The sequence below is a fragment of the Carassius carassius genome, chromosome 36, assembly GCF_963082965.1.
Source record: "Carassius carassius chromosome 36, fCarCar2.1, whole genome shotgun sequence".
NCBI lineage: Eukaryota > Metazoa > Chordata > Actinopteri > Cypriniformes > Cyprinidae > Carassius > Carassius carassius.
In genome coordinates, this window is record NC_081790.1 from 2127023 (window position 1) to 2199111 (window position 72089).

Here is a 72089-nt window from a genome sequence, read left to right on the forward strand (position 1 = left end):
CCTGAGTGGTTTACACCTCAAAGGGAACAGAAGGCAATTTACATGGTTGACCCTGGAAAAGGGCAATCCCATTACAGTAATCAAAATATCTCTTAACTCTTAGGATCTGTATTATCTTTTAGTATACTTTTGTAAGATTGAGACCATTGTACCAGTCGCCCTGAGACAATTCACATGACACAAACATGATTGTAATTATCACTTGCATTAATATAGAGCATTATATTCTACTATTGACCCTTCTGAGTGTGCTGGGTGAAGGGAAGGAAGGGGATGAGGAGGAACCAGTGCATATGTGAAAGAGGCGTGTCCTGCACCTGCACTCTGTCTCGAAGAGGCCCCTCTATGTTTGTTTTGTCTGTTTATCAAGAGATGAAGGAACTGTTGCATATGTGAAAGAGGCAATTCCCGCACTTTCTCTGAGTGAGATGTAGGAACAGATGTCTGTATGTTAATGCACTGTGTGTCTTTTGTGTGTCTCAGAAGATCAAAGTGTCTGAGGTTCTGTAATTCTTACAGAGAGAACAGTCATAATGCAGTAAAAATGAGAAAAATGCTCCTGAAGCAAACAAATCTGGATACTGCATTGGAACAGGCCTGATCTAACATTGATTGAAGTCTTTATTTTGTCTTCTTCTCCCAGGAAGGATCATGTTCAAGCAGGTGATATGGAACCTGCTTAAACATGATCCTTCCTGGGAGAAGAAGACAAAATGTTACAGTGTTATATTGGAATATATTTAGGAATTTGAATCACACCCAGTATCCATAAACACATAGATTAACACATCTAGATAAACACATCTAGAGAGAGAGAGACAGAGACAGAGACAGAGAGAGAGAGAGAGACAGACAGACAGAGTGAGAGAATTTATACAAAAATGGCTGGCCGTTTAATATACATACATATATATAAAATACCTGCAAGTATATTTTGGCCATCCCTACATGTTAAAAAAATGCATTCACATAAGTCACATTAGATGGAAAAACGTTTTTGTCTATGTTTTTGTTAGTGAGCACTTCTCCTTTGCTGAGATGATCCATCCACCTCACAGGTGTGGCATATTAAGATCTGATTAGACAGCATGATTATTGCACAGGTGTGTCTTAGGCTGGACACAATAAAAGGTCACTCTAAAATGTGCAGTTTTACTGTAGGGGGTCCGGGGGGGGGGGGGGGGGGGGTCAGTATCTGGTGTGACCACCATTTGCCTCACGCAGCAACACATCTCTTTCACATAGAGTTGATCAGGTTGTTGATTGTGGCCTGTGGGATGTTGCTCCACTCCTTTTCAATGGCTGTGTGAAGTTGCTGGATATCGGCAGGAACTGGAGCACGCTGTCGTATACGCAGATCCAGAGCATCCCAAACATGCTCAATGGGTGACATGTCCAGTGAGTACGCTGGCCATGCAAGAACTGGGATGTTTTCAGCTTCCAGGAATTGTGTACAGATCCTTGCAGCATGGGGCTGTGCATTATCATGCTGCAACATGAGGTGATGGCCGTGGATGAATGGCACAACAATGGGCCTCAGGATCTCGTCATAGTATCTCTGTGCATGCAAAATGAACATTCAATTCACAGGCAACAGCTCTGACTCATTCCTGCAGTCAGCATGCCAATTGCTCACTCCCTCCAAACTTGCGACATCTGTGGCATTTTGCTGTGTGATAAAACTGTACATTTTAGAGTGACCTTTTATTGTGTTCAGCCTAAGAAACACCTGTGCAATAATCATGCTGTCTAATCAGATCTTGATATGTCACACCTGTGAGGTGGATGGCTTATCTCGGCAAAGGAGTCATGCTCACTAACACAGATTTAGACAGATTTGTGAACAATATCTGAGAATTATAGACCTTTTGTGAACGGAGAAAAAGTCTTAGATCTTTGCGTTCAGCTCATGAAAAATTAGGGGGAAAACAATTGTTGCGTTTATAATTTTGTTCACTGTAAGTGTGCTGAAGAGTAGCATTTCTGATGAAAACTAGTTATTCACAGTGTTGGGAAGGTTACTTTGGAAATGTAATAGTTACAGATTTCAAGTTACCCTGTTTAAAATGTAATACTAGTGTAACTTTTTCAATTACTTTATTAAAGTAATGTAACTGATTACTTTTGATGACTTTTTGATGACTTTTTCTAAATCTCTAATGAATGTTTATTTTCAACTTTAAATCATTTTAAACCATTTACACCATGAAGACACCTTACAGTAGTGCTCAACACTGTCAGACTTTCACAATCCTTCATCACTTGAACTAAGACGATCACATTTGAACAAATCCAAAACAGAATCAGACTTTAGTTCTGCCTTTTACTTTTGAGATTGATCTGAAATTTGATCTTTCTTAGATTTAAAATCATAAGAAATTGTTTCCTGATACTGTTTTTGATAACCAAATCTTTGCATAACTACAGGAATCACTGCATCTAACATTGGTTTGAGAAAAAAAATGTTAAAATAATAAATAAAAGCATATACGTCAACTCAAATACCGTTATCTTTTAAGCATGTGTCCTGTTATGTGCACTAAACTCCTGAAACATTGGTGTCTCTTTGTATATGATATGATGATAGTCAAAATAAGTAAAATGGTCATGAAGTGACAGTTCTAGAGATTAGGTTTATGGGTTCATCATATATTGAGGCGGCAGAGGCTGAATTCAGACCGGGAAATCTCAAACCCATGCAAACAATTTCATGGACAACACTATTTTTTTGTATAGACCTGACATAAAAAAAAGGTTTAAATCTTTAGGTTGGGGACATGCAAAATAATTAAAGGTTCTCTCCTGAACTGCACCTTCACTTCCATTTTCTCATGACTTTAAAACTCAAGATTTAACAAAGCTATAATTTCTAAATTGCTTACATGTCAAAAGTAGTACATCACTACAATAACTTTATAGAAAAATCCTAATACTGAACATGAGTCATGTTTTTCCATTACAAAAATTAACCATGCATTTATTATAGTAGAACTACAGTGTCCATGTTTTGTTTTTTGGCAAATGGATTGCCATTTGTATTTATTTTTAAATTAATTAATTTTTAAATTAATTTTTAAGTTGTTATTACCATGGTTTAACAATAGTAACCATTGTCTTTGGATTTATAGTAGAATCATGTTCATTTCTGTAAGGGTTGTGTGTTTATCTGCACTAGCTCCCCCTAAACCTATTATAAAATATGATTATTTTTCTGCTAAATTATTACTGTAACATTACAATATAATGATGTCCTTTACACAGTATTCATGATTCGTGATTTATTAGAGATTTAATTATCAAATGGCGGATTCGGAAATGATCGCTTTACTACATTTGGCAGACAATTAAACAATAATAATATTAAATTATTATCATCGGTTCTTCTGATGCAGAACGTGCAGGATTCATATATTATATGACTGATTGTGCTATGAACTGCAACGAACTGAAGTTCTGAAGGAAACTTAAAACGCAATTCAGAAAAATTAGAGCAAAGACTGTGAGAAATAGAGTACAGAGAGAAAGTTTAAAAACTAAATGTGATATCAGACAAAAGTGTAGCATTACAGGCGAAGCAGTATGAATGGAATGAGACCCTGTCGTGAGTATTACCACATGCAGGAAAAATAGAGAGAAATGTCTTTGAAACAAAAGAGCATCCCTGAACAGTTTTAATCATTAGATTGCATCCCAAACAGCTCAACCAAAATGCCTTCATGAAACTGAAAATCACCTTCCCTTTAAAACTTCTAAAGTAAAGTGCAGCTCATACAATAACAATATTATGAAGTTAGACATTTGTGATCCTGGAACACAAAAGCAGTCATAAGTAGCACAGGTATATTTGTAGAAATAGCCAGCAATAACGTTTATGGGTCAAAATTATTTTTCTTTTATGGCAAAACTCATTGGTATATTAACGATCACGGTTCATGAAGATATTTTGTAAATTTCCTATTGTAAATATATCAAACCTTAATTTTTTGATTAGTAATATGCATTGCTAAGAACTTCATTTGGACAATTTTAAAGATGATTTTCTCAATATTTAGATTTTTTTGCACCCTCAGATTCCCGTTTTTCAAATAGTTATAACTCGGCCAAATATTGTCTGAATGGAAAGATTTATTTCCATTACTTATTCAACTTCCAGATGACCATGTTACAAAAAAAATATATGTATAATTATATTCAGTATTAGCATGATTTTAAGCAGAAATGCCTGTGATTGGCTACAATACTCATTGCTGCAAAATCCTTTTTTGATATGTATTTGATGCATTTTTAAATGTGCTCTGTTGAACAATCAGATAGCTTAAATTACTTGCTTTTGTCAAATTATATTATACATGATAGCAATATATCAAATATATATAAATATATTACTTTGCATTAACCTGACCAGTTAACCACTGTAACCAATTGAAGCCCCTGTTTAAATATATATTAAAATGTTAATTTATTTAAAGTGAACCATAGTTATACATTTTCAGACGTTTTGCATTGTCAGAAAGTTATTAATGGTCTATTGAATATAAAGCAAATAATGATGAACTCAGGAGCATAAACATAATGTAAAGCTGAACTAGGTCTTGTTCCCATCTTTGGCCACTAGACAGCAGAAGTTCTGTGAGAACTTCTCTGTGCAAACTCACAGGCATTTCTGTTGCATCATGAATGCATCACGAGAAGCAGAACCTTGATGCCATAACTGCACTGAGATATATCAATTATAAATGATAATGTATAGTAATTACTATTTGTAATATTTTTACCCCTCGTTGCATAGACAAGTACACACACACACACACACACTACATCTGTGATGTAAAATACCAAAATAATATTTTTATATATTATCTAACATTGCAACATTGCAAACAACAATAAAAATAAAAGAAGGACTGTCTGCAAGTGACACAAGCATAAAGAAAATAAAGGGAACAATAGCCTAAAATCTTTTTTTTTTAATTTTTTAATTTAATTTAACATTTGTTAATATTTTAAAATTTTAAATGAATATTGCATGAAAATTTTATTCCCTTATGTGAACTTGTTGCCTGCAACCTTGTCAATGACCAAAAATCTAAGATGTGTTTAAGTGGATTTTCAGAATTAGCTTTGCGTGAGAAAGCACAGTGTATTTGCTTTGTTTTTCTTTCGATTAGTCGAGTTATTTTTGCATTAAACACAGGGATTTACGGCAGTCGATGTCTGGCAATAACATCACACTTTTCCGAGCACTTCGCTCACAACTTATCTCGTTAACCAAACCACTGAGGATGCTCCACAGTCCTGATGAGTCACAGTAACTAGACGCTTTGAATCAGTTTATCAGGAGAATCAACACTGGCACAAAGACGGCGGGTCGGAGGGTTGCACGTATGAGGGACAATTATGAGGGGTGGTGTTGGCGCAGTGGATAAGACACATGCCATTGGCGTGAGAGACCCGGGTTCGAATCCACTGTGAGACACCAATGTGTCCCTAAACAAGACACTTAACCCCTAGTTGCTCCAGAGGCGTGCGACCTCTGACATATATAGCAATTGTAAGTCGCTTTGGATAAAAGCGTCAGCTAAATGTAATTACAAGGTAACACTTTTTGGCTTCATCAAGTTGTGTAAAACCACATGGGGGTTAAAAATATAATTTTTTGTCCACATTAATTTCACACTTGTCTAATACAAATATTTTATTTGAGGGAATTAAGTTTTATGTGCAGTTTGGGATTTGAATGACAGATTTCACACTCAAATGTGCATTGCAAGACTTCAGAAAATCAAATTCACATCAAATAACTTCATATAGCTTTATACAAGTATAGATTACAATTCAGGGTTTTTTCATTATTTGGATCTGAAAGGGCAAACTGCAATGTTTGATTCACACATAAGAAGCTCATTTTACCTGTCATATTTATTCTTCATAGGTATAAACAGGTCTTTAAATATGTGTGGGGGATTTTAAAAGGTTTCAGATGTACTTTCATTATCACTTTCATTATCATTTTAGACTCAGTCCAGAATCAGAGGTGGAGTAAGTCTATAATAAGCAAGTCATACAGATATTGGAAACGATCCAAATGTAACACACAACATACCCTCAATGTTTACAACTAGCCTACATGATGCTTTTCAACTTTTTTGGCAACCTCTGAGTCTGCTCCCATAAGAACTGCCAACTCTTTCTTGCTACGCGCTGGAGAACACGTAGAGCAAGCATGTTCCCATGTTAACTAGGAGTGTTTAAACACACTTTTTGTTTGTGTTGATTGAACTGTTGACATGCTTGCTGTGATCACAATAAATCTGGATTTACTGTAAACTAAGTGTATGGACATAGCTTTATTTCATCGATGTGGATCACAAAGCTTAGCTATATAAGGTGATTTTAAGTTATATTGTATCTAAACACTGTAAGCTTTGTAAAACTATACCGTGGTCTAAACATTTATACAGGGACCTTTCGACATATTAATTGAAAACATAAAAACATTGATATCCGAAACACTGGTATTATGTTCACCGAGATAGAGAGAAAAAACAATGCCCCACAGTTTATTTACTGTGATTTGTCGAGGAAAACACAGAAAAGACTGAAGGAGTAGAAAAGAGAGATGAAGAGGAGGAGGATGGAGGAAAATTCACAAGCCAGAGGATCAAAACAACAGAAGATGTTTTCACTGATAACACCCATTCAGAGTGATAACATCCCACACCTGGTGATTAAAATCTTGTTAAACAGAGTAGTATGTGATCTGAGACCACACTGTGAGTATTTAATAGCTCAGATCAATCTTTGATGAATATTGAACCCTGAAAAGAAACCACAGGGAATACAGTGATAAAATCAGTTTTCTTTTTCATTGGATTAACTTGAAGTTCAGTTATAGTGATAAACAGAGATAAGCTTTTTTTTTTTTTTACGTTATCACCTCTTCTAATATGCAACAATTTATTCAGCACTTAAAAACTATATGAGGATAATAAAGAGTAGCCTATTATTTTTGCATCTTCAGTATCTCGTGACGCAGAAAAAGACCTGAGAGTCAATCAGAGTAGACTACAATTACTTTTATACTGACCAAATTATATTTTTACATTGTATCAGAATCAAAGACGAGGCGAGTGATTCAGTTCTGACTCAAGGATTAAAGCTGAAATGATTTAAGATGTGTTTCTTATATGTTACTGAGAGTTTAGCTGATTTTCAATTGCTCAAATAATCCTCAGATGCTTAAATAGATATACTGTACACCCAAAATGAAGTGAAATTACTGGCCGTGGGCAAGTACCCTCGTCAGGACAAGCTTAACTGAGTGCCAATAAAATGTCTTAAAAAATGCAAATATTTGGGAGAAAAACTTGGCTTTATAGTTTTAGAAAAGTATGTCACAGAGATTCTTTACTATCAAAACATTCTGACCAATAAATAGCTTACTTTTTATGAAAATGTGTTTTATCTTTATTACTGATGACAGTGTTAAAGAATGAAAACACTGATAATTCTACAATTGATAATTTCTTTATTAAATCATCATTATTTATCATCAGTACTCCTAGAGGCCCATCAATCTTGTTTATGTGGTCTCATATTTAGATTTCTTCTACCAAATAATGTATTTAATGGTTTCAGACAGATTTAGATAAGTTTTTCAGGAGCGAGTTGAAAAGGTTTAAAAAGACAATGGCGCCATCTAGATTTGAAAAGGCCAGACTCACACCCAACATCACTGGATCCTCTTCAGTTTACCTACAGAGCAAACCTGTCTGTGGATGACACAGTCAACATGGGACAGCATTACATCCTGCAACACCTCAACAGACCTGGGAATTACGCAAGGATCTTATTTGTCGACTAATTGCTAAGGACCCCTCTGTCAAACAGCTGAAATTTGTAGATGACACTACCGTCATCGGCCTCATCCACAATGGAGATGAGTCTGCTTACTGACAGGAGGTTAAAGAGCTGGTTGTCTACTGCAGTCAAGAAAACCTGGAGCTCAATACACTCAAAACAGTGGAGATGATCGTGGATAGTGGAGTCATTCAGGGTCCTGGGCACCACCATCTCTCAGGACCTGAAGTGGGACACTCACATTGACTCTATTGTGAAAAAGACCCAGCAGAGGCTGTATTTCTCCACCAGCTGAGAAAGTTCAACCGGCAACAGGAGCTGCTGAAACAGTTCTACTCTGCCGTCATTGAGTTTGTCCTGTGTTCATCTAGAACCGTTTGGTTTGGTTCAGCTACTAAATCAGACATCAAGAGACTACAACGGACAGTGAGGACTGCTGAGCGGATTATCGGTGCACCTCTGCCCAACCAACCTCCAAGATCTTAACATCTCAGGGCTAAGAAAATCACTCTGGCCCCTTCACACACAGCCCACTCTCACTTTGAACTGTTGCTACAGAGCACTGAGCACCAGAACAGCCAGAAACAAGAACAGTTTTTCCCTCAGGACATATTTTTGAACAACGCTATAGAGGCCAAAGTACAATTCATAGTAATGTGAATAAGAATTAATGTTAAAAAGGTAAATAATTTCATTTAGAAGTTCATGTAATGGTTAAAATGTTAAATACTACTTAAAAGGTTAAAAGCATCTTAGAATTCATGTGTTTATAGGATTTGGTACATATTTGTAAAATAGTGCACTGCCTCTTTAAGAAAAGGCCAAATATATTACGTTGATTCTCATTATGTTATTCAGATCTTGAGAGCTGTGGAAGCAAACGGTTCTCTTACCTGCTAACTGCTAACTTCTAGATACTTTTATTAGTAATCTTTTATTTCATTAGCAACTATAGAATAAGTGTATTAGTCAGCTCATATTTTCTTTTTTGTAAATTTGAAACCAAGGAATAAAACCGGAGATTTTCATCTTTTATTTCAACAACGTTTCTGAAGTGGATTTATTGAACTGTGTTGCTGGGTTGACAATGGACACTACAAATGGGATTAGCTGCTTGGAATAATATTAGACAGTTATTAGTGTAAGCCATTGCATATCTCAAGATTTCAAACCTTTATAAACACATAACACACCTCAGCACTGCACATCTGTAAATACTCATCCTTTATCTGTAAATAACACATATGCACATTAATGGACATGAACAAGCGTAAATTGTGCATTTACTGCCACTAACTGGACAGGAGTGTGAAGCATTGACTGGGAATAAAAAAAAAAAAAAAAATTGATAATAGCCTATTCTGTTGAACAATCCTATTTAACTATTTAGCCTAAAGCATCCACACGTTAATGGGTCACATTAAATAGATGGATACATTTACACTTTGACATGTAAATTACTACGAGCTTCATAATCTTCACACTTGACGAAAGTAGGCTAATAATTCACAATTCAAACTCTGAGTCGAATTGATTCTGTAATCATTTTTGATTCACTGAAATGAACCCACTTTTATAACTCATTAGTTCGTGAATCGGACACTGATCGAGCTCAATGCATTTATAAATTGTCAGATTTATGGGGGTTGAGGGTAGCCCCATCCAAACGCTAAAGTGATTTTTGGAGGGTTTTGTCGTGAAGATCTGGCAACCCTGCGCGGCATGCATCTTTCGGTGACCAGTTCTGCGCAGCTGTGGTTTATCTCAAACCAGCCTATTTTTAAATGGCGAAACAAATCGTAGATTAGCCGATAGGCTGTCGATTAATTAATTGATTAACTGTTTCCTAACAAAATCAGTTTATTCGGCGTAGTGAAGCCTCTCCTCCATTGACATTCATTCAGAAAACGGCTTTGGTCTTCTTCCCTGCGTCCAGCCCTTAAGACTGTAGGCTATAAAACTGTATATATCCAAAGCAGCAGAGGCAAAATTGTTTCGCTTTTTGGCTAAATGTTCCAGAGAGTCACGCTTCATCACAGCTGACCAGAACTCGTTCAAAGACGGTTTTGGAAGTGTATTCAACACCCCCGAAAAGGCATTATATGTGTCTTTTTTAAAGAAATTCGCTTAATATGTAATAGCCTAATATTGTAATGGAAATTTCATTCAGCTGTTATGGTGGAGAACCCTGCAGAATGAAAGAAGAAGATACAGAGGAACAAACAGGTTTGTGTGTTCCTTCATTTTCCTTAATGACTGATGAGGAACAGTAAGATTAAACTGACACATATACAGTCAAACCGAAAATTATTCAGACACCTTGCAGATATTCTTTGATTTTTTTTTCTATTGGGTGCAGGACACTATAGTTCATGTATGTAAGTGAGGATAACAAAATAAAGTAAACTGACATATTATACCAAAAATTCTTTATACTGTGGACTACCAGAAAAACGTACCAACGTTCGGACCAAAAATTAGATTTGACCATGTTTTGTTACATATCTTTCTATCAAAGTTATTTGACATTATCAAGATTAATTTGTTCTAACACAGTTTAACACTTGATTTCCTGTCATATTAAAAATTTTCTAAACTATAGCAAATAAACTGATAATGTGAGAAATGTTGAAGGTGTCTGAATAAATTTTGGTTTGAATGTATATAAAATGCATCTAAAACTAGATTCTAGTAGACACATTTTTCGTACTAAGTTAAGAGTTAACTTGAATTTTGTTTTTAATTTGTCATTATTTATTTGAAGTATGGGAAATTGATATGTTGATTTTAGATTTGATGGGATTGAAGGACAACAAGGAGCATCAGTTTGGAAATCATCATCATTTTAAAAATGAAGATGAATATGCAGTCATTTCACAGACTGAACAGAATTTCACACAAAAACAAGCTGGAAAAACTGGAGCTAAAGGATCTTTCACATGCACTCAGTCTGGAAAGGGTTCATTTATCAAAGAAGAACCAAATGTGCATATGAGCATTCAACAAACAGGTTGGTTTTTTTTCTTCAGTCTCTATAATGACTGCTGAAGAACATTAAGATGAAAACTGATATATATATATATATATATATATATATATATATATATATATATATATATATATAAAACACCCACACTATATAGTCAAACCAAAATTTATTCAGACACCTTCTACATTTCTCACATTATCACAGTTTATTCGTAATACTTTAGAAAATGGTAATTAAATATGATAAGAACTCAAAATGAATCTTGATAATGTCAGATAACTTTGATAGAAAGGTATGTAACAAAACATGGTCAGCTGAAAGTGTCAAATCAAAAATTGTCAATTTTTTATACATTTTACTGTTAGTCCACTGTATAAAGAATTTTTGGGTATAATATTTAGATTCTATTTTAGAGTATAATATTTATCCAAAGCGACTCCCAAATTATGACAATAGAAGCAATAAAAATCAACAAAAGAGCAATGATATATAAGTGCTATAACACGTCTCAGTTAGCTTAACGCAGTACACATAGCAAGGGCTCTTTAAATAATATAATAAATGAAAAGAAAACAGAATACAAAAATATTAGAAAGCTAGTTTTTTTTTTAAAGAAAACAAGCAGCAAATTAATAGAGTGCAAGTCTAAAAGTTGTTGTTGTTGTTTTGTTTTTAAGAATAGAATTAGAGAGTGCTAGAGTTAGAGGGTCAAATTAAGATGGAAGAGATGTGTTTTTAGCCAATTCTTGAAGATGCTCGGATTGAGTTGGGGAGGTCATTCCACCAGGAGGGAAAATTTAATGAAAAAGTCTGTAAAAGTGACTTTGTGCTTCTTTGGGATGGCACTATCAAGCGACGTTCACTTGCAGAATGCAAGCTTCTAGAGGGCACATAATTGTCAAGTAATTAATTTAGGTAAAGGGGTGCAGAGCCAGTGGTGGTTTTGTAGGCAGACATCAATGCCTTGAATTTTATGGGAGCAGCTATTGGTAGCCAGTGCAAACTGATAAACAGTGGTGTGACGTGTATTCTTTTCAGCTCATTAAAAATGAATCTTGCTGCATTCTGGATAAATTGTAAAGGTTTAATAGAAATGGCTGGAAGATCTGCCAATAGAGCATTGCAATAGTCCAGCCTGGACAGAACAAGAGCTTTAACATGGAGTTGTACAGCATGTTCAGAAAGAAAGGGCTTGATCTTCTTGATGTTGAATAAAGCAAATCTGCTGGACCGGGCATTTTTAGCAGTGTGGTCTGAGAAAATCAGCTGATCATCTATCATAACTCCAAGGTTTATGTTATGGTTGAGTTATAGTTGTTGTTCCTTGATGGTGAAGTTGTGATGAAACGATGGGTTTGCTGGAACCACAAGGAGTTCTGTCTTGGCAAGGTTGAGTTAAAGGTGATGGTCCATCATCCAGCAAGAAATGTCTGTTAGACAAGCTGAGATGCGAATAGCTACCGTCGGATCATCAGGATGGAATTAGAGGTAGAGCTGAGTGTCATCAGCATAGCAGCGGTATGAAAAGCCATGTTTCTGAATGACAGAACCTTATGATGCCATGTAGACAGAGAAGAGAAGTGGTCCAAGAACTGAGCCCTGAGGCACCCCAGTAGTTAGATGTTGCAACTTAGAAACCTCACCTCTCCAAGATACTTTGAAGGACCTATCTGATAGATAAGACTCAAACCATTTAAGTGTGGTTCCTGACATGCCCTTTGCAAGCAAGATAAGTGTTTTCCACTCTTGCTAGTCTTAGGGCTTCAACAACTGAGAGGAAGGCAGTCTTGGTTGAATGTCTACTTCTGAAGCCAGACTAGTTGCTGTTAAGGAGGTTGTTCTGTGTTGAAAAGGCAGAGACTTGGTTGAACACAGCTCGTTCAAGTGTTTTTGCAATGAAAGCAAGAAGGGAAACTGGTCTGTAGTTCTCTAAAAGAGATGGATTTAGGGTGGGTTTCTTAAGTAGTGGAGTTATACGAGCCTGTCTAAATGTTGAGGGAAAAACACGAGTGTAGAGGAATATGTTAATGATGTGAGTGAGTGTAGGCTTGCTGGTAAGATGTGTTTGACAGATTTTGGTGTGAATTGTGCACTGATGTTTTTTTTATTAATGAAAAATGTTGCAAAGTCATCAGCTATTAGAGTTGATGCAGGAGGGGAAGAATGAGGACAAATGAGGAAGGAAAATGTTTTAAGGAGCATGTGAGAGTTAGATGAATTGTTAATTGTGTTATGGTAGTATGTCATTTTAGCAATGGAGACATTTGGCAGAGAAGGAAGAGAAGAGTGACTAATACACATTAAGGTCAGTAGAATTTTGGGATTTGTGCCACACCCTTTCAGCAGCTCTAAGCTTTGAACAATGTTCAAGGAGAACATCAGATGACCAAGGGGCAGAAGGGGTGGTACGGGCTGGCCTAGAAGACAAGGGTCAGACACAATCTAAACAAGACGGGTCAGGAACCATGTTGAGGTTAAGAGTGAGGAGGAAGTGATCTGAGGTGTGCAGTGGAGAACATGATCAGTGGAGCAGTGTCGCGTATACATATTTGATATTTGGTTGAGATCAAAAGAGGCAAGCAGAGTGTGGAAGTCTGCAGACTGAGGTTTATCTAGGTGGATGTTGAAGTCTCCAAACATAACTAGGGGAGTACCATCCTCAGGAAAGGTTGAGAGCAGCACATGTAATTCATTCAAAAAGTAGAGGTCCTGGGGGTCGATAAACAACTACAAAATGGATTTAAAGAGTGTAGGTAATAGTAACTGAATGAGATTCAAAGGAGCTGTTGAGACCCAAAGATGGTAGGATTAAATTTCCAATCATTAGAGAGAAGCAGACTAGTACCTCCACATTTTCCAGTCAAACGGGGGGAGTGGGAAAATGAGAAATTATTGGAGAGTGCTGCAGGTGTAGCAGTGTCCTCTGGTTTGATCCAGGTCTCTGTCAGTGTCATGAGATTTAGCTTTGAATGACTAATGATAGAAGTAATGAAATCCGCTTTGTTAACAGCGGACTGGCCATTCCAGAGACTAATAGAAAAAGAAAGTAGTGTATTAGCAGACATAGGCAAAGTGTGCAGGTTGGATTGCGCTGCCTACAGTATGTGATGCATGGTTTGCTAGTATTAGTGATAGTAGGGATCTGGAAACACATAGTAAGAATTGGTTATAAAAACTGAAACAAGTAGTAGGAAAAAGGATGGATCAAAACGATACTTATATCCCTTGCCGGTGTCCCTGCCCGATGGAGTCGCACGGCAGAGCGGACGGTCTTTACACTCTTCAGTCTTCACTCGAGGAGGAGGTATACTTACCTTTTTTATACCTGTCGGACAAGACAGAAATTTAATTCAGCTGAACACACTTTACCGTTTATCGCAACAAAAGTCTAAGCAAGTGCAGGACACCGACAACGTATGCGACATGTCATGACATGTCGGTTTACTTTATTTTGTTATCTTCACTTGCATAAATGAACTATAGTGTCCTGCACCCACTAGTAAAAAAAACAAAAATGCACAAATCATATCTGGTGTCTGAATCATTTTTGGTTTGACTGTGTGTGTGTGTGGATAGATAGCTAGCTAGCTAGCTAGATAGATACTAGTAGACAAACTAGATTTCTACTAAAGGATAATTTATTTATATTTTATGTTTCTAATCTATCCTTGTTTACAGTATGGATAATTAATATGCTGATTTTTAGATTTGAAGGGACTGGTGGAAGACAAGAAGCATCAGTTTGAAAAACCTCATCATTTTAAAAAGGAAGATGGAAATACAGTCATTTCACAGACTGAACAGAATCTCACACAAAAACAATCTGAAAAGACTGGAGCCAAAGGATCTTTCACATGCAGCCTGTGTGGGAAGAATTTTGGTCGGAAATCAAAGTTGAATAGACATATGACAGTTCACACTGGAGAGAAGCCGTTTACATGCACTCAGTGTGGAAAAAGTTTCGGTGAGAAATCAAAGTTGATTAGACACATGACAGTTCACACTGAAGAGAAGCCTTATACATGCACTCAGTGTGGAAAGAGTTTCCGTCAGAAATCAAACCATAACAGACACATGAGATATCACACTGGAGAGAAGCCATATACATGCACTCAGTCTGGAAAGGGTTTCTTTGTCAAAGAAGAACCAAATGTGCACATGAGAATTCAACAGACAGGTTGGTGTTTTCCTTAATTCTCCATAAAGACTGCTGAGGAACATTAAAGGGTAAGTTCACCCAAAAATGAATAGCCTGTGTTTTACTCACCCTCGAAGGAGCCTGTGTATGTGACTTTCTTCTTTCAGATGAATCCAATCCAAGTTATATTACAAAAATGGTGCTGGCCCCTCCAAGCCTTTCAATGGTAAGTGAAGTTTTATTACAGATGTGTGCACTTTATTTAACGTCTTCTGAACTGTTGACCAATAACATCCGCCTACCCCATTGAAAGGCTTGGAGGGGCCAGGGAATTTTTTAATATAACTCCAATTGAATTCATCTGAAAGAAGAAAGTCATATACACTAAGGATGCTTTGATGGTGAGTAAAACAGGCTAACTTTCATTTTTGGGTGAACTAACCCTTTAAGATGAAAACTGACACATATACACATAAATAAATAAATAAATAAATAAATAGAGATAGAGAAATATGTTTTATGTTTTTAATCTGTCCTTGCATAATTTAAGTATGGGAAATGAATTGATTTTTAGATTCAGCAGAACTGAAAGACGACAAGCAACATCAGTTTGAAAATCCTCGTCATTTAAAAAATGAAGATGGAAATGCAGTCATTTCACAGACTGAACAGAATTTTACACAAAAACAAGCTGGGAAAACTGGAGCCAAAGGATCTTTCACATGCACTCAGTGTGGGAAGAGTTTCAGCCGTCCATCAAACCTTAAGAGACACGTGAGAGTTCACACTGGAGAGAGGCCTTTTACATGCACTCAGTGTGGGAAGAGTTTTGGTGACAAATCAGAGTTTAATGGACACATGACAGTTCACACTGGAGAGAGGCCATATAAATGCACAGAGTGTGGAAAAGGTTTCATTCAGAAATCAAACCGTAACCGACACATGAAAGTTCACACTGGACTGAAGCCTTATACTTGCACTCAGTGTGAAAAGGTTTTCTTTGACAAAGAAGAACTAAATGTGCACATGAGAATTCACACTGGAGAACGTCTGTTCACATGCACTCAGTGTGGGAAGAGTTTCAGTCAGAAATCAAAGTTTAAGAAACACATACGATATCACACTGGAGAGAGGCATTATACATGCACTCAGTGTGGAAAGAGTTTCTTTGCCAAAGGAGAACTAAATGTGCACATGAGAATTCACACTGGAGAAAGACCGTTCACATGCACTCTGTGTGGAAAGACTTTCAGTCGTACATCAAACCTTAAAAGACATGTGAGATTTCACACTGGAGAGAGGCCTTTTACATGCACTCAGTGTGGGAAGAGTTTCTTTGTCAAACAAGAACTTGATGTGCACATGAGAATTCACACTGGAGAAAGACCGTTCACATGCACTCAGTGTGCACTCAGTTTTAAATCTAAACACGTCCTGAAAAAACATCAGCTCTCTCACTCTGGAGTGAGATCATTCAGCTGTGATCAGTGTGATAAAACATTTGTGTTCGCATCATACTTAAAAGAACATCTTAAACTTCATGCAGGTGTAAAGCGTCACTTTTGCACTTTTTGTGAAAAGAGCTTTACACAACCGTACAGTTTACAAGTTCATCAGAGTATTCACACTGGTGTGAGACCTCATGTGTGCTTCGACTGTGGAAAGACCTTTCTTACATCTAGTGACTTAAAAAAACACCAGAGGATTCACACTGGAGAGAAACCATACAAGTGCTCACAGTGTGACAAGAGATTCACTGATTCATCAACCCTGAAAACCCATGAGAGAATACACACTGGAGAAAAGCCGTACCAGTGCTCTTCATGTGGGAAGGATTTCACTCGCTCATTTACTCTAATTAAACATAAGATAAAGCATTGCCCACAGGTGTCCAAGTCACTTTCAGATCCATCACTTTGAAAAAATGTAATCCAAGTTTGAAGATTTGAGAAATACAAACCAATAAAAAAATATTTTTTAAGGTCATTCTTTTACCTAAAAATGGTACCAGATGTTTTTCTATTTATATTTCAAAAGTGATTCTTCTCATATGGACTGAGAGAAGATCAAATTGCCCAGGAAAAGAGAGTCGTCTCTGGCAATTCAGCATTGTTTGACAGATACTATCTAGTAGCAGTTCAGATATAAGTTTTAAGATCACACATGGTCATACCTTATATGTTGACAAGTGGTTTGGTGGAATTGTAATAAAAGTTAAAACTGTTGTGTTTTTAAGCTGATTTACCATATGAAGTTATAACAATAATTTGTCAGTGCCACAGATGTTCCTTGATGTCACTATTTTAATTTCAACCAGCTGATTCGTGATTCATGAAATGAGTCATTACAGATCAATTTTCACGTTTGCATATGCTACTATTTTCTAAACATAAGTTCAAAAATAACAGCATTAATTATATTGCAAACATATAAAAATAGCTGAAAATTTGTTTCAATGGAGTGATTTATTCTAGAGGGTCATTTGATAAAATTAGTTAAGTTTCAATATTTGACAAAAGACATTTTGGCAAGGCCATAGTATGAGTTTTTTTAAACCAGTGATTTGCTGTAAAATAATGTCTTGTAGTTGTTTGTTTTTTTGAGGAGTTTATTTCCATTATTTTGTGCACAAACATAAATTATGCATCGAAAGCATGCAGAATCACATTTTGAACAGTTTTTTTTTTTTTTTTTTTTTCCCCCCATTTAATAAAATAGACTGTACTATTTTAATAGTAAGAGACATAAAAAGGAACCAAACATGACTTAAAGCTTCAAGGGGAAATCAAAAAGGAAATCAAGGGGTTACTCTTACAGACAAACTACATGCAATTACATGTTTAATCACATGCATCATGCTCTACTGTTTGAAATACAATACTAATAAAACTAGAACTTGCACTAGACATTTTTCAGTTCAAATTTGTTTACAATATGAGAGAAGATGAAACCTGCACATGCAGTGTCTGTGCAACTAACTTTTACTGCTCAGTGATTAAGTAAAAAAAAAAATGTTTTTTTCTTTTGAAGCAGATTCTGTGTCTCATCAGAATAATTCTGTATACTTAATATGAAGTGAACATTTGCAGTATTAGAGATTTGACTGTAGATGACAGCATTCCTGTCATTTCAATGTTTCATTAAGAATCGGCTCAAAATCTGCAGCGAGTATTAAAACATTAGTCTGTAATCTTGTGAAAACTGAATTCTGTTGCTGTGATCAGATGACAGTACTTTACTGCACACAGTCAACCAGACAGCAAGACAAGTAAACCAACAAGAAAACATTGGGGATTGGGGAATTTCCTCCCAGATCTGTAGAAGGGCATCACTGGGCTCCTGGACAGAAACCTGTGTGCCATCAGATGGACCGAAACATAATGACCCGGAGGATTTCTATTGGCTTTGGGTCAGGTAAGTTTGGAGGCCATTCAATGGAATTAGGGAAAGTACTTATTCTATAAAAAAAAAAAAAGTGAAATGAATTAAATGGTGGGGGTGGGGGGGTAAACGAATTAGTCAGTGCTTTGTTCATGGTTTTATTGTCAATAAGCCTAATACAATGTAGAAGTACTTATTTTCATAAATAAATAGACTAACACATTGTGTTGCAACAAAAATGTATACTATGATAAAGTGACGTGACATTCAGCAAAGTATGGTGACCCATACTCAGAATTTGTGCTCTGCATTTAACCCATCCGAAGTGCACACACACAGAGCAGTGAACACACACACACTGTGAACACACACCCGAAGCAGTGTCATTTATAAATGTGTGCACATAGGTGTGTGTGCGAGTGTGTTTTCTAGGCTGTTTACTTGTTTTTCTGTCTTGCTGACTGTGTGCAGTAAAGATTTTTACCATTTCTTTTAACACATATTCTGATGTTCATTCATGTTCACTTAAATGCTTGGTTTTATAATCATAGCTCTGCAGAACATAAAGCATCGCAATACAATGATGATTGAGATGAGAAAATAAACATTCCTTAAATGCCTGATCATATCTGATTCTCATATTTTAACATGACTTTATCATTTGCTAAGAGACCAGACTGCTCAGCCATTCATTCTAATGGGGCTTTAAGAAATGATATAGACTCTCAACTTCTCCAGTCAAAGTCGACAACAGATGGAAGATCAACGACTGGACAAAAAAAAAGATGGCATCTGATCACAGCAATAAAAGTCAGATTTTACAGAATCAAAGCAGATTTTGAGCCAAATCTTCAACGAAATGCTGTCATCTATAATCAAATCTCTTGTATGCCCAATGTTAACATCATATATACATAAACAGAATTATTCTGACACCGAATCAGCTTTAAAAGATGGAGAATCAAAGATAAAAATCTTTAAGTTTACTTAATGACTGACCATTTAAAGTTAATCTCTTAGCTGCTTTGCCACAGCAATGCATGTTCATTTCATTCAGGTTTCTTAACCATTATCATCTTCTCTCATATTGTAAACAAATTTGAACTGAAAAACATCTAGTGCAGTTCTAGTTTTATTAGTATTGTATTTCAAACAGTAGAGCATGATGCATGTGATTAAACATGTAATTGCATGTGGTTCTTCTGTAAGAGTAACCCCTTGATTTCATATACTAGTAACTTAAGTCATATATGATTCGTTCCTTTTTATATCAATTCAAAAATGCACATTTCTTGTACAAATGCTATTTCTTTAAATGCAAATAAAATAAAATAAAATAATAATCCATGTGCATTATGTAAGTCAACATGCTTTCAACGCATAATTTCTAGTGTACATAATAGACCCTAACCCTAACCCTATAATGAAAACAAATGAACTCAACGAAAAAATTAACATCTCTTCATTTTAAAGCAACACAGTTTAAACAACTAATACTATGGCCTTGCCTAAATAGCCGTTGTCAAATAATAAAGCTCCAAACTGACTATCAACTAATCAAATGACTTATGTCTTATATTTTACATTTTTGATAAATTATTGAAACCAATTCTAACTTTTGCTTAATCTGAATAATGAACTATTGACTTGAAAGTGATGGATCTGAAAGTGACTTGGACACCTGTGGGCAATGCTTTATCTTATGTTTAATTAGAGTAAATGAGCGAGTGAAATCCTTCCCACATGAAGAGCACTGGTACGGCTTCTCTCCAGTGTGTATTCTCTCATGGGTTTTCAGGGTTGATGAATCAGTGAATCTCTTGTCACACTGTGAGCACTTGTATGGTTTCTCTCCAGTGTGAATCCTCTGATGTTTTTTTAAGTCACTAGATGTAAGAAAGGTCTTTCCACAGTCGAAGCACACATGAGGTCTCACACCAGTGTGAATACTCTGATGAACTTGTAAACTGTACGGTTGTGTAAAGCTCTTTTCACAAAAAGTGCAAAGGTTTCGTTCCATCCTCATCTTTCATTCTGCAGGGTTCTTCACCACAAGAGCTGAATACAGCAGTATAAAATACACATTAAAGTTGTGATGAAGCGTGGCTCTCTGCACCAAACACTGGAAGTTAAACAACATTTAACCAAAAAAACACAATGGCTAACACTATGGGCTGGACGCAGGGAAGAAGACCAAAGACGTTTTTTGTAGTTTCACTACGCTGAACAAACAGCTTTTGTTAGGAAACAGTTTATCATTTAATGAATCGACAGACTCTCGGCTAATTTTAAACTTGTTTGCCAATAAACAACAAAAGGCTCGTTTTAGATAAACCAAAGCTGCGCAGAACTGATCGCCGAGAGATGCACGTCGCGCAGGGTTGCCAGGTTTTCACTACAAAACCCCCCAAAATTGCTATCCCTATCGTGTTTCTTCATCTTCTAGGGTTTACTGGCGGTTTGCAAACAACATATTGGTGCATTACACCCACCACCTGGTATGGAGTGTGGACCAGACTGTCTACTATCATATAAAAAAATATTTAATCTGTTTAGCTGCATGTTAATTTCTATCAGCTTTAATCTTCTCTCATATTGTAAACAAATTTGAACTGAAAATCATCTAGCGTATTTTTGGTTTTATTAGCATTGTATTTCAAACAGTAGAGCATGATGCATGTGATTAAACATGTATTGCATGTGGTTCTTCTGTAAGAGTAGGCTAACCCCTTGCATTCATGTAAAAAAAAAAAAGTAGGCTTAATTTAAATTGTCACATACATTTTATTCCTTTTTATTTATTTTAGTCTAAAAGTGTACAGATGATTTCTTTAAATGCAAAAAAAAAAAATTAATATTCTGTTCAAAATGTGACTTACTTTCTGTTTGTGCTAGTGTGCAGAATTAATGAAAACAAATGAACTCCTCAAAGATACAACAACAAAAACTAATGCTATGACCTTTCCTAAATGTCTTTTGTAAATTAATCAAACTTCCCTACTAATTTGAACAAATTACCCTCTTAGATTAAAGCACTCTATTGAAACAAATTCTCTTTTTGATAGTATTTTTTATATTTGAAATATATTTCCATGAAGAAATGTACCAAATTGCTGTATTATGTTTACCAGTTAAAAAAAAAAATTGTACACATTCATATTGATATGTAATGTTTTAATCGTTATTGTGTCTGAGAGAGAAAAGCATTTATGTAGTTTCAAAGAAGTAGCATTGAATGGCTACAATGCACGTAACATACAATGCACATTGTGCTGCATTGCCAGAGACACAGAACAGATTCACTTTCCCTGAGCAATCTGATCTCCGTGTGTATTTAAAGTCCACATATTATGAGAATAATCACTTTAGAATTATAAACTGAAATACATCTGGTGCAATTTTTAGGTAAAAGAAAGAAAAAAAAAAACATTCTCTCATGGGTTTTCACGGTTGATGAATCAGTGAATCTCGTCACAGTGTGAACACTTGTAAGGTTTCTCTCTAAGATGCGAACACAAGTTTTATCACACTGATCACAGCTGAATGATCTCACTCCAGAGTGAGAGAGCTGATGTTTTTTCAGGACATGTTTAGATTTAAATATAATAATCTTTCTCCGGTGTGAATTCTCATGTGCACATCAAGTTCTTGTTTGACAAAGAAACTCTTCCCACACTGAGTGCATGTGAACAGATGTTCTCCAGTGTGAATTATCATGTGCACATTTACTTCTTTGTCAAAGAAACATTTTTCACACTGGGTGCATGTATATGGCTTCTCTCCAGTGTGAACTGTCATGTGTCTATCAACCTCTGATTTCTGACCGAAACTCTTTCCAGAATGAGTGCATGTGAAAGATCCTTTGCCTCCAGTTTTTCCAGCATGTTTGTGTGTGAAATTCTGTTCAATCTGTGAAATGACTGCATATTCATGTTCATTTTTAAAATGATGAGGTTTTTCAAACTGATGCTCCTTGTCTTCTTTCAGTCCCACTGAATGTAAAATCAAAATAAGCCTATTTATTCCCCATACTTCAAATGAAGAATGACAAATTAGAAACAAAACAATACAAGTTTAATTCTAGTACACATCTAATCTAATATAGGCTAATCCAGTTTTAAATTTGTATAGATGTCAATTTTTGTCTCAATGTTCCTCGTCAGTAATAATTATAGAGAATGAAGGAAAACATCAATCTGTTTGTTCCTCTTAATTCTGCAGGGTTCTTCACCATAAGAGCTGAATAAAACCTTATAAAATTTGCATTAAAGTCGAACACCTAAATCTCTCCACTCTCAACAAATAGGCTACTTGTTACAACAAACAGTAGACGGATATACAAACAACTTGTGTCTTCTCGGGGGTGATGCACACATTTACAATACGTCCTTTATTTAACAAGTTCTGATGAAACACTTTTTGGCAACTTTTAACAAAAAAAAAAACAAAACCCTACAATGTTGCAGCTGCAGCTTACTCGGAATAGTTTGTTTGTGAATAGATGTCAATAGACGAGAGGCTAAACTACGCTGAACAAACAGCTTTTGTTAGGAAACGGTTTCTCATTGAATAATGAATCGAGCCTATCGGAGCCACGCGTTTAGATTATCAAGACCTGCGCATGCGCGGTCAACACGAAATGAACGAGTCCTGAGTGATACAAAAGATTCGTTCAATCTGAACGACTCATGAACGCCACAATCACTACAGCGGCGAACCATTGGACCAGCTTCTAACGTTTAAAGTGATCTAGAATCAGTTGAAGCATTTTGTAGACAATGACACATTTGTGTAGCCCAGTTAAAAAGACGAGTAGTCGTTATTGGCTTGTGTAGACAAGCTCTCCATAAATCAAACAAAACTGCAAATTAATAATTCAAAAACACATACAGACACTTCTTATTTAATTGCATTTGATATTGTCAATAAAACATTTGCAAGGGGTTTGTAAAATAATATGCCTCTACTGGTACAAATCCCAATCTTAATATTTAGGTCACCTCTTCAAAACTGTTATCTTAACCAGTTTAGTACAGCAGTTATTTTCACTAAAACACGTCATACATAGATTTTCTTAATAACACTAGCAAAAATAGCAGTCCTCCAACACCACATTAAACAATGACCTTAAAACGACAGGCAGAATTAAACAATGTTTTCTTTTGTGAAACTCCTACAAAACTAAAAGCTACTCTCGGTTTGTAATTTAATGCAGTAGTTATAGTTGATTTTTACATTGCAGTAGCCTTCACAATTATTCCCATTCCCCATTGTTTAGATTTTGTATATAAAATTGACAGAATGAATGTAGAGATGTAGCAAATATCTGGATTATTAGGTTTTAAAAGTTTGACAGATATATATATATATATATAGCACAATGCACAAATAGAGCTGTAATATTTTGATGGTCATTGTGTCTGAGAGAGAACAGAATTAAATTTAAACATTTTTGCCAAAGCAATGCTAACGAACCTCCAATTAGTCACACAGACACAACAATTAAATTGTTTATGACATTTTTACCAAACAGTGTCAAAATATAAGGTATAACCAACCATACAATGTGTGATCTGAAATCTTGTACACATTTTAACTAGAAGATGTAAGCCAAGTATTTGACTGCTGAATTGCACAGATCACATTCACTTTTCCTGAGTAATGTAATCTTTTTCTCAGTGTGTATTTGTGTATCTCCATATTATGAGAAGAATCACTTCTTTAAATACAAATTATCCATTGATCACTTGGATACCTTTTGTGCAATGTTTTTTCTGATGCCGCTGTAGATTACACGCCTTGGTGAAGCTCTTCCCACATGCAGAGCACTGGTATGGCTTTTCTCCAGTATGAACTTGCTCATGATTTTTCAAGTATACAGAGCGAGTGAAACTCTTTCCACAGAGTGAGCACTTGTAAGGTCTCTCTCCAGTATGAATAATCTCATGCGTTTTTAAGATGCTCAGTGTAGCAAAGGTCTTTCCACAGTCAATGCACATATAAGGTTTCAGACAAGTATGAATACTTTCATGTCCTTTTAAAGCATATGGTCGTGAAAAAGTCTTTTCACAAAAAGAGCAAATGTGAGGTTTCACAACAGCATGAACTTTAAGATGTCTTCTTAAGCTTGATGCCACAACAAATGTTTTATCACACTGATCACAGCTGAATGATTTCACTCCGGCATGAGAGAGAAGATGATTTTTGAGGTGGTATTTGCACCTGAAACTCTTCCCACATTGAGTACATGCAAAAGGTTTTTCTCCAGTGTGAAGTCTCATGTGATCATTAAGGTGACCTTTAACAATGAAACGGTTTCCACACTGAATGCATGTGTAAGGCCTCTCTCCAGTGTGAATTCTCATGTGTATTTTGAGTGTGGATTGGTGTACAAAAGTCTTTCCGCATAGAGTGCATGAGAACTTTTTTTCTCCAGTGTGAGTTTTTATGTGCACATTAAGGTTTCCTTTAGTAGTGAAATTCTTTCCACACTCTGTGCAGGTGAAAGATCCTTTGACTTCGGTTTTTACAGTTTTTTTTCCCGGTGCGAAATTCTGTTCAGTCTGTGAAATTATATCGTTTCCATCTTTATTTGCAACATAAGGTTTTTGAAACTGAAGTTGCTTGTCCGTATTTACTTTCTCTGTGTCTGAAGTCAAAACATTAAATGATCAAAAAGTGTGAAACTAAATAAAACACAACGGAGCAAAAATACACTTCACTGCCGAGTCCACTAGTATAGATGTATTGTCATGTGTGGCCCTGGACCACAAAACCGGTCAGAATTCATCTTTAGAGTTGTCATAATGAAGTTCTTAGCCATGCATATTACTAATCAAAAAATATAGCTTTATGGAACATGATCTTTACTTAATATCCTAATGATTTTTGGAATTAAAGAAAAATCTATCATTTTGATCCATACAATGTATTGTTGGCTTTTGCTACAAATATAACCCAGTGACTTAAGACTGCTTTTGTGATCCATATTCACATATGTCAGTTTACATCTCAATGTTCTTCATCAGTCATTAAAGAAAATGAAAAGAAACACCAACCTGTTTGTTCCTCTGGATCTTCATCTCTCATTCTGCAGGGTTCTTCCTCAAACTCCATCTTTCCAAAAGTATGTCAGTAGTTTCCCCTGGAGTAATTCCTCCTGCTTGCTTCTTCTTCAGCTGTGAGAAGATGGGAATATTCCCCAGGATTTAAACTCTCATGAACGGCTGTGGAGTCAATGGAGCTCATTTAGCAGATGCTCAAACACTCACAATCACTCTCAATCATCCAGCTTTAAGTGTTTCATTTAAATTAACTATAACTGAGGGCTGATTGCTGTTGTAGTTTCATTAACAAGATTCGGGAGGAGCACGTCAGATACTTAGCCTAATTAGCACAGGTGGAGCACACTTAAGATAATCAACCCTAGGGTATAAATACAGCTGACTTACCTGTCTCCATTGACACTTTATCAGCACCCTGGTTCGCTCTGTCTGTCATCTTATCACAGACCCAATTTTGCTTCCAATGAGGAGATCTATCCACTAGCGGCGCAAACCTCGTGTCGTAAATCAATACATTTTCAGATGAAGACACTAAATGCTATGGAAGCGTATGGGTAGCAATATTCAATTTGGAATGCAATATGTAAAATGGCAATGCATTTGTGTATTTACATTTACATTTTCCAATACATTTGTGCAACGTTTGGTGCAAAATGAAAATAAAATTACATAATTTCCATTTGCCATTTCTTACACTAGGTTTAACTATGTAAAATGAATACTACTTTTAACGCTTTATAATTTGCAAAATTAAAATGAAAATGTATTAATGAATCAACTTTGAACCTTGAATCAACAAACAGAACTAACAATTATTGCTACATGTGTGACTGCATCATATAATAACTATTAATTAATAATATTGATAGTTCATCGTCTAGCTGACTACGTCTTGTATTATTATTATTTTTTTTTTCTAAAATCCTGTCAAACGTGCACAAACTACTAGCTACTACTAAATATTGTAGAAACATAATTTTCTGTTAAGTTGCTTTGTAACGATTTGTATTGTAAAAAGCGCTATACAAATAAACTTGAATTGAATTGAATATTACAGAAATGATTAGATGTGTAACATGTTCAAGCAAAAACTGTGGCAAAATTATTGCACAAAAAACATTGCACAAATGTATTGGAAAATGTTAATGTAAATACACAAATTCATTGCCATTTTACATATTGCATTGTCATTTTGCATATTACATTCCAAATTGAATATTGCTACCCATACGCTTCCATAGAAAAATAACTATTTGGCTAAGTGTGTGATGTGTAGGTGTGTTGCTGTGTTAAGAGTTTAGAAGTACTTTAAGTTTTGTTTTGCGCTTGTTAGCAATTGAAAAAACTTAGTAGAACAGTCTTTTTATTAGGAAGATTAAACTGGAATTAGGTAAACTCATTACTTCATCTTTCATTTAAAATTCTTACATTTGATCTATAAATTCAATTACAATAATTTGATTGTTGTTATCTATACGTTATCAAATTTACAATCATTTTTACACTAAAAACAGAACCTTCATGCCATTTCTCAAAACTCTAAATACATACTTGACAACCAATGATCAAAATGTAAATTTTTCTAAATGTGTAACACTTTTTCCAAATGCTTGGGTACAATAAACAGTGACCAAATATTTTTTGATTACTGAAATAAAATCACTGGCTCAAAATTACACAACATTAAAATATTACCATCGTTAAAATATTACCATTTCAAAATGCAACTCACACATTAAATCTGAATTGAGCGTCTATACATTTCATTACAATGATCTAAGTATCAGTTTGTCCGACTGCTCAAAATGCTATATAACTGTTGCATTACCCTTTATGCATAGATTTTATGGACAATGATGAACATTATTACACATTTAGAGTATGAAAGTGAAGCAACCCAGATTAAGTATATCAATTTCAAGATGCCATGGGAGAAAAAAAAATCTCCAAATATTCTATGCCATTGTTATCAGTATTTATTTTTTCCTACAATAAATGTCTTTTTAGAGGTTGATTGTTATATTGAAATAAACTAATTTAAAAGTTAGTTCATATTTTATCCTCTAGATGATGACCTTTTCAATATGCATCACTTATGTATATATATATATATATAGTTAAGTTGTGTGAATATATAATGGACTGATTTTGCCAGTTACACAAATGTTTCTCTCACTTAAACACCGGTGGGCAAGGCTTTTTCTTGTGAACTAACAGATTGGGGTAGTGAGCGAAACTCTTCCCACATAAAGAGCACTGGTGCGGCTTTTCTCCAGTGTGAACTCTCTCATGATCTTTCAAGGCCTTTGAGAAAAAGAAACTCTTTCCACAGTGTGAGCATTTGTGAGGTTTCTCTCCAGTGTGAATCTTCCGGTGTTCTATTAAATTACTTCGTGCAGTAAAGCTCTTCCCACAGTCACATATGTAAGGTTTCATACCAGTGTGAATATTCTGGTGCTCTTTTAATGCGTGCAGTCGTGCAAAACTCTTTCCACAAAGAGAACAAATGTGAGGCTTCAGACCAGCATGAACTTCTTTAAGGTGTGTTTTAAGGTGTGATGCCAAGACAAATGTTTTATCACACCGATCACAGCTGAATGATCTCACTCCAGCGTGAGCATCCAGATGATCTTTGAGAGCGCTTCGGTCTCTGAAACACTTCACACACTGAGTGCATTTGAACGGTTTTTCTCTAGTGTGAACCATTAGGTGTCTGGTCAAGCCTTTTTTGTCAACAAAATCCTTTCCACACTGAGAGCATGTGAACAGATTCTCTCGGGTGTGAATTCTCATGTGTTTTTTAAGTTCGTATTTTTGCGAGTAGCTTTTTCCACACTCGGAGCAGGTGATAGAATCTTTGACTCCAGTTTTTTCAGCTCGTTTTTGCGTGAAATTCTTTTTGGTCTGAGAAATAGTGTTTCCAGCTTTATCTGTGAAAAGATGATGCCATTTGTTTTCTATTAATTTCAATCAATTCTAAATAAAAAAATGTATTCCTCGATATACTATTATTTGAAAGGGACAAAAGTTAATGCAAGTGAACCTCTATTTAGCAATCTAATGTATAGTTTTATGTCAGTTTTCATCTTGATGTTCCTGAAGGGAAACACCAACCTGTTTGTTCCTCTGGATCTTCATCTCTCATTCTGCAGGGTTCTTCCTCAAACTCCATCTTTCCAAAAGTATGTCAGTAGTTTCTCCTGGAGTAATTCCTCCTGCTTGCTTCTTCTTCAGCTGTGAGAAGATGGGAATATTCCCCAGGATTTAAACTCTCATGAACGGCTGTGGAGTCAATGGAGCTCATTTAGCAGATGCTCAAACACTCACAATCACTCTCAATCATCCAGCTTTAAGTGTTTCACTCAATAGTCATTTAAATTAACTATAACTGAGGGCCGATTGCTGCAATCAGAGATCAATTAAATGTGTCAATGTGTGGAAAATAAGAGACAAATAGAGAAAATCTGGAATTGCTATGGCTGATTTGTTTCTGACATTAGAGCATAAACACTATGGTAAGACTGTGGCTTAGTTACCAGTTTAACCAACTAGCAGTTAGCCAAGAGGTGATTAGCTTTACTTTTACAATTCAAATTGGTCCAATCTACTGTTTTGTAACTAAATTTAAAAAGCCATACATTTTTAAGACTATAAGCAATTCATGCAACCGGCCCCAGCAAGTTTTACTGAAGGTTCACTAAGAAAATCTACAGTATATGATTTATCAGGTGAATCTGTTTCACAGCAGTCACTATAACATGAGAAAGACTGAAAGAATTTGAAGAATTCTGTTCTGCTGCGGACTGGCATGTAATTTCAATTTTCTTTCCAGATGTAACCCTTGACCCTCACGGATTTCTTTGTTCTAGTCTGAATAACAAGCGAAGTAGCATTGGTCATGTGACCAGAAAACCCAGACACAGTGTATGTGAGTCTCTGATCTCTGTATTATAAATGAGATGATCTGGATGTAAACTAAATGAATCTGCCATCTGGACTGGAAATCATATTACGTTCTCATTTAATGCACAGATTTAGGTATGCCTCTAGTATCAAAAAATCCTTGCTTTAAAAATATTTTGTAAAGGGATATATTTAAAATCTAGGAATACTGAACATATAGAAATATATGAATATTTAAAATTATATCATATACGATAAATATTAGATATTTAACACACATTATATGAATATCATTTAATATATTTTGGGGTGTTTTTCCACGTATTTTCAGTCATGAAACCTTATGATTAATTGTAAACTTAATAAATTTTTATGACTTTTCTCTACACATGATGCAAGTGGCTGTAGATACAATAAATACAATTATTATTAATAATTACAATAATAGCCTAGAGTATCACCTCATAACAATCAGACTAAGAAAATTAATTTGTTCAGCATGTGGATGGAGAAAAGCATTTTTACTCAAAGTCCAATGTTAAACAAACAAGCTAAATTATTAAGTAGCCTATTTTGCTCAAACAGATACAATTTCCTATTTACTCATTGTTTTGTGAAATACTTGTCGGAAAACATTGGTTACTTCTAATCGGACACGAGGGAAGTAATTTATTAGGATTACTCAAACACTCACAATAACTCGCAATCATCCAGTTTTAAGTGTTTTGCACAAATTGCCAGCACTTGTACAACAATTCATGCATTCCTTATATTTTTTTTTGCACAATTTACAATATTCACAAGTTGCTGTGTATACAAACAACCAGTCAATATAAATGTCAGTATTGACAGATTAGGATTCAATATCAGAGGAAGAATATCCCAGTAGTCTTAACTGCAGCGACTGATTGTTTTTGATTCACTAAAATGAACCGAGTCATAAGAGTCGTTCATAAATCAGAGACTGCTCAAGCTAGCTATATCAAATAAATAAATATTCAAATTTAGATTTCTCCAGCAAATATTACAATTAATGTAAGCTACTTACAGTCTGATGTACAGCAGATATCGGCCCTGTCCCAAATCGCAGCCCAAAAACCCTCGTGGTCTTCCTCTAGAGTCCACACTTTCGTGACGTAATGCCACTTTGACTGCTTGCTTCAGTCAGGCCTCGGCCAAAAAAAGCAAAAAAATAAATAAATAAATAAATTAAAAAAAAAGCGCTGTCGTGTTATGGGGATGTTTAGGTCAAGGCAAGTTTACAGCAAAGCTGTATGAGCTGAGACTTGCAAAATAAAATAATCTGCAATGTTCTAACTACAGTAGATGCATCAAAGCGAACTTTCCGCGTCTATTTGTAGCGCGTGCAGTGCGTCAGAAATAGAACGCTGCTTCCGTTTAAAACAATAGGCACGTTATTATTATTATTATTATTATTATTATTTGTTGCTCCTTGGAAAACTAATGATAATGATACTTGAAGTCCAGTCCAATCAAATGTAATTAATGTCAAGTGACATTTATAAAACATAGGTGGCCTAATGTAGCCTACAATAAAGTTTAACAGTAGCTACCTGGCTCATGCAATGTAATTTTATAATATACAAATAATTTAAAAATATAATGTAGTTTAACAGTACCTAGGCTAAATACAGGCTTTTTAAAAAATATATTATAAATAAAATATAGGCTAAAATATACACCACCATTCAAAAGGGGACAGTGAGTTTTTTTTATATTTTTTTTATGGATTTTGAAACAAATCTCTTCTGCTCAGTAAGGCTGCATGTATCTGGTCAAAAATAAAGGGAAAACATTAAATCTACAATTTGAAGGAACTGCTTTCTACATGAATAGATTTTAAAATGTATTTTCCTGTATGCTAAAGCGCAGGGTCGGCGTCAAAACCTAAACATCTCCAAACCTGTTGCACTGATGAACACCAACATATTGTTATTTTATTTCATGGGGCGGTAAGGTATAATGGGTGTGGGAGGTGCTGTCCCAAAATTACACGGACACGCGCACCGCGAGCTCATGAAGTGTCAGACAATAAGACCTAAAGATCACGTGGTTAAAATTTAAAACAAATGGCGCCATCAAGAGGAAAATATGTTGAACTGGCAAACTATATAACAGCTTCATAAAGAAACTAATGCAAGTTATTCTGAGAATCGAAACTATTCAGTTTTATTAAAATATACGTCATTTTTACATTTCACCAAAAAAAAAAACTGTTATGAGACATATTATAAACATGTAAGTTCAGATCTTAAATGATCATAAACATTAGTTGATATTTTACTAGGATAACAGGTATTTCACTGAAGAGTTGCCATAAACACAGACCACACATATTTGATTAAGCTCATAACTAAATTTTTATTTGTACTTTTTGTTTTTGTTTAAAATGATTCTTTTTGAAAAGGGCATCCACAGACATTAACATAAATACACATTTCACCTGTATCAATGCAACTAAACAGACTGAAACAATCTCAGTTAGACGGTGACTATATTGTATTGCAAAATCAATGTTATATGTCAGTGGATAGAATTTCAGTGTTGACATTTAATCAAAACTAGTTTGCACTTATAGTATAACCTATAGTTTTATACAGTAGTGTTAAGGGAGCAAAAATGGTGTAAAATGTAACCAGACTGACTAGTCTCAAGCATCAAATGAGTGTAGTGTTCATCTGCTGTACATAACTGTTATTTTCTAAAAGTTTTTTTAGTCTTTGTCTTCTCAAAAGTGTCGTTATTATCAGAAATGAGCTGTAGATTTCCAGCAGTTAAACTATAATTTCTTCAATTCTCACATCATTGTATATACATGTATAACAGCATCAGTTACTGCTGTATTCAAAAACATGAAGAAATTAATTTAATATGAGGAATATTTTTTTTCAGGTGCTTCTCATTTTCTTAAATTGTGCCTCCTCACAATTTCCATAAATGTACTCACGGGGTAATAAATAATGCAGTTTTTTCTCCAACATGGAGCCATAAATCTCCACTTCAGTGGCTCTTACACACACCGAACATTAAATATTTATTTCTGTGTATATTCTGATGGTTTTACCAGAGGGATTTGTTCATATATGATTTTCTTGATTATATACAACAATTTATTTCCCATAAATATTGAAAATATATTTTTTTCTAGCTGTTCAAAAGTATTTTCTGAATTATGGAGTGACAAAAACAGACACCCAGAACTCCCTCTGTAAAAACATTTGCCTCTAATGTAAAAAAAATAAGATTTTTGAAAATTATTTTTGCACTAGAAATTCATGCAAATTAGTGCATATTTCATTAAATAATGCCTCATTTGCATATTTAAACATAAAAATTGTTTTTTTTGCAATTATTAATGTAATCAATCAACTTAGTAAGGTGACACCGATTAGTAATTTTTTTTTTTACCCTATTCACCTGCAGTGTCTCGCCTAAATTGAGAAACATCCACTGCAGATTTTTGTGCAAAACTATTTGATCAAGTGTAATCAAAAGTAAATGTATTCATTTAATAAGACACTTGAGTTTTCTTCCTTTTTATTTTCATAGAAATCAGTAAATCACATACAACATTATAAATAATAAATGGCATCACTATTAATAAACCTATTTAACCATATACCCCAAGCCAAAACTGAATGATTTTAACATTTTCACCCTCAGTGCACGACTTTCTAACACCATTGAACAACACATGAACATTAACAGGGCTTTAATGGACTGATCTTGCCACGGTTTCACAAAAGCTTTTGCTCACTCAGACAACGCTTTTTCTTATGAATCAGTAGATTAGAGGAGCGGGCGAAACTCTGTCCGCACGAGGAGCACTGATACGGCTTTTCTCCAGTGTGAATTCTCTCATGATCTCTCAAGGTTGGTGAATGAGAGAAGCTCTTTCCACAGTGTGAGCACTTGTATGGTTTCTCTCCAGTGTGAATCCTCTGGTGTGTTTTTAAGTTGCCTGATGAACTGAAGGTCTTCCCGCAGTCAAAGCACAGATACGGTCTCACTCCAGTATGAATACTCTGGTGATACTGTAAGCTTTTCAGTACGGAAAACCTCTTTCCACAAAAGCTGCAAGTGTAAGGCTTCACACCAGTGTGTATTTTAAGATGCTCTTTTAAGTTGGTTTCAAAAACATAGGTTTTTTCACACTGATCACAGCTGAATGATCTCACTCCAGCGTGAGCGCGCAGATGATCCCTCAGAATGCTTTTGGATGTGAAACCTTTTCCGCATTGAGTGCATGTGAATGGTTTTTCTCCAGTGTGAACTTGCAGGTGCCGATTCAATCCTCCTTTCAGCACGAAACTCTTTCCACACTGGGTGCATGCGAACGGCTTTTCTCCAGCATGAAATCTCATGTGTCTCATAAGATTGGATCTATTATTGAAACTTCTTCCACACTCGGTGCAGGCGAGAGAACCTTTTCCAGCAGCTTTGCGAGCCCTTTTTGATGTGAAGTTCATTTCAGTCTGTGAAACAATGTTTCCGTCTTCATTTGTGAAATGATGAGTTATTTTAAACTGATGTTGTTTGTCTTCCATTGAGTCTAAAATGAACACAATTAAGCACTTAATTAAGCACAAGTCTAGGCTAATGCTGTATATTTTATGTCAGTTTTCATCTTGATGTCCCTGAAGGGAAACACCAACCTGTTTGTTCCTCTGGATCTTCATCTCTGATTCTGCAGGGTTCTTCCTCAAACTCCATCTTTTGTCAGTAGTTTCTCCTGGAGTAATTCCTCCTGCTTGCTCCTTCTTCAGCTGTGGCAAAATGGGAATATTCCCCAGGATTTAATCTCATAAACGACTGTGGAGCAGATGATAACACTCAATCATCCAGCTTTAAATGAGCAGAGGAAAAGAGGGGGGAAAAAACGTAAGATTTCGCGTTTTTAGAACGTCGTGTTTCGCGCGAGAGAACAGAGAAGCCGCCAGTCGAGAGCGAATACAACAAACTTACCTTTTCGAAGCTTCGAATCAATTTAACCAATTGATTCGCAAAAAATGATTCAGTGTTTCAAGGCGCTCGAAACACCACGCGCTGGTGACGCCTTCTGGTCAGAACTGTGTAAATGCAACAAAAACTCATAATGGCATATAATAGCAAATCAATTTCTCAATCAAGGGTCAAATGTGTGGCACTGTCAAATTATTATCATAACTTCAAATTCAAATGAAATTATTCTGAGGATTGACACTATTTTTTCTTTCAAGATAATTTCTCCAAGACATAACTATATAAGATAAAAGCACAGATGACCTTAAATTTAATTTACTCTTTTTAATACTAGATCGATTAATATTTCACTGCTGAAACATAAATTTCATTCAATCATTATAACCAATTGAATCGTCTTTAATTATGTTTAGGTGGTCAGAATAGGCAACAATACTTCATCTCCGCTGACCCTCAACACTGGTGCCCCTCAGGGCTGTGTCCTGAGCCCGCTCCTGTACTCCCTGTACACACATGACTGTACAGCCACACACAGCTCCAACATCATCGTCAAATTCACTGATGACACAACGGTGATAGGCCTGATCACCGACAACAATGAGACAGCCTACAGAGAGAAGGTGAGCAGCCTGACTAAATGGTGTCAGGAGAACCACCTCTCACTCAACATCGAAAAGACCAAGGAGCTGGTGGTGGATTTCAGGAGACAGAGCAAAGAACACACACCCATCACCATCGACAGGACACCTGTGGAGCAGGTAAGCAGCTTCAAGTTCCTCTGCATTAACATGCAAACTGCCAGCCACATTATTGGAGGTTAGTTTCCCTCCCTCCAGGACATCTACACCAGGAGGTGTATAAAGAAAGCCCGGAGGATCATCGGTGACTCCAGCCACCCGTCCCATGGACTCCTCTCTCTGCTGCCCTCAGGAAGACGTCTATCAGACTACTGAACAGTCAGAACTAATACACAGCACACTCCCACAATATGGTATGCCACACACTGCACTTTAACGTTTACAGCTCAACACTGGACTATACATACACACTGCATTAATACAATAACCTACCCGTTACCACAGTATACCATCTGATGCGCATCCATGACATTTCTGTATCCAGTTCACGTACATCTGTTGCACCTTATTTTTATGCATATATGTTCACATAATGTAGAACGTGTACGTTCTTTGTATAGTGTATAATGTGTAGTGCTAACTGTATGTTTGTACATATTGTGTATAATGTGTAGTGCTAACTGTAAGTATGTCTAATAGTACACTATGTGTACTGACTATATGCGTGTGCATATTGCATTTTCACCTGTTCTGTATGGTCTGTATGGTTATATGTTAATTGTTTCTGCAATTTCTGGAGCAAGCTCAAAAGAATTTCACTCACCAAGGCACATGTGCTGTGTGGTGATGTGACAATAAAAGTGAGTCATGTATTTTTGTTCCTTTTAATTCTCATTTATTTCAAAACATGCAATCAGAATACATTTAAGAGGGCATATACACAATAAAAGACAGCAGTAATAAACCCCATGGCCAAACTTGACTGATTTTAAATCTTTTCATTTTTCAAGAGTTGTTTATCAAATATGATGAATCTCAAACATTTCTCACTTGGGCAACATTGGGCAACGCTTTTTTTTTATATGAGCGTGCAGACTTGGTTGGTATGCAAAACTCTTCTCACATGAAGAGCACTGGTATGGCTTCTCTCCAGTATGAACTCTCTCATGGCTTTTCAGAGATGATAAAACAGCAAAACACTTTTCACACTGTGAGCACATGTAAGGTTTCTCTCCAGTGTGAATCATCTGGTGTGTTTTTAATCCACACGATGTAGTGTAACTCTTTCCACAGTCCAAGCATGCATAAGGTTTAACACCAGTATGAATACGCTCATGCTCTTTTAACTTTTGCAGATGTGCAAAAGTCTTCCCACAAAAAGAACAAAAGTGAGGCTTCACACCAGCATGAACTTTAAGATGTCTCCTGTAGTTTGTTGCCATAGCGAATGTTTTATCACACTGATCACATCTGAACGACTTCACTCCAGTGTGAGAAAGAAGATGATCTTTAAGAAAGCTTTGGGATACGAAACTCTTTCCACACTGAGTGCAGGTGAACGGTTTTTCTCCAGTGTGAGCTTTCATGTGCGATTTTAAAGTTTGGGTGTCAATGAAACTCTTCCCACACTGAGTGCATGTGTAAGGCTTCTCTCCAGTGTGAACTCTCATGTGTCTCTTAAGGTCTGGTTTATGTATGTAACTCTGTCCACACTGAGTGCATGTGAACGGTCTTTCTCCAGTGTGAACTCTCATGTGTACATCCAGCTTTCCTTTATCTGCGAAAACTTTCCCACACTGAGTGCATGTGAACAGCCGTTCTCCAGTGTGAAATCTCATGTGTCTGTTAAGGTCTGGTTTACGCGAGTAACTCTTTCCACAATCAGAGCAGGTGAAGGGTTTTTTGGCTGCAGTTTTCCTAGCTTGTTTTTGACCGACATCCTTTCCATCTTCATCTGTGAAAAGATGAGATTTTTTTAATTGGTGCCATTTGTCTTTATTTTTTTCCATCAAGTCTAAAACCAACAAATTAAATTCACAATATTTATTTAAAGAAGTATATCAGTTTTAATCTCAATGTACTTCACCAGTCATTAAAGAGAGTGAAGGGAAACACCAACCTGTTTGTTCCTCTGGATCTTCATCTCTCATTCTGCAGGGTTCTTCCTCAAACTCCATCTTTCCAAAAGTATGTCAGTAGTTTCTCCTGGAGTAATTCTTCTTGCTTGCTTCTTCTTCAGCTGTGAGAAGATGGGAATATTCCCCAGGATTTAAACTCTCATGAACGGCTGTGGAGTCAATGGAGCTCATTTAGCAGATGCTCAAACACTAACAATCACTCTCAATCATCCAGCTTTAAGTGTTTCATTTAAATTAACTATAACTGAGGGCTGATTGCTGTAATCAGAGATCAATTAAATGTGTCAATATGTGAAAATAAGAGACAAATAGAGCAAATCTGATTCTGTAATCACTATGGCTGATTTGTTTCTGACTTTTAGGAGTCTTTTTTTCAGGAATTGGACAATGGTCAAGTTAAATGCACAAATAGCCCTTTTCTTTCTTTTATTGTAAAAAAAAAAACCTGGCTATGCGTTCTGTACTAGACTAACTGAGACTTGTCATGGCACTGTTGTTGTTCTCTTGATCTGATTTTAATTCTACTGTTCTCATTTGTAAGTCGCTTTGGATAAAAGCGTCTGCTAAATGATTAAATGTAAATGTAAATAACAGACAGTCAGATGTAAATACATCCCAACAAATAAAATGAATGTATGCACAGCTGGCAAACGTTAGATTTGGAGTCATTTCATGAACCACGATTGACAAAAAGCTCACATGGCTGAAATGAAAGAAATACATTCGGAGTACCTCGTGCAAAATCTCACACTTCTCTCCCACCAGGGGCCAGCTGCATAAACACTATGGTAAGACCGTGGTTTATGAACCAGTTTGACCAACTAGCACTTAGCCATGAGGTAATTAACTTTACTTTTACAATTCACATTGGTCCAATCTACCGTTTTGTAATTGACTTTAAAAAGCCATACATTTTTAAGACCAAGCAATTCATGTAACCGGCCCCAGCAAGTTTTACTGAAGGTTCATTAAGAATCTTAAATCTTGTTTTTTCCCTTTATGTTTGGCATTATGTTGGGTAAAATTATCTAAATTTCACAACAGTCACTATAATATGAGAAAGACTGAAAGACTTTGAAGAATTCTGTTCTGCTGTGGACTGGCGTGTAATTTCAAATTTCCTTCCAGATTTAACTCTCGACACTCACGGATCCTGACCAAAGATTTCTTTGTTCTAGTCTGGATATGTAAGCGAAGTGGCATTGGTCATGTGACCAGAAAACCCCGGCACAGCTCTCTGAGCTCTGATGAGATCATAAATGAGATGATCCGGATGTTAAATTGTTAAGACACCAAATAAACTCACGTTTAAACTCCAACTGAAGATAAACTGATCACCACGAATGATTACCAGCTGGATATAAACTAAATGAATCTGGAATCTGGGCTGGAATCATATTACGTTCTCATTTAATGCACAGTTCATACCTCTGTAGTATCAAAAAATCCTTGCTATAAAAATATTTTGGAAAGGGATATATAAAATTTAGGAATATTTAACACATAAAAATATATGAATATTTAAAATTATATCATATAAAATAAATATTAGATATTTAAAACACATTATATGAATGTCTTTTAATATGTTTTGGGGTGTTTTTTTCCAATGGCTAATTATTTTCAGTCATGAAACCTGTAAACTCCTGTAAAGTACATTTTTATGACTTTTCTCTACACATGATGCAAGTGGCTGTAGATACAATAAATACAATTATTATTAATAATTACAATAATAGCCTAGAGTATAACCTCATAACAGTCAGACTCAGAAAATTAATTTGTTCAATATATGGATGGAGAAAAGCATCCTATAATCAAATTTCCAATATTAAACAAACAAGCTAAATTATTAAGTAGCCTATTTTGCTCAAACAGAAACAATTTCCTTTTTACAAGTTGTCTTGTGCAATACTAGTCGAAAACATTAGTTACTTCTTAGTCGGACACGAGAGAAGTAATTTATTAGGATTCAATATGAGAGATAGCAGTAACCGCAGATACAGTAATTGTTTTTGATTCACTAAAGTGAACCGACTCTTAAGACTCATTCTTTCGGGAATCGTACAGTGTTCGAACTTAATGTCAATTAATTTGTAGCCTACACACATAAACTGTCAGATTTACATTTCTTCCGATATATGATCAAATAAACGAAGGATACTCACAGTCTGATAATCAGCAGTTTTAAAGTAGTTAGGATCCAAGATGGATTCAAAAAGAGGTTCTGCTCACTACAGAGCCAATGAGTGCAACTAGACGAACCAAACACAACCTAACCTTATCACTAAACATAACTCCACCCATCAGCTCCAGTTGCATCCAAGAAAATGAAATGCAATATGAACTTCCTTATAAAATTCAGAGAGGAAAAAAAAAAGTCTTAACTGTGAGATTAAAAAGTAGCAATTAGTCTACCTTTTATTTGTAAAAATTAATTTTGCAATTAATTAATTCCGAACAATTTGATAAATAAAAACACGACAATAAACGAATATAGATTAATATAACAAATACAATAAAATGTTCTAAAATAATGTAATCACAGTAATTATTATTTATAATGTATACTCAAAATATAAAAATTGTTAATTTAACTTAAGCCTATACCTATTCAGACAGGGACAGAGGGAGGTTGCTTTGCACATGATGTACTGTATTAGATATAAAAATAAAAATTCATAGCTGTGTTTTATGGTGTCTCCTTTATCTATACACCTTTTACCTGTTCATTAATTATTCTAAGGTAGGTAAGGAAAGTCGACCCTGGACAAAACTACAAGCATTTCAAAAATACTTACAACTTGCTCAGCAGACTTCCCTGTGGTCAGTTCTTACTTACGGCTCTTAAATTACTACTCTTGCAGACCATAACTTGTGAATAATAAAATACAAGTTTTATTAAAGTTAACAAAAGTTATATCAAAGTACAATAGTAAAGTTGTATAATCAGCTGGTATCAGGCGTCGTGGGATACTGCGCTTGTTCAGTATCCGTCCGTCGAGTCCCTCTCTCAATCTTTTATACCCAGACACCGAACGCTGGTTCTTCTCCTGGAGTGCTGCCACCTCCTCTGCCGAGGCTTTCAGTTGTTTACTTCGCATTGCTTTAGCCCTTTTCCTCTTCTTTTTCCTCTTAACCGTCTGTGAAATACACCTTAAGTACTATATTGACCATTTATCATAAAAACTATTTCTAATACATAAGTGTTTCTACTCTAACTCAGTCACTACATACATTTCATGCAAGTAAGCAGTTTTCTTAATGTTAGTGAAGTTACACAATACATTTTCCATATAGCATTAATCACAGGGTTACATCTTTGTACTTAGTAAAAAGCATTATTACTACTTAGGTTACAGTATATCTGTTTATAGCAAATTAAGCATTAATCAAGACAGTACAATTACAAAATCATCATCTCCATTAACACCCACTGCTTTGCAATTTTGCTGGCTGATTTCATCCTAACGTCTTCAAGCTAAAGTACTGTTCAACATGTTTTTAAAACTTATTATATTTTGCAATAATCATATACACAGTGCCATCATGCATTAGTAAGCTGGTATGAAACACATCCATATAGTTTTCAACCCAAACTCGAGCATTCTTTCTTTCCCCTTGCACTCTTTTTTTTCTCATTTCCAGATACATTAGTATCAGGTGACCAAATCTTTGTGCTCCGCTTGACAATGCTAAGATACTGTCCAAATCTTGCTCTCAAAAATGGTCAGTTCGTAAATTCGTGTACACAGGCCCAAATCAGACACCCCAAGGGGTCCTCACTCAGAAACGTGCGGCTCTTCCCCTCTCTCCGACATCCTCTTCAGAAGCCAAGAGAGGGGATCTGGCATTCCAGGCATACCTTTTGGTGTGGGAGCCGCTTGTTTGATCCTTAGCACCTTGGGGCGTGAAGGCGGGCTGCGTCGGAGTTAAATCCTCCTCCTCCAGGAATTCCACAAATTCCTCTGCCTATAATAAAAAGCAGTTCATCAAGTTTGACCAATGCTGGTAGAATCATTCTTAAAGTTATCCATTGTATATCACTCAACTGTTCACCCTTCGTGGCACTCTGTTGAAATGCCAAGTATTTCAGAAGTTAAGTCTCATACCTTATGGACCAAAGGAGTGCTACGTTTGGTCAAGGTCTTTCGAAGAATCCCTCTTTCAATGAGCACTTGTTTGTCCTCTTTATCTCTACTCCTACTAAGCCCAACCACCTGCATGATAATATTAACGACTGTAGAATAACAGGTTTTTAATAAACTTCTTATCAGTCCTCCAAGGCCCGTTAGTTCTCACAAAATCAAAATCCCAATGAAAGCTCCTAATATTAAAATAACATACAGTATCAATTATCCCTTGTCTGTATCCTGCATGTAAGTTAGTATATAGTAGTCTAGCTACTGTCCAATACAATGGGTACGGAGTCATACATTTCCCTTTATCTTCTTCAGCATAATTCTCTCTATTATCCATTTATATGGGCTTAAACGACGTGACTCCTTAAGCCAACATCCTATTAATTCCTTAATTAATTTCCAATCTTCTAAAATAACTATCCAAAGGCTTGTTTAAATAAGCCCATCCTGGGTAAATAAACTGTCTTCCTGTAAAGTAATAAACAGTCCATAAGCTTCTGTCAGTGGTCAAAACCTCTTTGACATCTAGAATGCCACTAATATTAACTTACATTTTATAATTAGGTGTTGATATAGTCATAACATTATGGTATTCTGGGATTTCCTTAGGAATAGCCCAAATTATTCTGCTATCATTTACCTGAAATCTCATCCTAACTATAGGAAAAGGATAGTAAGCGCTTAGCCAGGTATTTTTATATTCAATATTTTTATTTTTATCTTTTATACTCATTCCATCATGAGATTCTCTGTTTTTCATCTACATTTTTTGAGCTTTAATGCCTTTCACAGTAATGCTCTCCAAAATATTAGTTCCTGTATCACCATATAAAAAAATAATAATAATAATACAAATGAATTGTATTATAATTTGATCCCTTACAGTTCCATTTTCAGTGAGCACATTTTCCCACAAGAGTTCTCAATCCTTTTGAATATACACTAATTCATTCAGTAGTTTCACCTAACCAATATTAATGTATAATAATATATTAATATTAACCTATGTCAATATATAAACCAATTTATCCATGCAAATGGATCCTATAATTTTTTGTAGTTTCATACATTGTATATTTATTGTCATTATAATATTTTTCACAGTTTCTTTGGAATGCACGTTTATGATCATACAAGCCATATTTTACACGTTGGGTACCTCTATCTATCCGAACGAGCGGAGTTGGAAATAATCTGGGTTTCTTTATTTAGCATAATTATGTCTTCTATATTGCCCATGCCTAATGTCTCTCTAGGTCCAATATAGAGTATATCCTGCAGGCGGTGCCAACTCCAAATTTTCTTTATTTGTGTAATGTTAAATGGGCTTGACCTTATTCTACATTTCACTAATGTAACTTTCCCCACTGTATAATATTTAATTATTTCCTCTCATTGGCTACATTCTTCCAATGTTTTTCGCTCACATGGCCCTGAAAATAATTTAGTCACTCTAGTACAGTTGGAAATTTCTCTAACAGTAATCTCATCAACCAAAATCAATTTTGTAGTGAAATCAATTATTGGCCAAATTCCTGTTAAAATCACAACCCCTGTTACTAATAATACCGTCAGACAAGGTCGTGGTATACAGGGTTTTCGCCAGCGTTGTATTTTCCTGGCCCATTTCTCTCTCTCATCTCCGTCTTGTAATTTCATCATTCCTGAGATAAAAATAAAAATAATAATAACACAATAATTCAAACCACCCCCCTTCTGAACCTTTTGTCAATTTACTCACTACTTAATCGTGTGCCAATTCAATGTCAATCGCACATGCTAGAATTTGTGGTTCAGAAGTGGTGGTCATGTTTACAACAACTTTAAACATTAGTTTAATTCAGACAAGACTGCTGTAACCCCTCCATAATTGGCTTCTTGCCCGGAGATAATACAGCAGCTTGCTGGCTGTTCTGTCTCCAGAATGCAATCGGGACACACAGAAGTCTGCTTCTTTTCACTATTAGTTTATTTGGACATTTTTCTTCATCTAATTGTCCAAATTGGCAACGCACATTGCTATTTGAGTCATTGGATTCTCCACGTCTCAGAAAATAAATTCTAGGTGCCATTATTCACTCACCTATATTACTTATATTCACTCGCCTATATTACCTATATCATATAGCATTTTAGCAACGGTGCCTACGGACCAGATAATTCCAGTTCCCTTATCTGGCCGGCATGCTTTGACCTTCTCGTCGAAGCAAGTTTTCAAGCACTCCAGCTCCGTTCCCAGACCTTTGGGGTCAACTAGGAGCCATTTACTTTGAATGTCATCCATATTTCTCTTAATACGGTATGACCATAGATAATCGACCCCTGAATTTCCCAGCTGTTGTTGATAAGTCATGTTATCAACGTGCAATCTTGAACCTTCAATTTTGCCTTTACTAGATAAATCACCAAAGGTCTTATTCCAAGACCAAACTTTATGTCTGCCATGTACCAGCAATTTACGGTGTTTAATGTCATCGAGACATACATCGCATTTAATCACATATTCCCTGTCCACAAACAATCACAAACGGTTTACTTTTCTCCAAGCCGCTGTCATTATTACTTCAACTTTAGGGAAACTAATTCTACATTCTTGGCAGAGAACACACAAAGCTGCTTTTATTCCTCCAGGAGTTTTGTAATATTGATCTCTCTGTATTTTTGCATAGTTAGAGGTTTACTATTCTTTTTTTTCTTTTTTCTTTTATTTTTATTTTTTAATTCCTCCCTGAATTTGGGCTTGCTTATCACCGGTGCTTCCCACCACCGGTATTTTCCAAAACTACCGCAAATAGCACACATACCCCCAGAATATGCTATATCACATGTCAGTTTAACAGGTTTATGCAATCTACCTGTCTGTCTGGCTTTTTCATGCTCAATATCCTTCGCTATATAATTAACGTCGCATCTTGTCATTAGATTAGTTTCAATTCTAATCACACCTCTCTGGTTATTAATCTCAACCAATTTAACGAGCTCATCCTTATCTCATTGATAATCTTCCTGTTTGAATAAAATTTTCTTGTCCTTGGTTTTTAACCAAGACCAAATTCCTCTTACTCCAGAGGCCATAATCTGCTAGTTCCACATTATCAACTATTTTAATTACTTTATCATTCTTAGTAATTAAATCTTTAAACGGTTTATTTTTATGTTTATTGTCTAACCTGATCCAGACGTGGTCTCCTACTCGGCAAGAGTCTTCTGGCTGGTCTTTTGACGTTTGATCTCTGTAAGATTAACATAAAACATTAAATCTTCCATATATTCATCCCATCTTTCATGATTACAATTGGCCCGTTTCCAGCTTTTTAGAATCCCCATAGATCTCTCAGCTATTGCGTTTAACTCTGGGCAATATCTTATAGATTTAATTAAACTGATATGTTTTTCAGTTACAAAGTCTTCAAACTGTTTTCCTATGAAATATGTGCCGTTGTCAACCCTAATTTATTTCTTTTTTATTATTATTATTTTTATTCCCTTCTGGCCGGCCCCAAGCTACCAGTAATTCATTGACATCTTTAATAATTGTATTTGCTTTAGTCTCTTTTAAAGGCTTTCCCAAAATTTCGGCCCGTAAAGCCATCTACTACCACCAATAGATATTTATTACCGACCTCGGGATCAAAGGTCCAGCGATGTTCAAAGACCATGCCTGGTCACCCCTCCTTGGAGGTAATTCTCCTGGGTCCATCTCCTGGACGGATGTCTCTGCCTGTAAGAATAGTTTCTGCCATCCTAATACACGAGAATCGCCTCATGTATATGCTTGAATAAAAATATTGCTGGATTTTTCTTTAGATTTTGCTGCCATAGCTTAGCCTCTTTATTATAACTCTACTTAGTGGTTTCTTTCGCCTTGTTATAGGCCTGTTACTGTTATCTTCACTCTTTATTTCTTATGTGCATATTTAACCCTTTCTGGGCTGTATTCAACAGTATCCTTTTGCCCTTTCTGGGCTATTTAACAGTAACCATTTGCCCTTTCTGGGCTGTATTCATAACATTAAGCTTCTACCCTTTTGGGCTGTATTCATAACATTAAGCTTTTACCCTTTTGGGCTGTATTCATAACATTAAGCTTCTACCCTTTTGGACTGTATTCATAACATTAAGCTTCTACCCTTTTGGGCTGTATTCATAACATTAAGCTTCTACCCTTTCTGGGCTGTATTCATAACAGTAAGCTTTTACCCTTTCTGGGCTGTATTCATAACATTAAGCTTCTACCCTTTCTGGGCTGTATTCATAACAGTAAGCTTCTACTCTTTCTGGGCTGTATTCATAACATTAAGCTTTTACCCTTTCTGGGCTGTATTCATAACATTAAGCTTCTACCCTTTTGGGCTGTATTCATAACATTAAGCTTCTACCCTTTTGGGCTGTATTCATAACATTAAGCTTCTACCCTTTCTGGGCTGTATTCATAACATTAAGCTTTTACCCTTTCTGGGCTGTATTCATAACATTAAGCTTCTACCCTTTCTGGGCTGTATTCATAACAGTAAGCTTCTACCCTTTCTGGGCTGTATTCATAACATTAAGCTTCTACCCTTTCTGGGCTGTATTCATAACATTAAGCTTCTACCCTTTCTGGGCTGTATTCATAACATTAAGCTTCTACCCTTTCTGGGCTGTATTCATAACATTAAGCTTTTACCCTTTCTGGGCTGTATTCATAACATTAAGCTTTTACCCTTTCTGGGCTGTATTCATAACATTAAGCTTTTACCCTTTCTGGGCTGTATTCATGACATTAAGCTTTTACCCTTTCTGGGCTGTATTCATAACATTAAGCTTTTACCCTTTCTGGGCTGTATTCATAACAGTAAGCTTCTACCCTTTCTGGGCTGTATTCATAACATTAAGCTTTTACCCTTTCTGGGCTGTATTCATAACATTAAGCTTTTACCCTTTCTAGGCTGTATTCATAACATCAAGCTTTTACCCTTTCTGGGCTGTATTCATAACAGTAAGCTTCTACCCTTTCTGGGCTGTATTCATAACATTAAGCTTTTACCCTTTTGGGCTGTATTCATAACATTAAGCTTCTACCCTTTCTGGGCTGTATTCATAACATTAAGCTTTTACCCTTTCTGGGCTGTATTCATAACATTAAGCTTTTACCCTTTCTGGGCTGTATTCATAACATTAAGCTTTTACCCTTCTGGGCTGTATTCATAACAGTAAGCTTCTACACTTTCTGGGCTGTATTCATAACATTAAGCTTTTACCCTTTTGGGCTGTATTCATAACATTAAGCTTTTACCCTTTCTGGGCTGTATTCATAACATTAAGCTTCTGCCCTTTCTGGGCTGTATTCATAACATTAAGCTTTTACCCTCTCTGGGCTGTATTCATAACATTAAGCTTCTACCCTTTCTGGGCTGTATTCATAACATTAAACTTTTACCCTTTCTGGGCTGTATTCATAACATTAAGCTTCTACCCTTTCTGGGCTGTATTCATAACATTAAGCTTCTACTCTTTCTGGGCTGTATTCATAACATTAAGCTTTTACCCTTTCTGGGCTGTATTCATAACATTAAGCTTTTACCCTTTCTGGGCTGTATTCATAACATTAAGCTTTTACCCTTTTGGGCTGTATTCATAACATTAAGCTTTTACCCTTTCTGGGCTGTATTCATAACATTAAGCTTTTACCCTTTCTGGGCTGTATTCATAACATTAAGCTTCTACCCTTTCTGGGCTGTATTCATAACATTAAGCTTCTACCATTTCTGGGCTGTATTCATAACATTAAGCTTTTACCCTTTCTGGGCTGTATTCATAACATTAAGCTTCTACCCTTTCTGGGCTGTATTCATAACATTAAGCTTCTACCCTTTCTGGGCTGTATTCATAACATTAAGCTTTTACCCTTTCTGGGCTGTATTCATAACATTAAGCTTCTACCCTTTCTGGGCTGTATTCATAACATTAAGCTTTTACCCTTTTGGGCTGTATTCATAACATTAAGCTCTTACCCTTTCTGGGCTGTATTCATAACATTAAACTTTTACCCTTTCTGGGCTGTATTCATAACATTAAGCTTTTACCCTTTCTGGGCTGTATTCATAACATTAAGCTTTTACCCTTTTGGGTTGTATGCATAACATTAAGCTTTTACCCTTTCTGGGCTGTATTCATAACATTAAGCTTTTACCCTTTCTGGGCTGTATTCATAACATTAAGCGTTTACCCTTTCTGGGCTGTTTCATAACATTAAGCTTTTACCCTTTCTGGGCTGTATTCATAACAGTAAGCTTTTACCCTTTCTGGGCTGTATTCATAACAGTATTCATAACATTAAGCTTCTACCCTTTCTGGGCTGTATTCATAACATTAAGCTTTTACCCTTTCTGGGCTGTTTCATAACATTAAGCTTTTACCCTTTCTGGGCTGTATTCATAACAGTAAGCTTCTACCCTTTCTGGGCTGTATTCATAACATTAAGCTTTTACCCTTTTGGGCTGTTTTCATAACATTAAGCTTTTACCCTTTCTGGGCTGTATTCATAACATTAAGCTTTTACCCTTTCTGGGCTGTATTCATGACATTAAGCTTCTACCTTTCTGGGCTGTATTCATAACATTAAGCTTTTACCCTTTCTGGGCTGTATTCATGACATTAAGCTTTTACTCTTTCTGGGCTGTATTCATAACATTAAGCTTTTACCCTTTTGGGCTGTATTCATAACATTAAGCTTCTACCCTTTCTGGGCTGTATTCATAACAGTAAGCTTCTACCCTTTCTGGGCTGTATTCATAACATTAAGCTTTTACCCTTTCTGGGCTGTATTCATGACATTAAGCTTTTACTCTTTCTGGGCTGTATTCATAACATTAAGCTTTTACCATTTTGGGCTGTATTCATAACATTAAGCTTCTACCCTTTCTGGGCTGTATTCATGACATTAAGCTTTTACCCTTTCTGGGCTGTATTCATAACATTAAGCTTTTACCCTTTTGGGCTGTATTCATAACATTAAGCTTCTACCCTTTCTGGGCTGTATTCATAACAGTAAGCTTCTACCCTTTCTGGGCTGTATTCATAACATTAAGCGTCTACCCTTTCTGGGCTGTATTCATAACATTAAGCTTTTAGCCTTTCTGGGCTGTATTCATAACATTAAGCTTTTACCCTTTCTGGGCTGTATTCATAACATTAAGCTTCTACCCTTTCTGGGCTGTATTCATAACATTAAGCTTCTACCCTTTCTGGGCTGTATTCATAACATTAAGCTTTTACCCTTTCTGGGCTGTATTCATGACATTAAGCTTTTACCCTTTCTGGGCTGTATTCATGACATTAAGCTTTTACTCTTTCTGGGCTGTATTCATAACATTAAGCTTTTACCCTTTTGGGCTGTATTCATAACATTAAGCTTCTACCCTTTCTGGGCTGTATTCATAACAGTAAGCTTCTACCCTTTCTGGGCTGTATTCATAACATTAAGCTTTTAACCTTTTGGGCTGTATTCATAACATTAAGCTTTTACCCTTTCTGGGCTGTATTCATAACATTAAGCTTTTACCCTTTCTGGGCTGTATTCATAACATTAAGCTTTTACCCTTTTGGGCTGTATTCATAACATTAAGCTTCTACCCTTTCTGGGCTGTATTCATAACAGTAAGCTTCTACCCTTTCTGGGCTGTATTCATAACATTAAGCTTCTACCCTTTCTGGGCTGTATTCATAACATTAAGCTTTTACCCTTTCTGGGCTGTATTCATAACATTAAGCTTTTACCCTTTCTGGGCTGTATTCATAACATTAAGCTTCTACCCTTTCTGGGCTGTATTCATAACATTAAGCTTCTACCCTTTCTGGGCTGTATTCATGACATTAAGCTTTTACCCTTTCTGGGCTGTATTCATAACATTAAGCTTTTACCCTTTTGGGCTGTATTCATAACATTAAGCTTCTACCCTTTCTGGGCTGTATTCATAACAGTAAGCTTCTACCCTTTCTGGGCTGTATTCATAACATTAAGCTTTTACCCTTTCTGGGCTGTATTCATAACATTAAGCTTTTACCCTTTCTGGGCTGTATTCATAACATTAAGCTTCTACCCTTTCTGGGCTGTATTCATAACATTAAGCTTTTACCCTTTCTGGGCTGTATTCATAACATTAAGCTTCATAACATTAAGCTTTTACCCTTTCTGGGCTGTATTCATAACATTAAGCTTTTACCCTTTCTGGGCTGTATTCATAACATTAAGCTTTTACCCTTTCTGGGCTGTATTCATAACATCAAGCTTTTACCCTTTCTGGGCTGTATTCATAACATTAAGCTTTTACCCTTTTGGGCTGTATTCATAACATTAAGCTTTTACCCTTTCTGGGCTGTATTCATAACATTAAGCTTTTACCCTTTCTGGGCTGTATTCATAACATTAAGCTTCTACCCTTTCTGGGCTGTATTCATAACATTAAGCTTCTACCATTTCTGGGCTGTATTCATAACATTAAGCTTTTACCCTTTCTGGGCTGTATTCATAACATTAAGCTTCTACCCTTTCTGGGCTGTATTCATAACATTAAGCTTTTACCCTTTCTGGGCTGTATTCATAACATTAAGCTTCATAACATTAAGCTTTTACCCTTTCTGGGCTGTATTCATAACATTAAGCTTTTACCCTTTCTGGGCTGTATTCATAACATTAAGCTTTTACCCTTTCTGGGCTGTATTCATAACATCAAGCTTTTACCCTTTCTGGGCTGTATTCATAACATTAAGCTTTTACCCTTTTGGGCTGTATTCATAACATTAAGCTTTTACCCTTTCTGGGCTGTATTCATAACATTAAGCTTTTACCCTTTCTGGGCTGTATTCATAACATTAAGCTTCTACCCTTTCTGGGCTGTATTCATAACATTAAGCTTCTACCATTTCTGGGCTGTATTCATAACATTAAGCTTTTACCCTTTCTGGGCTGTATTCATAACATTAAGCTTCTACCCTTTCTGGGCTGTATTCATAACATTAAGCTTCTACCCTTTCTGGGCTGTATTTATAACATTAAGCTTTTACCCTTTCTGGGCTGTATTCATAACATTAAGCTTCTACCCTTTCTGGGCTGTATTCATAACATTAAGCTTTTACCCTTTTGGGCTGTATTCATAACATTAAGCTCTTACCCTTTCTGGGCTGTATTCATAACATTAAACTTTTACCCTTTCTGGGCTGTATTCATAACATTAAGCTTTTACCCTTTCTGGGCTGTATTCATAACATTAAGCTTTTACCCTTTTGGGTTGTATGCATAACATTAAGCTTTTACCCTTTCTGGGCTGTATTCATAACATTAAGCTTTTACCCTTTCTGGGCTGTATTCATAACATTAAGCTTCTACCCTTTCTGGGCTGTATTCATAACATTAAGCTTCTACTCTTTCTGGGCTGTATTCATAACATTAAGCTTCTACCCTTTCTGGGCTGTATTCATAACATTAAGCTTTTACCCTTTCTGGGCTGTATTCATAACATTAAGCTTCTACCCTTTCTGGGCTGTATTCATAACATTAAGCTTTTACCCTTTTGGGTTGTATGCATAACATTAAGCTTTTACCCTTTCTGGGCTGTATTCATAACATTAAGCTTCTACCCTTTCTGGGCTGTATTCATAACATTAAGCTTTTACCCTTTTGGGTTGTATGCATAACATTAAGCTTTTACCCTTTCTGGGCTGTATTCATAACATTAAGCGTTTACCCTTTCTGGGCTGTTTCATAACATTAAGCTTTTACCCTTTCTGGGCTGTATTCATAACAGTAAGCTTTTACCCTTTCTGGGCTGTATTCATAACAGTATTCATAACATTAAGCTTCTACCCTTTCTGGGCTGTATTCATAACATTAAGCTTTTACCCTTTTGGGCTGTATTCATAACATTAAGCTTCTACCCTTTCTGGGCTGTATTCATAACAGTAAGCTTCTACCCTTTCTGGGCTGTATTCATAACATTAAGCTTTTACCCTTTCTGGGCTGTATTCATAACATTAAGCTTTTACCCTTTCTGGGCTGTATTCATAACATTAAGCTTCTACCCTTTCTGGGCTGTATTCATAACATTAAGCTTCTACCCTTTCTGGGCTGTATTCATAACATTAAGCTTTTACCCTTTCTGGGCTGTATTCATGACATTAAGCTTTTACCCTTTCTGGGCTGTATTCATGACATTAAGCTTTTACTCTTTCTGGGCTGTATTCATAACATTAAGCTTTTACCCTTTTGGGCTGTATTCATAACATTAAGCTTCTACCCTTTCTGGGCTGTATTCATAACATTAAGCTTTTACCCTTTTGGGCTGTATTCATAACATTAAGCTTTTACCCTTTCTGGGCTGTATTCATAACATTAAGCTTCTACCCTTTCTGGGCTGTATTCATAACATTAAGCTTTTACCCTTTCTGGGCTGTATTCATGACATTAAGCTTTTACCCTTTCTGGGCTGTATTCATAACATTAAGCTTTTACCCTTTCTGGGCTGTATTCATAACATTAAGCTTTTACCCTTTCTGGGCTGTATTCATAACATTAAGCTTTTACCCTTCTGGGCTGTATTCATAACAGTAAGCTTCTACCCTTTCTGGGCTGTATTCATAACATTAAGCTTTTACCCTTTTGGGCTGTATTCATAACATTAAGCTTTTACCCTTTCTGGGCTGTATTCATAACATTAAGCTTCTGCCCTTTTTGGGCTGTATTCATAACATTAAGCTTTTACCCTTTCTGGGCTGTATTCATAACATTAAGCTTCTACCCTTTCTGGGCTGTATTCATAACATTAAACTTTTACCCTTTCTGGGCTGTATTAATAACATTAAGCTTCTACCCTTTCTGGGCTGTATTCATAACATTAAGCTTCTACTCTTTCTGGGCTGTATTCATAACATTAAGCTTCTACCCTTTCTGGGCTGTATTCATAACATTAAGCTTTTACCCTTTCTGGGCTGTATTCATAACATTAAGCTTCTACCCTTTCTGGGCTGTATTCATAACATTAAACTTTTACCCTTTCTGGGCTGTATTCATAACATTAAGCTTTTACTCTTTCTGGGCTGTATTCATAACATTAAGCTTCTACCCTTTCTGGGCTGTATTCATGACATTAAGCTTTTACTCTTTCTGGGCTGTATTCATAACATTAAGCTTCTACCCTTTCTGGGCTGTATTCATAACATTAAGCTTCTACCCTTTCTGGGCTGTATTCATAACATTAAGCTTTTACTCTTTCTGGGCTGTATTCATAACATTAAGCTTTTACCCTTTTGGGCTGTATTCATAACATTAAGCTTCTACCCTTTCTGGGCTGTATTCATAACATTAAGCTTCTACCCTTTCTGGGCTGTATTCATAACATTAAGCTTCTACCCTTTCTGGGCTGTATTCATAACATTAAGCTTCTACCCTTTCTGGGCTGTATTCATAACATTAAGCTTTTACCCTTTTGGGCTGTATTCATAACATTAAGCTTCTACCCTTTCTGGGCTGTATTCATAACATTAAGCTTCTACCCTTTCTGGGCTGTATTCATAACATTAAGCTTTTACCCTTTCTGGGCTGTATTCATAACATTAAGCTTCTACCCTTCCTGGGCTGTATTCATGACATTAAGCTTTTACCCTTTCTGGGCTGTATTCATAACATTAGGCTTTTACCCTTTTGGGCTGTATTCATGACATTAAGATTTTACCCTTTCTGGGCTGTATTCATAACATTAAGCTTTTACCCTTTTGGGCTGTATTCATAACATTAAGCTCCTACCCTTTCTGGGCTGTATTCATAACATTAAGCTTTTACCCTTTCTGGGCTGTATTCATGACATTAAGCTTTTACTCTTTCTGGGCTGTATTCATAACATTAAGCTTTTACCCTTTTGGGCTGTATTCATAACATTAAGCTTCTACCCTTTCTGGGCCGTATTCATGACATTAAGCTTTTACCCTTTCTGGGCTGTATTCATAACATTAAGCTTTTACCCTTTTGGGCTGTATTCATAACATTAAGCTTCTACCCTTTCTGGGCTGTATTCATAACAGTAAGCTTCTACCCTTTCTGGGCTGTATTCATGACATTAAGCTTCTACCCTTTCTGGGCTGTATTCATAACATTAAGCTTTTACCCTTTCTGGGCTGTATTCATGACATTAAGCTTTTACCCTTTCTGGGCTGTATTCATGACATTAAGCTTTTACTCTTTCTGGGCTGTATTCATAACATTAAGCTTTTACCCTTTTGGGCTGTATTCATAACATTAAGCTTCTACCCTTTCTGGGCTGTATTCATAACAGTAAGCTTCTACCCTTTCTGGGCTGTATTCATAACATTAAGCTTTTAACCTTTTGGGCTGTATTCATAACATTAAGCTTTTACCCTTTCTGGGCTGTATTCATAACATTAAGCTTTTACCCTTTCTGGGCTGTATTCATAACATTAAGCTTTTACCCTTTTGGGCTGTATTCATAACATTAAGCTTCTACCCTTTCTGGGCTGTATTCATAACAGTAAGCTTCTACCCTTTCTGGGCTGTATTCATAACATTATGCTTCTACCCTTTCTGGGCTGTATTCATAACATTAAGCTTTTACCCTTTCTGGGCTGTATTCATAACATTAAGCTTTTACCCTTTCTGGGCTGTATTCATAACATTAAGCTTCTACCCTTTCTGGGCTGTATTCATAACATTAAGCTTCTACCCTTTCTGGGCTGTATTCATAACATTAAGCTTTTACCCTTTCTGAGCTGTATTCATGACATTAAGCTTTTACCCTTTCTGGGCTGTATTCATGACATTAAGCTTTTACTCGTTCTGGGCTGTATTCATAACATTAAGCTTTTACCCTTTTGGGCTGTATTCATAACATTAAGCTTCTACCCTTTCTGGGCTGTATTCATAACATTAAGCTTTTACCCTTTTGGGCTGTATTCATAACATTAAGCTTTTACCCTTTCTGGGCTGTATTCATAACATTAAGCTTCTACCCTTTCTGGGCTGTATTCATAACATTAAGCTTTTACCCTTTCTGGGCTGTATTCATGACATTAAGCTTTTACCCTTTCTGGGCTGTATTCATAACATTAAGCTTTTACCCTTTTGGGCTGTATTCATAACATTAAGCTTCTACCCTTTCTGGGCTCTATTCATAACAGTAAGCTTCTACCCTTTCTGGGCTGTATTCATAACATTAAGCTTTTACCCTTTCTGGGCTGTATTCATAACATTAAGCTTTTACCCTTTCTGGGCTGTATTCATAACATTAAGCTTCTACCCTTTCTGGGCTGTATTCATAACATTAAGCTTTTACCCTTTCTGGGCTGTATTCATAACATTAAGCTTCATAACATTAAGCTTTTACCCTTTCTGGGCTGTATTCATAACATTAAGCTTTTACCCTTTCTGGGCTGTATTCATAACATTAAGCTTTTACCCTTTCTGGGCTGTATTCATAACATCAAGCTTTTACCCTTTCTGGGCTGTATTCATAACAGTAAGCTTCTACCCTTTCTGGGCTGTATTCATAACATTAAGCTTTTACCCTTTTGGGCTGTATTCATAACATTAAGCTTCTACCCTTTCTGGGCTGTATTCATAACATTAAGCTTTTACCCTTTCTGGGCTGTATTCATAACATTAAGCTTTTACCCTTTCTGGGCTGTATTCATAACATTAAGCTTTTACCCATCTGGGCTGTATTCATAACAGTAAGCTTCTACCCTTTCTGGGCTGTATTCATAATATTAAGCTTCTACCCTTTCTGGGCTGTATTCATAACATTAAGCTTTTACCCTTTCTGGGCTGTATTCATAACATTAAGCTTCTACCCTTTCTGGGCTGTATTCATAACATTAAGCTTTTACCCTTTTGGGCTGTATTCATAACATTAAGCTTTTACCCTTTCTGGGCTGTATTCATAACAGTAAGCTTCTACCCTTTCTGGGCTGTATTCATAACATTAAGCTTTTTCCCTTTTGGGCTGTATTCATAACATTAAGCTTTTACCCTTTCTGGGCTGTATTCATAACATTAAGCTTTTACCCTTTCTGGGCTGTATTCATAACATTAAGCTTCTACCCTTTCTGGGCTGTATTCATGACATTAAGCTTTTACTCTTTCTGGGCTGTATTCATAACATTAAGCTTCTACCCTTTCTGGGCTGTATTCATAACATTAAGCTTCTACCCTTTCTGGGCTCTATTCATAACAGTAAGCTTCTACCCTTTCTGGGCTGTATTCATAACATTAAGCTTTTACCCTTTCTGGGCTGTATTCATAACATTAAGCTTTTACCCTTTCTGGGCTGTATTCATAACATTAAGCTTCTACCCTTTCTGGGCTGTATTCATAACATTAAGCTTTTACCCTTTCTGGGCTGTATTCATAACATTAAGCTTCATAACATTAAGCTTTTACCCTTTCTGGGCTGTATTCATAACATTAAGCTTTTACCCTTTCTGGGCTGTATTCATAACATTAAGCTTTTACCCTTTCTGGGCTGTTTTCATAACATCAAGCTTTTACCCTTTCTGGGCTGTATTCATAACAGTAAGCTTCTACCCTTTCTGGGCTGTATTCATAACATTAAGCTTTTACCCTTTTGGGCTGTATTCATAACATTAAGCTTCTACCCTTTCTGGGCTGTATTCATAACATTAAGCTTTTACCCTTTCTGGGCTGTATTCATAACATTAAGCTTTTACCCTTTCTGGGCTGTATTCATAACATTAAGCTTTTACCCATCTGGGCTGTATTCATAACAGTAAGCTTCTACCCTTTCTGGGCTGTATTCATAACATTAAGCTTTTACCCTTTTGGGCTGTATTCATAACATTAAGCTTTTACCCTTTCTGGGCTGTATTCATAACATTAAGCTTCTGCCCTTTCTGGGCTGTATTCATAACATTAAGCTTTTACCCTTTCTGGGCTGTATTCATAACATTAAGCTTCTACCCTTTCTGGGCTGTATTCATAACATTAAACTTTTACCCTTTCTGGGCTGTATTCATAACATTAAGCTTCTACCCTTTCTGGGCTGTATTCATAACATTAAGCTTCTACTCTTTCTGGGCTGTATTCATAACATTAAGCTTCTACCCTTTCTGGGCTGTATTCATAACATTAAGCTTTTACCCTTTCTGGGTTGTATTCATAACATTAAGCTTCTACCCTTTCTGGGCTGTATTCATAATATTAAACTTTTACCCTTTCTGGGCTGTATTCATAACATTAAGCTTTTACCCTTTCTGGGCTGTATTCATAACATTAATCTTCTACCCTTTCTGGGCTGTATTCATAACATTAAGCTTCTACCCTTTCTGGGCTGTATTCATAACATTAAGCTTCTACCCTTTCTGGGCTGTATTCATAACATTAAGCTTCTACCCTTTCTGGGCTGTATTCATAATATTAAGCTTCTACCCTTTCTGGGCTGTATTCATAACATTAAGCTTTTACCCTTTCTGGGCTGTATTCATAACATTAAGCTTCTACCCTTTCTGGGCTGTATTCATAACATTAAGCTTTTACCCTTTTGGGCTGTATTCATAACATTAAGCTTTTACCCTTTCTGGGCTGTATTCATAACAGTAAGCTTCTACCCTTTCTGGGCTGTATTCATAACATTAAGCTTTTTCCCTTTTGGGCTGTATTCATAACATTAAGCTTTTACCCTTTCTGGGCTGTATTCATAACATTAAGCTACTGCCCTTTCTGGGCTGTATTCATAACATTAAGCTTTTACCCTTTCTGGGCTGTATTCATAACATTAAGCTTTTACCCTTTCTGGGCTGTATTCATGACATTAAGCTTCTACCCTTTCTGGGCTGTATTCATAACATTAAGCTTCTACCCTTTCTGGGCTGTATTCATAACATTAAGCTTCTACCATTTCTGGGCTGTATTCATAACATTAAGCTTTTACCCTTTTTGGGCTGTATTCATAACATTAAGCTTTTACCCTTTCTGGACTGTATTCATAACATTAAGCTTTTACCCTTTCTGGGCTGTATTCATAACATTAAGCTTTTACTCTTTCTGGGCTGTATTCATAACATTAAGCTTTTACCCTTTCTGGGCTGTATTCATAACATTAAGCTTTTACCCTTTCTGGGCTGTATTCATAACATTAAGCTTTTACCCTTTCTGGGCTGTATTCATAACAGTAAGCTTTTACCCTTTCTGGGCTGTATTCATAACATTAAGCTTCTACCCTTTCTGGGCTGTATTCATAACATTAAGCTTTTACCCTTTCTGGGCTGTATTCATAACAGTAAGCTTCTACCCTTTCTGGGCTGTATTCATAACATTAAGCTTTTTCCCTTTTGGGCTGTATTCATAACATTAAGCTTTTACCCTTTCTGGGCTGTATTCATAACATTAAGCTACTGCCCTTTCTGGGCTGTATTCATAACATTAAGCTTTTACCCTTTCTGGGCTGTATTCATAACATTAAGCTTTTACCCTTTCTGGGCTGTATTCATGACATTAAGCTTCTACCCTTTCTGGGCTGTATTCATAACATTAAGCTTCTACCCTTTCTGGGCTGTATTCATAACATTAAGCTTCTACCATTTCTGGGCTGTATTCATAACATTAAGCTTTTACCCTTTTTGGGCTGTATTCATAACATTAAGCTTTTACCCTTTCTGGACTGTATTCATAACATTAAGCTTTTACCCTTTCTGGGCTGTATTCATAACATTAAGCTTTTACTCTTTCTGGGCTGTATTCATAACATTAAGCTTTTACCCTTTCTGGGCTGTATTCATAACATTAAGCTTTTACCCTTTCTGGGCTGTATTCATAACATTAAGCTTTTACCCTTTCTGGGCTGTATTCATAACAGTAAGCTTTTACCCTTTCTGGGCTGTATTCATAACATTAAGCTTCTACCCTTTCTGGGCTGTATTCATAACATTAAGCTTTTACCCTTTCTGGGCTGTATTCTTAACATTAAGCTTTTACCCTTTTGGGCTGTATGCATAACATTAAGCTTTTACCCTTTCTGGGCTGTATTCATAACATTAAGCTTTTACACTTTCTGGGCTGTATTTATAACATTAAGCTTTTACTCTTTCTGGGCTGTTTCATAACATTAAGCTTTTACCCTTTCTGGGCTGTATTCATAACAGTAAGCTTTTACCCTTTCTGGGCTGTATTCATAACATTAAGCTTCTAACCTTTCTGGGCTGTATTCATAACAGTAAGCTTCTACCCTTTCTGGGCTGTATTCATAACATTAAGCTTCTACCCTTTCTGGGCTGTATTCATAACATTAAGCTTTTACCCTTTCTGGGCTGTATTCATAACATTAAGCTTTTACCCTTTCTGGGCTGTATTCATAACATTAAGCTTCTACCCTTTCTGGGCTGTATTCATAACATTAAGCTTCTACCCTTTCTGGGCTGTATTCATAACATTAAGCTTTTACCCTTTCTGGGCTGTATTCATAACATTAAGCTTTTACCCTTTTGGGCTGTATGCATAACATTAAGCTTTTACCCTTTCTGGGCTGTATTCATAACATTAAGCTTTTACACTTTCTGGGCTGTATTCATAACATCAAGCTTTTACCCTTTCTGGGCTGTTTCATAACATTAAGCTTTTACCCTTTCTGGGCTGTATTCATAACATTAAGCTTCTACCCTTTCTGGGCTGTATTCATAACATTAAGCTTTTACCCTTTTGGGCTGTATTCATAACATTAAGCTTCTACCCTTTCTGGGCTGTATTCATAACAGTAAGCTTCTACCCTTTCTGGGCTGTATTCATAACATTAAGCTTCTACCCTTTCTGGGCTGTATTCATAACATTAAGCTTTTACCCTTTCTGGGCTGTATTCATAACATTAAGCTTTTACCCTTTCTGGGCTGTATTCATAACATTAAGCTTCTACCCTTTCTGGGCTGTATTCATAACATTAAGCTTCTACCCTTTCTGGGCTGTATTCATAACATTAAGCTTTTACCCTTTCTGGGCTGTATTCATGACATTAAGCTTTTACCCTTTCTGGGCTGTATTCATGACATTAAGCTTTTACTCTTTCTGGGCTGTATTCATAACATTAAGCTTTCACCCTTTTGGGCTGTATTCATAACATTAAGCTTCTACCCTTTCTGGGCTGTATTCATAACAGTAAGATTCTACCCTTTCTGGGCTGTATTCATAACATTAAGCTTTTACCCTTTTGGGCTGTATTCATAACATTAAGCTTTTACCCTTTCTGGGCTGTATTCATAACATTAAGCTTTTACCCTTTCTGGGCTGTATTCATAACATTAAGCTTTTACCCTTTTGGGCTGTATTCATAACATTAAGCTTCTACCCTTTCTGGGCTGTATTCATAACAGTAAGCTTCTACCCTTTCTGGGCTGTATTCATAACATTAAGCTTTTACCCTTTCTGGGCTGTATTCATAACATTAAGCTTTTACCCTTTCTGGGCTGTATTCATAACATTAAGCTTCTACCCTTTCTGGGCTGTATTCATAACATTAAGCTTCTACCCTTTCTGGGCTGTATTCATAACATTAAGCTTTTACCCTTTCTGGGCTGTATTCATGACATTAAGCTTTTACCCTTTCTGGGCTGTATTCATGACATTAAGCTTTTACTCTTTCTGGGCTGTATTCATAACATTAAGCTTTTACCCTTTTGGGCTGTATTCATAACATTAAGCTTCTACCCTTTCTGGGCTGTATTCATAACATTAAGCTTTTACCCTTTTGGGCTGTATTCATAACATTAAGCTTTTACCCTTTCTGGGCTGTATTCATAACATTAAGCTTTTACCCTTTCTGGGCTGTATTCATAACATTAAGCTTTTACCCTTTCTGGGCTGTATTCATAACATTAAGCTTTTACCCTTCTGGGCTGTATTCATAACAGTAAGCTTCTACCCTTTCTGGGCTTTATTCATAACATTAAGCTTTTACCCTTTTGGGCTGTATTCATAACATTAAGCTTTTACCCTTTCTGGGCTGTATTCATAACATTAAGCTTCTGCCCTTTTTGGGCTGTATTCATAACATTAAGCTTTTACCCTTTCTGGGCTGTATTCATAACATTAAGCTTCTACCCTTTCTGGGCTGTATTCATAACATTAAACTTTTACCCTTTCTGGGCTGTATTCATAACTTTAAGCTTCTACTCTTTCTGGGCTGTATTCATAACATTAAGCTTCTACTCTTTCTGGGCTGTATTCATAACATTAAGCTTCTACCCTTTCTGGGCTGTATTCATAACATTAAGCTTTTACCCTTTCTGGGCTGTATTCATAACATTAAGCTTCTACCCTTTCTGGGCTGTATTCATAACATTAAACTTTTACCCTTTCTGGGCTGTATTCATAACATTAAGCTTTTACTCTTTCTGGGCTGTATTCATAACATTAAGCTTCTACCCTTTCTGGGCTGTATTCATGACATTAAGCTTTTACTCTTTCTGGGCTGTATTCATAACATTAAGCTTCTACCCTTTCTGGGCTGTATTCATAACATTAAGCTTCTACCCTTTCTGGGCTGTATTCATAACATTAAGCTTTTACTCTTTCTGGGCTGTATTCATAACATTAAGCTTTTACCCTTTTGGGCTGTATTCATAACATTAAGCTTCTACCCTTTCTGGGCTGTATTCATGACATTAAGCTTTTACCCTTTCTGGGCTGTATTCATAACATTAGGCTTTTACCCTTTTGGGCTGTATTCATGACATTAAGCTTTTACCCTTTCTGGGCTGTATTCATAACATTAAGCTTTTACCCTTTTGGGCTGTATTCATAACATTAAGCTTCTACCCTTTCTGGGCTGTATTCATAACATTAAGCTTTTACCCTTTTGGGCTGTATTCATAACATTAAGCTTCTACCCTTTCTGGGCTGTATTCATAACAGTAAGCTTCTACCCTTTCTGGGCTGTATTCATAACATTAAGCTTCTACCCTTTCTGGGCTGTATTCATAACATTAAGCTTCTACCCTTCCTGGGCTGTATTCATAACATTAAGCTTTTACCCTTTCTGGGCTGTATTCATAACATTAAGCTTCTACCCTTTCTGGGCTGTATTCATAACATTAAGCTTCTACCCTTTCTGGGCTGTATTCATAACATTAAGCTTTTACCCTTTCTGGGCTGTATTCATGACATTAAGCTTTTACCCTTTCTGGGCTGTATTCATGACATTAAGCTTTTACTCTTTCTGGGCTGTATTCATAACATTAAGCTTTTACCCTTTTGGGCTGTATTCATAACATTAAGCTTCTACCCTTTCTGGGCTGTATTCATAACAGTAAGCTTCTACCCTTTCTGGGCTGTATTCATAACATTAAGCTTTTACCCTTTTGGGCTGTATTCATAACATTAAGCTTTTACCCTTTCTGGGCTGTATTCATAACATTAAGCTTTTACCCTTTCTGGGCTGTATTCATAACATTAAGCTTTTACCCTTTTGGGCTGTATTCATAACATTAAGCTTTTACCCTTTCTGGGCTGTATTCATGACATTAAGCTTTTACCCTTTCTGGGCTGTATTCATAACATTAAGCTTTTACCCTTTCTGGGCTGTATTCATAACATTAAGCTTTTACCCTTTCTGGGCTGTATTCATAACATTAAGCTTTTACCCTTCTGGGCTGTATTCATAACAGTAAGCTTCTACCCTTTCTGGGCTGTATTCATAACATTAAGCTTTTACCCGTTTGGGCTGTATTCATAACATTAAGCTTTTACCCTTTCTGGGCTGTATTCATAACATTAAGCTTCTGCCCTTTTTGGGCTGTATTCATAACATTAAGCTTTTACCCTTTCTGGGCTGTATTCATAACATTAAGCTTCTACCCTTTCTGGGCTGTATTCATAACATTAAACTTTTACCCTTTCTGGGCTGTATTCATAACATTAAGCTTCTACTCTTTCTGAGCTGTATTCATAACATTAAGCTTCTACTCTTTCTGGGCTGTATTCATAACATTAAGCTTCTACCCTTTCTGGGCTGTATTCATAACATTAAGCTTTTACCCTTTCTGGGCTGTATTCATAACATTAAGCTTCTACCCTTTCTGGGCTGTATTCATAACATTAAACTTTTACCCTTTCTGGGCTGTATTCATAACATTAAGCTTTTACTCTTTCTGGGCTGTATTCATAACATTAAGCTTCTACCCTTTCTGGGCTGTATTCATGACATTAAGCTTTTACTCTTTCTGGGCTGTATTCATAACATTAAGCTTCTACCCTTTCTGGGCTGTATTCATAACATTAAGCTTTTACCCTTTCTGGGCTGTATTCATAACATTAAGCTTTTACCCTTTTGGGCTGTATTCATAACATTAAGCTTTTACCCTTTCTGGGCTGTATTCATGACATTAAGCTTTTACCCTTTCTGGGCTGTATTCATAACATTAAGCTTTTACCCTTTCTGGGCTGTATTCATAACATTAAGCTTTTACCCTTTCTGGGCTGTATTCATAACATTAAGCTTTTACCCTTCTGGGCTGTATTCATAACAGTAAGCTTCTACCCTTTCTGGGCTGTATTCATAACATTAAGCTTTTACCCTTTTGGGCTGTATTCATAACATTAAGCTTTTACCCTTTCTGGGCTGTATTCATAACATTAAGCTTCTGCCCTTTTTGGGCTGTATTCATAACATTAAGCTTTTACCCTTTCTGGGCTGTATTCATAACATTAAGCATCTACCCTTTCTGGGCTGTATTCATAACATTAAACTTTTACCCTTTCTAGGCTGTATTCATAACATTAAGCTTCTACTCTTTCTGAGCTGTATTCATAACATTAAGCTTCTACTCTTTCTGGGCTGTATTCATAACATTAAGCTTCTACCCTTTCTGGGCTGTATTCATAACATTAAGCTTTTACCCTTTCTGGGCTGTATTCATAACATTAAGCTTCTACCCTTTCTGGGCTGTATTCATAACATTAAAACTTTTACCCTTTCTGGGCTGTATTCATAACATTAAGCTTTTACTCTTTCTGGGCTGTATTCATAACATTAAGCTTCTACCCTTTCTGGGCTGTATTCATGACATTAAGCTTTTACTCTTTCTGGGCTGTATTCATAACATTAAGCTTCTACCCTTTCTGGGCTGTATTCATAACATTAAGCTTCTACCCTTTCTGGGCTGTATTCATAACATTAAGCTTTTACTCTTTCTGGGCTGTATTCATAACATTAAGCTTTTACCCTTTTGGGCTGTATTCATAACATTAAGCTTCTACCCTTTCTGGGCTGTATTCATAACATTAAGCTTCTACCCTTTCTGGGCTGTATTCATAACATTAAGCTTCTACCCTTTCTGGGCTGTATTCATAACATTAAGCTTCTACCCTTTCTGGGCTGTATTCATAACATTAAGCTTTTACCCTTTTGGGCTGTATTCATAACATTAAGCTTCTACCCTTTCTGGGCTGTATTCATAACATTAAGCTTCTACCCTTTCTGGGCTGTATTCATAACATTAAGCTTTTACCCTTTCTGGGCTGTATTCATAACATTAAGCTTCTACCCTTTCTGGGCTGTATTCATGACATTAAGCTTTTACCCTTTCTGGGCTGTATTCATAACATTAGGCTTTTACCCTTTTGGGCTGTATTCATGACATTAAGCTTTTACCCTTTCTGGGCTGTATTCATAACATTAAGCTTTTACCCTTTTGGGCTGTATTCATAACATTAAGCTTCTACCCTTTCTGGGCTGTATTCATAACATTAAGCTTTTACCCTTTTGGGCTGTATTCATAACATTAAGCTTCTACCCTTTCTGGGCTGTATTCATAACAGTAAGCTTCTACCCTTTCTGGGCTGTATTCATAACATTAAGCTTCTACCCTTTCTGGGCTGTATTCATAACATTAAGCTTCTACCCTTCCTGGGCTGTATTCATAACATTAAGCTTTTACCCTTTCTGGGCTGTATTCATAACATTAAGCTTCTACCCTTTCTGGGCTGTATTCATAACATTAAGCTTCTACCCTTTCTGGGCTGTATTCATAACATTAAGCTTTTACCCTTTCTGGGCTGTATTCATGACATTAAGCTTTTACCCTTTCTGGGCTGTATTCATGACATTAAGCTTTTACTCTTTCTGGGCTGTATTCATAACATTAAGCTTTTACCCTTTTGGGCTGTATTCATAACATTAAGCTTCTACCCTTTCTGGGCTGTATTCATAACAGTAAGCTTCTACCCTTTCTGGGCTGTATTCATAACATTAAGCTTTTACCCTTTTGGGCTGTATTCATAACATTAAGCTTTTACCCTTTCTGGGCTGTATTCATAACATTAAGCTTTTACCCTTTCTGGGCTGTATTCATAACATTAAGCTTTTACCCTTTTGGGCTGTATTCATAACATTAAGCTTCTACCCTTTCTGGGCTGTATTCATAACAGTAAGCTTCTACCCTTTCTGGGCTGTATTCATAACATTAAGCTTTTACCCTTTCTGGGCTGTATTCATAACATTAAGCTTTTACCCTTTCTGGGCTGTATTCATAACATTAAGCTTCTACCCTTTCTGGGCTGTATTCATAACATTAAGCTTCTACCCTTTCTGGGCTGTATTCATAACATTAAGCTTTTACCCTTTCTGGGCTGTATTCATGACATTAAGCTTTTACCCTTTCTGGGCTGTATTCATGACATTAAGCTTTTACTCTTTCTGGGCTGTATTCATAACATTAAGCTTTTACCCTTTTGGGCTGTATTCATAACATTAAGCTTCTACCCTTTCTGGGCTGTATTCATAACATTAAGCTTTTACCCTTTTGGGCTGTATTCATAACATTAAGCTTTTACCCTTTCTGGGCTGTATTCATAACATTAAGCTTCTACCCTTTCTGGGCTGTATTCATAACATTAAGCTTTTACCCTTTCTGGGCTGTATTCATGACATTAAGCTTTTACCCTTTCTGGGCTGTATTCATAACATTAAGCTTTTACCCTTTTGGGCTGTATTCATAACATTAAGCTTCTACCCTTTCTGGGCTGTATTCATAACAGTAAGCTTCTACCCTTTCTGGGCTGTATTCATAACATTAAGCTTTTACCCTTTCTGGGCTGTATTCATAACATTAAGCTTTTACCCATTCTGGGCTGTATTCATAACATTAAGCTTCTACCCTTTCTGGGCTGTATTCATAACATTAAGCTTTTACCCTTTCTGGGCTGTATTCATAACATTAAGCTCCATAACATTAAGCTTTTACCCTTTCTGGGCTGTATTCATAACATTAAGCTTTTACCCTTTCTGGGCTGTATTCATAACATTAAGCTTTTACCCTTTCTGGGCTGTATTCATAACATCAAGCTTTTACCCTTTCTGGGCTGTATTCATAACAGTAAGCTTCTACCCTTTCTGGGCTGTATTCATAACATTAAGCTTTTACCCTTTTGGGCTGTATTCATAACATTAAGCTTCTACCCTTTCTGGGCTGTATTCATAACATTAAGCTTTTACCCTTTCTGGGCTGTATTCATAACATTAAGCTTTTACCCTTTCTGGGCTGTATTCATAACATTAAGCTTTTACCCTTCTGGGCTGTATTCATAACAGTAAGCTTCTACCCTTTCTGGGCTGTATTCATAACATTAAGCTTTTACCCTTTTGGGCTGTATTCATAACATTAAGCTTTTACCCTTTCTGGGCTGTATTCATAACATTAAGCTTCTGCCCTTTTTGGGCTGTATTCATAACATTAAGCTTTTACCCTTTCTGGGCTGTATTCATAACATTAAGCTTCTACCCTTTCTGGTATGTATTCATAACATTAAACTTTTACCCTTTCTGGGCTGTATTCATAACAGTAAGCTTCTACCCTTTCTGGGCTGTATTCATAACATTAAGCTTCTACTCTTTCTGGGCTGTATTCATAACATTAAGCTTCTACTCTTTCTGGGCTGTATTCATAACATTAAGCTTCTACCCTTTCTGGGCTGTATTCATAACATTAAGCTTTTACCCTTTCTGGGCTGTATTCATAACATTAAGCTTCTACCCTTTCTGGGCTGTATTCATAACATTAAACTTTTACCCTTTCTGGGCTGTATTCATAACATTAAGCTTTTACCCTTTCTGGGCTGTATTCATAACATTAAGCTTCTACCCTTTCTGGGCTGTATTCATAACATTAAGCTTCTACCCTTTCTGGGCTGTATTCATAACATTAAGCTTCTACCCTTTCTGGGCTGTATTCATAACATTAAGCTTCTACCCTTTCTGGGCTGTATTCATAACATTAAGCTTTTACCCTTTCTGGGCTGTATTCATAACATTAAGCTTCTACCCTTTCTGGGCTGTATTCATAACATTAAGCTTTTACCCTTTTGGGCTGTATTCATAACATTAAGCTTTTACCCTTTCTGGGCTGTATTCATAACAGTAAGCTTCTACCCTTTCTGGGCTGTATTCATAACATTAATCTTTTTCCCTTTTGGGCTGTATTCATAACATTAAGCTTTTACCCTTTCTGGGCTGTATTCATAACATTAAGCTACTGCCCTTTCTGGGCTGTATTCATAACATTAAGCTTTTACCCTTTCTGGGCTGTATTCATAACATTAAGCTTTTACCCTTTCTGGGCTGTATTCATAACATTAAGCTTCTACCCTTTCTGGGCTGTATTCATAACATTAAGCTTCTACCCTTTCTGGGCTGTATTCATAACATTAAGCTTCTACCATTTCTGGGCTGTATTCATAACATTAAGCTTTTACCCTTTTTGGGCTGTATTCATAACATTAAGCTTTTACCCTTTCTGGGCTGTATTCATAACATTAAGCTTTTACCCTTTCTGGGCTGTATTCATAACATTAAGCTTTTACTCTTTCTGGGCTGTATTCATAACATTAAGCTTTTACCCTTTCTGGGCTGTATTCATAACATTAAGCTTTTACCCTTTCTGGGCTGTATTCATAACATTAAGCTTTTACCCTTTCTGGGCTGTATTCATAACAGTAAGCTTTTACCCTTTCTGGGCTGTATTCATAACATTAAGCTTCTACCCTTTCTGGGCTGTATTCATAACATTAAGCTTTTACCCTTTTGGGCTGTATGCATAACATTAAGCTTTTACCCTTTCTGGGCTGTATTCATAACATTAAGCTTTTACCCTTTCTGGGCTGTATTCATAACATTAAGCTTTTACTCTTTCTGGGCTGTTTCATAACATTAAGCTTTTACCCTTTCTGGGCTGTATTCATAACAGTAAGCTTTTACCCTTTCTGGGCTGTATTCATAACAGTATTCATAACATTAAGCTTTTACTCTTTCTGGGCTGTTTCATAACATTAAGCTTTTACCCTTTCTGGGCTGTATTCATAACAGTAAGCTTTTACCCTTTCTGGGCTGTATTCATAACAGTATTCATAACATTAAGCTTCTACCCTTTCTGGGCTGTATTCATAACATTAATCTTTTACCCTTTCTGGGCTGTTTCATAACATTAAGCTTTTACCCTTTCTGGGCTGTATTCATAACAGTAAGCTTCTACCCTTTCTGGGCTGTATTCATAACATTAAGCTTTTACCCTTTTGGGCTGTATTCATAACATTAAGCTTTTACCCTTTCTGGGCTGTATTCATAACATTAAGCTTTTACCCTTTCTGGGCTGCATTCATGACATTAAGCTTCTACCCTTTCTGGGCTGTATTCATAACATTAAGCTTTTACCCTTTCTGGGCTGTATTCATGACATTAAGCTTTTACTCTTTCTGGGCTGTATTCATAACATTAAGCTTTTACCCTTTTGGGCTGTATTCATAACATTAAGCTTCTACCCTTTCTGGGCTGTATTCATAACAGTAAGCTTCTACCCTTTCTGGGCTGTATTCATAACATTAAGCTTTTACCCTTTTGGGCTGTATTCATAACATTAAGCTTTTACCCTTTCTGGGCTGTATTCATAACATTAAGCTTCTACCCTTTCTGGGCTGTATTCATGACATTAACCTTTTACCCTTTCTGGGCTGTATTCATGACATTAAGCTTTTACCCTTTCTGGGCTGTATTCATAACAGTACGCTTCTACCCTTTCTGGGCTGTATTCATAACATTAAGCTTCTACCCTTTCTGAGCTGTATTCATAACATTAAGCTTTTACCCTTTCTGGGCTGTATTCATAACATTAAGCTTTTACCCTTTCTGGGCTGTATTCATAACATTAAGCTTCTACCCTTTCTGGGCTGTATTCATAACATTAAGCTTCTACCCTTTCTGGGCTGTATTCATAACATTAAGCTTTTACCCTTTCTGGGCTGTATTCATGACATTAAGCTTCTACCCTTTCTGGGCTGTATTCATAACATTAAGCTTTTACCCTTTCTGGGCTGTATTCATGACATTAAGCTTTTACTCTTTCTGGGCTGTATTCATAACATTAAGCTTTTACCCTTTTGGGCTGTGTTCATAACATTAAGCTTCTGCCCTTTCTGGGCTGTATTCATAACAGTAAGCTTCTACCCTTTCTGGGCTGTATTCATAACATTAAGCTTTTACCCTTTCTGGGCTGTATTCATAACATTAAGCTTTTACCCTTTTTGGGCTGTATTCATAACATTAAGCTTCATAACATTAAGCTTTTACCCTTTCTGGGCTGTATTCATAACATTAAGCTTTTACCCTTTCTGGGCTGTATTCATAACATTAAGCTTTTACCCTTTCTGGGCTGTATTCATAACATTAAACTTCTACCCTTTTTGGGCTGTATTCATAACATTAAGCGTTTACCCTTTCTGGGCTGTATTCATAACATTAAGCTTCATAACATTAAGCTTTTACCCTTTCTGGGCTGTATTCATAACATTAAGCTTTTACCCTTTCTGGGCTTTATTCATAACATTAAGCTTTAAGCTTTTACCCTTTCTGGGCTGTATTTGCAAATACTGGTCCACCCTTTCTGGGTGTTTCATCTATTTCCGCCCTTTCTGGGCTTTCTCACCGCTTAGTCGTCTTTTATGTAGTAATTTATATAGTACCTCATCTATTTAACCGTAAGCCTATCTACGCTTACTCTATTAGGCAAGCGCTCAATTGTCTAATTCTGGCCAGTAATTAGACAATTAAAGCACGTTGGGTGCCATGTTTTATGGTGTCTCCTTTATCTATACACCTTTTACCTGTTTATTAATTATTCTCAGGTAGGTAAGGAAAGTCGACCCTGGACAAAACTATAAGCATTTCAAAAATACTTACAACTTGCTCAGCAGACTTCCCTGTGGTCAGTTCTTACTTACGGCTCTTAAATGACTACTCTTGCAGACCATAACTTGTCAATAATAAAATACAAGTTTTATTAAAGTTAACAAAAGTTATATCAAAGTACAATAGTAAAGTTGTATAATCAGCTGGTATCAGGAGTCGAGGGATACTGCGCTTGTTCAGTATCCGTCCGTCGAGTCCCTCTCTCAATCTTTTATACCCAGACGTCGAACGCTGGTTCTTCTCCTGGAGTGCTGCCACCTCCTCTGCCGAGGCTTTCAGTTGTTTACTTCGCATTGCTTTAGCCCTTTTCCTCTTCTTTTTCCTCTTAACCGTCTGTGAAATACACCTTAACTACTAACTACTTAACTACCATTTATCATAAAAACTATTTCTAATTCATAAGTGTTTCTACTCTAACTCAGTCACTACATACATTTCATGCAAGTAAGCAGCTTTCTTAATGTTAGTGAAGTTACACAATACATTTTCCACATAGCATTAATCACAGGGTTACATCTTTGTACTTAGTAAAAAGCATTATTACTACTTAGGTTACAGTACATCTGTTTATAGCAAATTAAGCATTAATCAAGACAGTACAATTGCAAAATCATCATCTCCATTAACAGCTGATCTAAAAAAAAAACTGACTTCTGAATATAAGCTTTGTACTTATGAGCATTATTTAGTGTAATAGTTTTTATTTATTTTATCATATTGTTGAACATGTTCATATGTTATTTATTTATTTTAACCACTAGATGGCAGCTGTAAAACAGGCAATTTTTCAATGCACTTCCCCAGAAAAAAAATCCAGTTGTCTGATTATCTGTGTTTAGGTTTTTGAAAGTCCATATTTTGAGATGATTTATACATAAATAAATAAAAACATCAATAATTTAAATTAAAATACCATAATCATCAACAACATCAATTATTTGCTATGTATCCAGCTGTTCTAGAAAACTCATTAAAAAGCATTCTTCCAAAAATATTGATGGAACATTTGTTCAAAGATAGCTTGGTGTTTAATAATATTCACAAAAACATTATTTATACATCGTTCATGGAACAAGTATCTGTCAAATGCATGAATGTAAATGTACTTTGATTTAAACCAAAAAGCATTTAATTTGGATGCATTGTAAATATAAATGTCTACATAAAAATATGTACTCTAGGTTTAAATTCACAAATTTGGAAAAGCATTATGTCCATATTTACAATTATAGAAACAACAGAACATCTGGCTTTTATTTCCACATGTTATGAGACGAAATGAATGGGTTTCAGTGCAAGAGAAAACAGTCTCATTCTCAGTGCATCAGCTTTCTGCAACTACTGTAGACTAACTGAGCTGTTAAAAATGGAGATTTAATAGCCTATGGTTGCTTTGATTGACAAATGGAATGAAAAGCTTCCCCACAAACCCTTCAAAAAGCATTGCATCACTTGCTCACCAATGAATCCTCTGCAGTGAATGGGTGCCGTCAGAATGAGAGTTCAAACAGCTGATAAAAACATCACAATGATCCACAATTTCATCAATTGTGAAAAAAGTCTATCATTAAGGTGTTTTTAACTTTATAAATGGGTAAATTGGTCAAATACGAGCCCTTTGTTAATAATATGTGTCCCTGGAGCACAAAAGCAGTCTTAAGTCTCTGGGGTATATTTGTAGCAATAGCCAAAAATACATTGTATGGGTCAAAATGATCGATTTTTCTTTTATGCCAAAAAACATTAGGATATTAAAGTAAAGTAAAAGTAAAGATCATGTTCCTTGAAGATATTTTGTAAATTTCGTACTGTAAATATATCAAAACTTGAATTTTAAGAACTTAATTTGGAAAAATTTAAAGGTGATTTATTAATTTATTTTTTTGCACCGCTTAGTTTTTAAATAGTTGTATCTAAGTCAAGTATTGTCTCCCATCCTAATAAACCATACATCAATTGAAAGCTCATTTATTCATCTTCGATTTGATGTATACATTTCAATTATAACATTTTTTGTAGCTTAATGCTTGTTTTTGTTGTCCTGGGTCACATTCTGCTTTCTCCAGTAAAAAGGTACAAGCTTGTACTTGTTTTACAAGCCAAACCGGTCTAAAGAATATCTAAACAAATACATGGCTTGGTTTTGATGTAAGAGACAACAGGAAGTGGACTGGTAAAAGCGTAACTATCCATTATGGACTTGTATTTTTGGCTAAAAAGCGATTGGTTAAAACACCTTGCTGGTTTTGTTTCTTACAAACAAGCAGCTTTTCTTTTCATAAGACATTAACTGATGGACTGGAGTGGTGTGGATTACATGATGTATTTATCAGCTGTTTGGACTCTCATTCTGACGGCACCCATTCACTGCAGAGCATCCTTTGATGAGACACTGATGACTGCTAAATTCTCCAAATCTGATGAAGAAACAAACTCAACTACATCTTGAATGCCCTGAGAATGAGTATATTTTCAGCAAATTTTCATGTTTGGATGAATTATTCCTTTAAAGTGATGCACAACTGCTCCGGGCAACGCTTTCTAACATGAGTCACTAGTTCTCTTGAATGTGTGAAGCTCCTCTCACATGAACAGCACTGATATGGCTTCTCTCCCGTGTGCAATCTCTCATGCGCTCTCAAATGTCCCGACTGAATGAAACCCTTTCCACAATGCGAGCAAATGAATGGTTT

General features: G+C 36.1%; 6 protein-coding genes across 12 annotated transcripts in view; 1 reads left to right on the forward strand and 5 right to left on the reverse strand.

The window, feature by feature from the left end:
- Nucleotides 1-9675: 9675 nt before the first annotated feature.
- LOC132116890 (zinc finger protein 271-like) lies at nt 9676-16967 on the forward strand. Of its 2 annotated transcripts, XM_059525769.1 has the most exons (5): nt 9676-9964; nt 10031-10086; nt 10652-10870; nt 14556-15026; nt 15562-16967. In XM_059525769.1, the coding sequence occupies exons 2-5, from the start codon at nt 10056-10058 to the stop codon at nt 16905-16907; spliced, it is 2067 nt and encodes a 688-aa protein (XP_059381752.1). In that variant the 5' UTR covers nt 9676-9964; nt 10031-10055; the 3' UTR covers nt 16908-16967. The 2 variants fall into 2 exon arrangements, with proteins under 2 accessions (XP_059381752.1, XP_059381751.1); XM_059525768.1 differs by lacking the exon at nt 9676-9964 and having other exon boundaries at nt 10011-10086.
- Nucleotides 16968-24100: 7133 nt separating this feature from the next.
- LOC132116530 (gastrula zinc finger protein XlCGF7.1-like) lies at nt 24101-25598 on the reverse strand. The gene is made up of 2 exons (XM_059525413.1): nt 25427-25598; nt 24101-25017 (listed from the first exon to the last, which is right to left on the reverse strand). Exons 1-2 carry the CDS (start codon nt 25482-25484, stop codon nt 24101-24103), a joined length of 975 nt encoding a protein of 324 aa, XP_059381396.1. The 5' UTR covers nt 25485-25598.
- A 1922-nt stretch (nt 25599-27520) lies between these two features.
- On the reverse strand, nt 27521-39269 carry LOC132116894 (gastrula zinc finger protein XlCGF7.1-like). 2 transcript variants are annotated; one of them, XM_059525779.1, is made up of 3 exons: nt 30384-30497; nt 28547-28666; nt 27521-28362 (listed from the first exon to the last, which is right to left on the reverse strand). In XM_059525779.1, exons 2-3 carry the CDS (start codon nt 28602-28604, stop codon nt 27605-27607), a joined length of 816 nt encoding a protein of 271 aa, XP_059381762.1. In that variant the 5' UTR covers nt 28605-28666; nt 30384-30497; the 3' UTR covers nt 27521-27604. The 2 variants fall into 2 exon arrangements, with proteins under 2 accessions (XP_059381762.1, XP_059381761.1); XM_059525778.1 differs by lacking the exon at nt 30384-30497 and adding an exon at nt 39203-39269 and having other exon boundaries at nt 27522-28362; nt 28547-28714.
- LOC132116892 (gastrula zinc finger protein XlCGF7.1-like) lies at nt 32877-34642 on the reverse strand. 2 transcript variants are annotated; one of them, XM_059525776.1, is made up of 3 exons: nt 34322-34642; nt 34012-34201; nt 32877-33908 (listed from the first exon to the last, which is right to left on the reverse strand). In XM_059525776.1, the coding sequence occupies exons 2-3, from the start codon at nt 34067-34069 to the stop codon at nt 33094-33096; spliced, it is 873 nt and encodes a 290-aa protein (XP_059381759.1). In that variant the 5' UTR covers nt 34070-34201; nt 34322-34642; the 3' UTR covers nt 32877-33093. The 2 variants fall into 2 exon arrangements, with proteins under 2 accessions (XP_059381759.1, XP_059381758.1); XM_059525775.1 differs by lacking the exon at nt 34322-34642 and having other exon boundaries at nt 34012-34300.
- Nucleotides 35767-39327, reverse strand: LOC132116891 (gastrula zinc finger protein XlCGF7.1-like). Of its 4 annotated transcripts, none has more exons than XM_059525770.1 (3): nt 39203-39327; nt 37016-37183; nt 35767-36850 (listed from the first exon to the last, which is right to left on the reverse strand). In XM_059525770.1, exons 2-3 carry the CDS (start codon nt 37071-37073, stop codon nt 35943-35945), a joined length of 966 nt encoding a protein of 321 aa, XP_059381753.1. In that variant the 5' UTR covers nt 37074-37183; nt 39203-39327; the 3' UTR covers nt 35767-35942. The 4 variants fall into 4 exon arrangements, with proteins under 4 accessions (XP_059381753.1, XP_059381757.1, XP_059381754.1 ...); XM_059525774.1 differs by having other exon boundaries at nt 37016-37135; nt 39203-39320; XM_059525771.1 differs by lacking the exon at nt 39203-39327 and adding an exon at nt 37767-37832.
- Nucleotides 39328-71307: 31980 nt separating this feature from the next.
- Nucleotides 71308-72089, reverse strand: part of LOC132116893 (gastrula zinc finger protein XlCGF7.1-like) — a 2519-nt gene continuing 1737 nt past the window's right edge. Inside the window, exon 2 of the mRNA XM_059525777.1 lies at nt 71308-72089. This exon is cut by the window's right edge and continues 581 nt beyond it. Within this exon, the coding sequence (XP_059381760.1) occupies nt 71895-72089 (195 nt within the window). The 3' untranslated portion in view covers nt 71308-71894.

Excerpts from the sequence above, each read along its gene's own strand:
- LOC132116890 (XM_059525768.1), top strand. The coding sequence starts at position 10,014 with ATGGAAATTTCATTCAGCTGTTATGGTGGAGAACCCTGCAGAATGAAA. Across the intron at positions 10,871-14,555 it reads TATGAGCATTCAACAAACAG|ATTTGAAGGGACTGGTGGAA; the intron begins GTTGGTTTTTTT and ends GCTGATTTTTAG. Across the intron at positions 15,027-15,561 it reads CATGAGAATTCAACAGACAG|ATTCAGCAGAACTGAAAGAC; the intron begins GTTGGTGTTTTC and ends ATTGATTTTTAG.
- LOC132116530 (XM_059525413.1), bottom strand. The coding sequence starts at position 25,484 with ATGGAGTTTGAGGAAGAACCCTGCAGAATGAGAGATGAAGATCCAGAG. Across the intron at positions 25,018-25,426 it reads AGATCCAGAGGAACAAACAG|ACACAGAGAAAGTAAATACG; the intron begins GTTGGTGTTTCT and ends TTTTGACTTCAG.
- LOC132116894 (XM_059525779.1), bottom strand. The coding sequence starts at position 28,604 with ATGGAGTTTGAGGAAGAACCCTGCAGAATGAGAGATGAAGATCCAGAG. Across the intron at positions 28,363-28,546 it reads AGATCCAGAGGAACAAACAG|ATAAAGCTGGAAACACTATT; the intron begins GTTGGTGTTTCC and ends ATCTTTTCACAG.
- LOC132116892 (XM_059525776.1), bottom strand. The coding sequence starts at position 34,069 with ATGGAGTTTGAGGAAGAACCCTGCAGAATCAGAGATGAAGATCCAGAG. Across the intron at positions 33,909-34,011 it reads AGATCCAGAGGAACAAACAG|ACTCAATGGAAGACAAACAA; the intron begins GTTGGTGTTTCC and ends TGTTCATTTTAG.
- LOC132116891 (XM_059525770.1), bottom strand. The coding sequence starts at position 37,073 with ATGGAGTTTGAGGAAGAACCCTGCAGAATGAGAGATGAAGATCCAGAG. Across the intron at positions 36,851-37,015 it reads AGATCCAGAGGAACAAACAG|ATGAAGATGGAAAGGATGTC; the intron begins GTTGGTGTTTCC and ends ATCTTTTCACAG.